General features: G+C 43.1%; 1 protein-coding gene across 5 annotated transcripts; it reads left to right on the top strand.

Annotated features, from left to right (window-relative positions):
- The first annotated feature begins 10,294 nt into the window (after positions 1–10,294).
- On the top strand, positions 10,295–50,047 carry RCAN3 (RCAN family member 3). Of its 5 annotated transcripts, XM_053898800.1 has the most exons (6): positions 10,461–10,575; positions 17,640–17,891; positions 41,177–41,356; positions 42,605–42,770; positions 44,644–44,796; positions 47,987–50,047. In XM_053898800.1, exons 2-6 carry the CDS (start codon positions 17,697–17,699, stop codon positions 48,010–48,012), a joined length of 720 nt encoding a protein of 239 aa, XP_053754775.1. In that variant the 5' UTR covers positions 10,461–10,575; positions 17,640–17,696; the 3' UTR covers positions 48,013–50,047. The 5 variants fall into 5 exon arrangements, with proteins under 5 accessions (XP_053754777.1, XP_053754775.1, XP_053754776.1 ...); XM_053898801.1 differs by having other exon boundaries at positions 17,640–17,876; positions 44,644–50,047; XM_053898799.1 differs by having other exon boundaries at positions 44,644–50,047.
- Positions 50,048–63,570: the final 13,523 nt, after the last annotated feature.

Here is a 63,570-nt window from a genome sequence, read left to right as displayed (position 1 = left end):
AACCTCATGTCAGTAACAATTCTTTCCGTTAAACTCTTTCGGCTCAAATCACTGTTGTGATTTCTGTTCCCCGATCAAACCCTGACTGATACTCAAGAAAAATTAAAGTAATTTGAATCCCTGGTCCATGCAGGCAGCTGTCTGTTTTCCATGTTCCATTTTTCTCTTTATGTGCGTGCACCCCACCCATACTTCCTTCCCTAATTATGGCCATCTAGCTCGTATCCTCCTCAACCCATCTGCAGCTCCAGTGAATCAGGAAATAATGTCTCCACCTAACAAAGTCAAGGATCAAAACGCTTAAAGAGCCGCTCCTTCCTGTGTGGAGTGACATCTCGGCTCTTGAAGGCTCTTGAACCGATTTGCAGTTAATTCAGGAGCCTCTGGGTCTGCAGGCAAATGGAACTGATTCTTTGCAATTCAAAGCAACACAGCAAGATGGAACCTTGTGAGGCATCCAGACTTCAGAGCGCACTGAGAGACGAATTTCCATACCCAAACCTCAAAACCATCCACGTGTTCTTTTGTTTGTTTATTTTAAGTAGTCTCCCCACGGAGCACGGTGCTTGAACTCACCACCCTGCTGAGATCAAGAGTCCCGGATGCAGCCAGGCACCCCTCACGTTTGTTTGTTTGTTTGTTTGTTTGTTTGTTTGTTTAAGACATGTTTCTCGGGGCGCCTGGGTGGCTCGGTCGGTTAAGCGTCCGACTTCAGCTCAGGTCATGATCTCACGGTCCGGGAGTTCGAGCCCCGCGTCAGGCTCTGTGCTGACAGCTCAGAACCTGGAGCCTGTTTCCGATTCTGTGTCTCCCTCCCTCTCTGCCCCTCCCCTGTTCATGCTCTGTCTCTCTCTGTCTCAAAAATAAATAAATGTTAAAAAAAAATTAAAAAAAAAAAGACATGTTTCTCTTTACAAAAATGTATTCATTATCAATTGCCTCCATTTCTGTTAGGATTTTATAGTTCCCCAGCTTTCAATAAACCGTTTTGAACTCAAAACCATCTTAGGAGGGAGGTACCACTGTAATTTTCATTTAGCTGAAGAGGAACCAGGCTTAAAGCATGTGAGATGTTCTCAAGGTTCAACAACTGGTCAGTAGCACAACCAGGATGGGAGCCTACAGTTTTCTGAAGACTTTTTTTTTTAAGTTTATTTGTTTATTTTTGAGAGAGAAAGAGTGAGCAGGAGAGAGGCAGAGAGAGAGAGAGAGGGAGAGAGAGAATCCCAAGCAGGCTCCACACTGTCAGTGCAGAGCCTGACGTGGGGCTCGATCTCACGAGCCAAGAGATCATGACCTGAGCCGAAATCAAGAGTCGGAGGCTTAACCGACAGAGCCACCCAGGTGCCCTGTTTTTTGGAAGACTTTTAAGTAAAGTGCCTATAGCCCTGAGAATGTCTCTCTCATACACTGCTGAAGTTTGAGGGTAGGAAGGGGGAGACGGAAGGGAGGTAGTATAAATTAATAAAACTTTTCTGGAAAATATTTGAAAATATGTGTACCCTGACTTTGCCTTCCAGATAATAAAACTACAATGATCAAAATGGTTTCTATTAACAGCTAGATCAATAAAACAGAAGAAATAACCAGAAATATATATCTACTGTGTTTTTATATATGCCAAATTGTATGTATACAAAGCAGTGGGTTAAATGGATTCTTTAATAATTAACATTAGAACCACTGAAAAAAGAATTTAAGGGGTGCCGGGCTGGTTCATTAGGTACAGCATGTGACTCTTGATCTTGGGGGTATGAGTTCAAGCCCCACATTGGGTATAGAGATTACTTAAATTAAAAAAAAAAAAAATCAAGGTGCCTGGGTGGCTTAGTAAGTTGAGTAGCTGACTCTTGATTTTGGCTTAGGTTATGATCTCATGGTTTGTGAGATCGAGCCCCGAGCTGAGCTCTGCACTGGCAGCACAGAGCGTGCTTGGAATTCTCTCTCCCTCTCTCTCTGCTCCTCCCTTGCTTGCAGGCACACATATTCTCTCTCTCAAAATAAATGAACATGAAAAAAAAAGGAAAAAAAAATTAAAATCTATCTAAAAAAAGAATTTAAGTTAGAGTCTTACCTATATTTTTATACTAAAATAAATTTCCCTCGAACTAAAGTGATAAATATAAAAAATACAAAATCCAAAAAAAAAATGAGGGTCACTATTAACCAGGGGAAGGCAAACGAAGAAATTATGAAGCAAACTATAGATACATTTACCTTAAAATTTTTTTTAATGTTTTATTTATTTTTGACAGAGCACAAGCTGGGAGAGGGGCAGAGAGAGAGGGACAGGGGATCTGAAACAAGCTCTGTGCCGACAGCAGCAGGCCTGACATGGGGTTCATACTCACAAACCATGAGATCATGACCTGAGCCCAAGTCAGATGCTCAACTGACTGAGCCATCCAGGTGCCTCTACCTTTAAACAAAAATTTTAGGGGTGCCTGGGGGCTCAGTCAGTTGAGAATCCGACTCTTGGTTTCGGCTCAGGTCGTGATCTCACGGTTTGTGGGTTCAAGCCCCACGTCGAACTTGGGATTCTCTCTCTCCCTCTCCTTCTATCCCCTCCCCTCGTGCTCTCTCTCTCAAAAGAAATAAATTAATTTAAAAAAATTTTAAACATCTATTAAAAAAAGAAAAAATTCAAAAGGGAAAGCAAACTAAGGAAATTTTCAAAAAGTATAGTAATCACACGGTTACTATCCACAGTATATAATGTGTTCTTGCAATCAGTCAGGCAATGTTGATAGCTCATAAATACACGTGAAAAAATGTTCATCCTCTCTAGTAATCGAGATGTCATGGGGTTGTTTCTGCCTACGAAACAGGAAAGGCTTTTATTTTTTTTATTTTTTATTTTTTTTTAATTTTTTTTTCAACATTTATTTATTTTTGAGACAGAGAGAGACAGAGCATGAATGGGGGAGGGGCAGAGAGAGGGACACACAGAATCTGAAACAGGCTCCAGGCTCTGAGCTGTCAGCATAGAGCCCGACGTGGGGCTCAAACTCATGGACTGCAAGATCACGACCTGAGCCGAAGTCGGCCGCTTAACCGACTGAGCCACCCAGGCGCCCCAGGAAAGGCTTTTAAAATAAATACAATACCCAATATTATTAAGGATGTGGTAAGGTGTACATTGAGGATGTGGGATTGTATGATGTGTACAACTGTTCTGAAATTCATTTTGTCAACTTCCAAGAAGAGTTTTAAAAACGTGTAAAGGTACCTGTTGTTTAGTTAATTATAGAAGACAAAATTCTAAAGAAACCCTGATTCTAACAATGAATGATTAAATGAATAACAGAATACAAACAATGCAATATTATGTAGCCATCAAAAAATATATTTTGATAAATAGTATTTTAAAACACAAAGAGTGGGGCGCCGGGGTGGCTCAGTAGGTTCAGTGTCTGAATCTTGATTTTGGCTCAGGTCATAATCCCAGGGTCATGGGATCGGGCCCCAAGTTGGGCTCCCCACTGAGCATGGAGCCTGCTTAAGATTCTCTCTCTCTCTCTCTCTCTCTCTCTCTCTCTCTCTCTCTCCCTCTGCACCTCTCCCCTGCTCGCATGCTCTCTCTCTCTCTCTAAAATAAAAATAATAATAATAATAATAATAATAATTTAACAACACAAGGAAACACTTGCAATATAACGTGAAGCTAAATAAATGGGAGATCTGAATTGAATGAGTCCAGTAATATACTTAATCTTCCCAAAAAGCCTGGAAAGAAATATACCAAATAGACCAATTCAAATATTGAATTGTGGCTATCTCTAGACCATGAGGTTGTAAATGATTTGAATCTTCTTATTTATCCTTTGTTTTCAAATGATCTGTACAGGGAAAGACTAATTTTTATAATGAGAACTTGAAAAACATCAACAATGCACATCACTACATCTCCCAGCCAATGCTGAATGTGATGCCAGTAAGAAGCTTCACTCCTCCAACGAGCTATTGGATCACGTTGCAGCTCTCCTGTTGGGGGAATGACTGATGTTCCAGGAGTAGGAGACAAATGAGGATGTCACCAGGGAGGCAGGTTAAATTAAAGGCTCTTCAGTCAAAGGCACCTGCGAGACAAATCCCACGGGAGATCTGGAGTGTGCAGCAGATTAGGAATTTAAATATCTAGTAAACCCAAATGCACATTAATAAGCCTGAGGGGTAGGAGGGAAGGGGGGGGTGGAGAGAGATTGAGGGAGAGGGAGAGAGGGACCAACTGAATTGGCAGTCAGGCTTCTATCTTCGGCCTTCTTCCTTTGGCATTACATGCTCTCCCGTGAGGTGACCTCTCTCACAATCAGAAACAGCTCTGTTTCCTCCCTCCCTTTCTCTTTGCCACATGTATTGAGCACTGTGTATCAGAACCAGATATCGTTATAGGAGCTGAGGATTCATCGGTGAACAGTCTAGACTGTGGGAGGATTTACTAGGCATATCAGTGGGGATTAGGTTTGGCTGCAACAGACACCTAACAATGTAAAATAATAATATTTGTCTCTCAAGTAAAGGCAGGCTAGATACAGGCAACCCAGGGCGGGCAGCTCCAGTCTCACAAGGGGTTCAGGCCCCTCATCCTTTTGAGCCATCATTCCAGCGTTCAATCTTCAGGGTTACCTCCTGGTCCATAATGGCTGCTGGAGCTCCAGCCATCACATTCACACCTCGGGCTAGAAGAAAGAGAAACTGTAGAAGGGCAAAAGGGTACTTCTCCCAGCTGAGGAAGCTTCTTTTTGCTCATATCTCATTGGGCAAAATTAAGTCATACGTGGCTGCAGGGGAGGCAAAATATTGCTGCCTTGAATAAAATTTACTTGTAAACCGGCTACTGTGTACTGAACATCTGTAACGTGTCTGGCACTTTATAAAACAACCCTACAAAGCGGGTGTCATTGATGCCATTTAACACATGAGAAAAGTAAGGTTCAGTAGGTTTAAAGAGTTTGCTCAACAGTCACACAATGGTGGCTAATGGTGGAGCTGACCTCCTAAATCCCATGCTCTTTCCACTGTGTTTTGTTGCCTTCCCATCAGCAAATAAAAAATAAACTGAGAAGAAAGTTCCTCAGTCTTGTCATTATCTGTATTTAAAGACAGGACACTGGGGCACCTGGATGGCTCCATCGGTTAAGCGTCCGACTTCGGCTCAGGTCATGATCTCGCGGTCTGTGAGTTCAAGTCCCATGTCAGGCTCTGTGCTGACAGCTCAGAGCCTGGAGCCTGTTTCAGATTCTGTGTCTCCCTCTCTCTCTGACCCTCCCCCGTTCATGCTCTGTCTCTCTCTGTCTCAAAAATAAATTAATGTTTAAAAAAAAAAAAAAAAAGGACAGGCCACTTTTTTTTTTTCTATTTAAAAGGCATTGGAGATGCCTTTGTGGCTCAGTCAGTTAAGCATCTGACTTCGGCTCAGGTCATGATCTCACAGCTCGTGGGTTCGAGCCCCATGTCAGGCTCCATGCTGACAGCTCAGAGCCTGGAGCTTGCTTTGGATTCTGTGTCTCCTTCTCTCTCTGCCCCTCCACCACTCATACTGTCTGTCTCTCTCTTAAAAATAAATAAACATTAAAAAGGTAAAAAATAATAATAATAAAATGCATTGATGCTATCTATGCAGCCAATGGAAAGAGCTGAAGTAGATCTGTATAAAAGCAGGGACTTGGTCTGTTTTGTTCACTGCTATTTTCCCAATATCTAGAACAGTGCTTGGCAAATAGCAGACATCCAAAAATATGTGTTGAACGTATAACGTGAAAAGGACATTCCCATGAACCCTGAATGTGCTCCTATGCCCCTTTCTACTCAATCCTACCCCTCGGAAGCAGTCACTATTCTGATGTGAATCACCGTAGATTAGTTTTGACTTCTCTTGGACTTCATATGAGTGGGATAACGTCTACAACTCTTCAGTGTCTGGTTTCTTTAACTCCTCATTTTTTTTTTGGAGATTTATTCTATTATGTGCATCATTAGTTCATTCCTTTTTCCGACTGTGCACTATTCCATTGACCGAATATGCCATAGTTTGTTTCTCCATTCTTCTGTTGACAGATATTTGGAATATTTCCGTTTTGAGGACATTATGGGTAAAGATACTAAGAGCAGCATGTATGTACACATTTGCTTACATTTCTCTTGAGTGTGTAACTAGGAGAGCAATTTCTGGGTCTTGGGTACGTATACACTTAGCTTGACTTAACTGGCCATGTCCAAAAAATGATTGCACCCTTTTTTCCGCCAGCAATGCATGAGTGTAAGAAAGAGATCTTTTACCACGTTTCACACTTCTGCAACGACTTTTTAAAGTATTGACTTTTCGACCCGATCAAATAAGAATAACAAAATCTGCAATGAAATCGCCTGTCTGGAAATTCTCCCGAAAGGCAGGCGATGAGCTGCTGAGGCTTTCTAGCATCATCTGACAGGTTCTACTGGAGTTTTCCCGGACAGCAAAATGCTTATCAGCCTTGGCACAGCTTTCAGTGGATTGAGCCACAAGAGATCAATTTCTCTTTCCCTTGTTTTTCTCTGCCTGTAACTCAAACCTTGGGAGGAGGGAGTGTTAGAAACGTGAAACCGTATAAAATTCATTCATAAGAAGCGCTTATTATCCGTGTGTGCCCAACACGTTGCTGGGCACGACGGTAAAGAAGAAAGATGGGGCAGATTGCCCTCTTGTTCTCGAGCTGCTCGCAACCTAGCCTGATGGACACAAGATGGCCACCCTTCCCCTGCCCACCATGTAAAGACTGACGTTGTTCTGGATTCTGTCCCCTACTTTTCGTGCTCTATTTCACCTGCTCTCCCTGGGTCATCTCATCCGCACCCATGATTTCAACTACCCATCACACCTGCCTCCCAAATCACCACACCAGAGCTATTTCTTCCAACTGCTTTCCTCTCTAATGTTCATGCTTCCATGTAATTCATCAGCAAATTTGGTTAGCTTTGCCTCTCGAATACAGGCAGGATCGTACCGTTTTTCACCACATCCTTCCCTGCGACCCTTGTTGAAGGCACTATCGTCCCTGGTCTGCATTACCGCAACAGGCCCAGCAAACCGGCCTCACTATCTTATTACCTTTGCCTGCTCCGTATTCATTTCCCTTTCTTTTGGTAATAGAAACTTGAGTTACCTTCGGTGAACGTGACCATCAGGGTTCCAGGAAAATGTTCATCTGAGATGCATTTGGCAACGGTTAAGCACAAAGGTACGGGCAGGGTTGAGGGAATCAAGAAGGAATGGAGGTATGGTACCCCGAGGAGAGCCATTACCACCCCGAGGCCAAGAGAAGAAAGATTTCAACATAACTAGAGCAGAGATCTGTATGACACTGGACACAAGCCTCAGTAGATGTATATGCAGCCACGACGCAGCAACTTGGGAGGGAAGGGGCCTCTGGATTAATACCCTCGCTTCATCTTCTTCCAACCCCTCTGATCTCCTACTCATGTCTTCTACTGGAAAAATTCCCATGGAAGCCAGAGGATAAGGGACCCACTGAAGCACTCCATGCAGGTCGGCCTCCTGAGATCCAAATCAGGAAGCAAAGAGTCGAGACGTACATCATCCGAAGGCACCAACAGAAAATACCTCACACACGAAGCTACGTCTCCTCAATTCTCAGTCTGTGAGACTTGAGAGCTGCCCACCTCGCTGCAGCTCCAGAAGGGAGCATGTGACCCAGGCCTGTGACCCCAGGCCCCTTCTCAAGAGAGCGGTTTACTGAGTTGCCAACAACCCGAGTGGGAACAACAAGAGGCAGTCCCAGAACTTTCGTGGACAGCCGCGAGGAAAAGAGACTCGTTCCGTTGGTGAGGGTGCGATTTGAAGTTGTAAGCAGTCAGCCATTCTGCCATCTCATGGAGAAAGGCAGCCTGAGAATGAAAAGTCAACACAAAGGACAACAGTCAGGAAGTGGTGAATAAAAACTAAATCTGGGAGTGTCTGGCGGGCCCATTCAGTGGAACACGTGACTCTTGATCTTGGGGGTGTGAGTTTGAGCCTCCTGTTGGGTGTAGAGATTACCTAAAAAAAAAAAAAAAAAAAAGACTAAATCCTGATGTTATCATTTTAAGCCCCTGGATCCAGTCTGACTGGAGCCCATACTGTTTCTGTTACATGAAACAATGAATTTCATTTGTTGCTTAGTCCAGTTTGACAGACTGCATGCAAAAAAAAAAAAAAAAATTGAATACGGGGCACCTGCGTGGCTCAGTCAGTTAAGCTTCCGACTTCGGCTCAGGTCATGATCTCACGGTTTGTGAGTTCAAGCCCCGCGTCGGGCTCTGTGCTGACAGCTCAGAACCTGGAGCCTGCTTTGGATTCTGTGTCTCCTTCTCTCTCTGCCCCTCCCCCACTTGTGCTGTCTCTGTGTCTCAAAAATACATAAATGTAAAAAAATTTTTTTTAATTGAATAATATTTAATCCCAACCCCCAAAGACCAACACATACTCACATGTCTGTAAATATGCTGTTGTTACTACGAAATGCCCTTTCCCATATTCTCCACCTAGAAAACTATTCAAATACCGTCTTACCTGCGAATCTTTCCCTCCTTTTTCTCAGCAGAATTGCTCACTTCGGTCTGTTTTGTCAGCGCTTTGCAAATGCTCTATTAGCACATGTGTAAAATTGTATCACAATTAGTCCTTCGCTTATCTGTCTCCTCTGTGAGCTCCTAAAGGGGTAGATTTTGTGGAAGATATCCTTAACAGCCCCTTGCCTAGCCTGATACCTCACGGGGAACTCTGGGATAAACAAGGCTAAATGGGTCTTTTGACCTTCGGACCTCCCAGAAACATTTCTGTGTCAACACTCAGGTAGCTGTACAGAATGCCGTAGTTCCCGAGCCCATTTGACCTAAAAACTCAATTTTTGGCCAAGCTGCTGGGTTGGTGGCATCTAGAGAAGAAAAATTACTGCGGGCGGTTCTTAGGGTGACTTTCATGAAAGAAGTGGCTCTCCATAAAGATTTGTGAAATGAAGAAAAGGGAAAAACTTGGTTAGGTCAAGGCAGGGAGCAGGGGCAGCAGGGTTGTAAGCAGGAGAAACAACAGACGCAGTGAACAGGAAGCAAGAGAGGTGATCTCTCTGACAATGCAGGGTCAACCGTTGGGGTGATTGGATCATAATCCAACCCCATTTCCTTAGCGTAAAAATAACAGCCATTAGATGTACCCCAGGCACGGTAATCCTTTTTCTTCCCCCCATGCCCAGGGGGCTGAGTGTCTACAACACTGCCTGCAGGATTTTGACCTTCAGTTTGCTTTACCTTGCCTCTGAGGCAAAGGGGTGGGTGATCAGAACTGAGTTTCTTCCAATGGCACACCGTTAAGACAAATTCCTTTCCTGTTCTATGGCTGTTTCCCTCTCCAGGGAGTAAGGGAATAGACGCAAGCTCACTTCCAAGCTTGGCTCAGATGACTTATAAAAAAAATAAAATAAAATAAAATAAATAATAATAATATCTGCCAAAGAAAGCCCCAGGCCTGCCGTTATAACCGTGGACAACTCATTGAGCAGCTTAGGTATTTGCTCTATTTGTAAACTAAGCGTAATTATGTCCCACTGTCTCCCTGGGCTTCTGAGTGCATCGAGCAAGACCGTGCGTGAGAAAAGTATTCTGTAAACGGAAAGTAAAGCACTAAAAATGTAAATGTTATTAACATTGTACATAAGGGAGGGAGGGGGAGGAGGCGGGAGGCGGGAGGCGGCAGGTGGCAGCGGAAGCCCGCCGCGGTTATAGCCCAGGATACGGAGGAGCCGCACACCCGGGGCTACCTAGAGTTCGGCTACCTACTAGCCGCCTCTCCTCGGGCAATTAAGCACGTGGAAGCCCTCTTCGTCTATAAGAGCTAATAATATCCGGTTCGTGAGGTTAAACGAGGTAAAGCTGGCCAAGCACGGGGCGCAGTGTACATAGTAACTGGCGCTCAGTAAACGTCCCTAATACTCCCACTGACTCCTCTTGTGACTGACACGTGCAGCTAGCGGGAGAGAAACTATTCCTGGCCACCGTGGGAGACGAGAAGGGCGCCAAAGGTCCTGCCATCGGGGTACCTAAAGCCCGCGGCCCCAGCGCAGCGGCCCCAGCGCTCCCGCGGCCTCCCCAGCCTGGGAACGAGCAAACACCGCGAAGCCAGACCCCCGCCCCGCCCCCACGGCCGCGCGCGAGGGGCGGGGCCGTTTCCGGCGAGCTTCCGGACCCGGCGCGCCCCAGCCGGCCGCCGCCTTCGGGCGCCTGCGCCGCGCGCGCTCCGCCGTGGGAGGGGGCGGGGCGGGGCGGGGACGCGCGGGCCCAGCGCGCGCGCGCGCGACGCCGGCAGCCCGCCTGGGCCCTGACGCCGCTCGCGCCCCCGCCGAGGCCGCGGTTCCCGCGAGCATCAAGGGCGTGGCGGCGAGGCTGCGGGCGGCCCGAGCCGCGCCGACCGTGTCCCGGCTGCCGACCGCGGCGTCTCCCCAGGCCCGGCTCCTCGCGGCGGCCCGGCTCCCGCGTGGCCCGTCGGGCCGCTCCGGCCTCGCGCCTGCCCGCCTGCCTTCCTCCCTGCAGTGGCCAAGCGCGCAGGTGAGTCCCCCTCGCCGGGTGGGGCCGGCACCCGGCCTCTCCCAGCAGGTTGCAACCAGTCCCGGGGAGGATGGAGGGCGCGGGGTGCGGAAAGTTAAAGAAAGAAAGAAAGAGTCCGCAGATACCCGATACAGGTGGCCGTTCCAGTGCCCGAGACCCCAGAGATGCCGCGCGTCCTGGGTCCAGCCCCTCGCGCGCCGAGCGTCTTCTCTGGCAGCTCCGGGCTGGTGTCTTGGAAAACAAAACCAAAAAAAAAAAAAAAAAAATTCTTTTGTTTTTTTGTTCTCTCCTGTCCACCAGGAATTTTTTCCCAGCACTTTGACTTTTTGAATAGCTGACAGGCCCATCCTGCTCCTGAAGGCCGGAAAGGTGCACTCGGGCACACAGGGACGGCGAGGAGTTCAAAGCCCCTCGCCTCCACCCCCCCTTGATGCACGAATAGCCGTCGCTTTACTTACTCGCTAACTTCTGGAAACTTGACGGTCTGCCTCCATCTGCTGTCTGGAGCGGTAGAGGGACAGTGGTCTGTTTCCAGGTTGCTTCCAGATTCTGTGCAAAATCCGATCCTCTCTTTCAGGGATTAGGAGTCCAGTGTAGGGAGCCGTTTTCAGATCCGTGTTTCAGTTACAAGCTACGATTCTTTTAAAGTGATGTTTTCGTGTGGCGCCCAAAGCCGGAAATATTCTCTCCCCTGTGTTGAAAGTTCCCTAGCACACCACGTTTATCTGAACTTTGCGGAGAATTCTCTGCATTTTATGGAAGTCTCTGATGTACTATTTGGTAAGGGAAGCAACGGGTTTATTTGTAGCTGATATTGCATATGATTTACAATAATTCAAGACTATTTCATTAGCTCTTTCAATTTATTAAATTATAAAAACACAACATTGAGATTCAGGGTATAGATTTTTGCACATCACACAAATTTGTGCTTTGGGGCAGGGACTTGATGTTGGTATGGAAGACTTGTGATGGAGGAAGACAGTGAAAGGCTTGAAGACGACGCCCCTTCTTTAGCCATGCCATCAGCTTTCCATTTCACTGCTGTGACAAACCTTTTCCTTCCTAGCTTGGGAGGAGATTTCAGTACTTTTAGGGAAACCAAGATTTTTCCCATTATTGAATTGTACGTTTGTAAAGCTTTTAAACATGTGGATGTCAAGGGTTACAAATGAGAACACATTTTGTATGGTGCCCGGGGGATTTGTTGGTTGAAAGAGTTAAGCAGAACATCATGGAAAAAAAAAAAAAAAATACTGTGCTTTGGAAATCCATTAGGCTGAAGCCTGTGAAATAATGGAAGCTCTAAAGTTGAATGCCATTTATTGTTTAGACCCCCCAAAACCCACAGAATGTGCAGGGCAGACAGTGGATCTATCTAGAATGTAGAGGTTATATAGTGAGGGAAAATGCATTATATTCAGCAAAACAAATAGCATCCGTCTTTTATATTCCTACTTCAATAAGTCTTTAAAACTGATTATTTTCATATGTTCTGACTGTTGATATTTGTTGTTTATTTCTCTTCTCTCTCTCACACTAAGAAATCCCTCTATGCCTGGTGGAGCACTGAACCTCAATAATTGTAATACGACTAATTCTAAATCTGTGAAGAGAGGGTATATAGGTCTTTGAAACATAAAAAAATACAAAAATCTAATTTTCACCTACTTAATTTACTTCTGCACCAATTTTTTTTCTTCTGCCACAACTATTAAAGAGCAGTAAAAGTCTGCCTCTAAGTGGTAAATGAGCAGGAAATAGACGTTGGAGGCTTACATGATAGTTATTCAGAACCCCCATTTCGACAATTCTGAGGGTTTGTTTTTTTTTTTAAGAATCTAGTCTGAATTCTAATTTCGAAGTTTTTAAAAGGAATTTAGTAGTTCAGCAACATCTGTGAGTATTTTCCTTATTTTATATATGAGACAACAAATAAAAACCCAAGTGACTTCCTCCAAGGTTATTGAGCAGGGCATATGTAAAGCCGGAGAGGGAATAACTTGTTTGCTTCTGTTTGGTAGCATTTTGAGTACATCAAAAAAATAATAAAAGCGAACCTAGCTAAGCTATTTTAAAGGTTCAACAAGTCGAGAAGCATACTATTTTGAAAAATTGTTTTTTCAAAAAATCCTGGAAGAGGCTGAATTTGCCTTTTCCCGATCAAAACTTAAAATGCCAAGTCAAATGCACATGCCTGCCGTTTTGCCGTGATGGATTACTTTTGTCACAAGGCTGGTAGGAGAACAGATGGTCATGCTACTTGGAGTTTTCCACTCATTTGATGTTTCCATGAAGAAACAATTCGCCAGAAGCCAGCCACAGCTCCGGTGGCGCTGAGATGATGCTAAACCCTGATTAGCGCAGACCTTTGCTTACAGAAGCGGGAGGATATTGGTTCAGCCCTGTTAAACCAGTCAGTGTTTCCCTGGTTTAGTAAATTTAGGGACAGCTTCATCTTGTGATAGTTGGAGTGGGCCAGAGTTAGCAACTACTCCAGTAATAACGGCATAGAAACAATGTACTTTTGTAATTATTTTCTTTGCCTTAATGAAATCAAACTGCTTGTTAAGCCGAGTTACCTTACAAGATGATTTTACAGATGTGCGAAGATTGTCATTTCCACTATTTGATTTTGATCATCTCTTTCTGATCAAATCTAACGGCATTTTATGATGTCAGAAAATTATGAAATGGTCGATGATGTTGACTTAAGCTATATCCGAAAAAAGCTCGTGGCTTGCCTTCAGCAAGAGAGGCATCATCTGAAAGATAGTATCTCTAATACCGTGTGCATTGAATTACAACATAAAATTCCATGAAGCTCTTAAAAAAAGCACGATGGCCTTTTTTCAGCCAACTGTTTTTAAATCTTTAATGGTTTTCTTCCTGGAGCCATAGTACTCCTTCCAGTGGTTGCTCTGAGCTGGTTTCACTGCTAGATCAGCCACTGAACAGTTTTCTTGAAATGCTACAAAGTGTTTATTTTCTTTTTGTAGCCTTTTTATTGCTTGGAATTAGATTATTTGGACATGTATTTTTCTCATTTTATTGCTTGAATATCTGTTCCATTGATGGTTCTGACATTATTGGCATCTCTCAATCCAGCAATTAATTGATGTGGATTGTGCCTCTGTAGAAATCATTGAGCACTAGCTATATGCAAAGCATTGTTCTGAGCACTTAGCATTTAATCCTTCTGACATCCTTTTGGGTAAGGGTTATTATTTTATAATTCTATTTTACAGTTGAGGAAATGGAAAGGGAGGCAAAGTAATTTGCCTAATATAGAGTACTGGGGAGCCAGAGTTTAAATCTAGAAAATTGATTATGGAGACTGAATCTTCTTGGGATATACTTAAAGACATGTTCAAGCTTGTCTGCAGTACTGTGATATTTCATCAGTCCATCCTTTTAAAGTGTATCAAACACCCAGTAATGTATAAGTGAAGAAAATGTAGCAGCACTATAAAGACTATTGAGATATCTTGGGACAAAAGGCAAATTATTTAACAATAACCTAAAACATTTGAAGAGAAAATAATCATAAGGACATTACTAGGAATACTGACAGAATTTGAAGATAGACACTGATTTAGATAACAGTATTATGTCAATGTTAAATGTCCTGGTTTTGATCACTGTACTGTGGCTAATGTAGGAAACTGATCTTGTTCTTACACACTGAAGTATTTGGGAGTAAAGACAGCACACTTGTCTTACTCTCAGTGGTTCAGGGGGAAAAGTATATATATATATATATATATATATATATATATAGAAACAATGATTTTAAAAATGGGCAAAAATGTAATTAATTGGTAACTCTGGGTAAAAAGTATTTAGGACTTCCTTCTACTAGTCTTACTTTTCTGTTTGAAATTATGGCACAAGAAAAAGTTACCCTAAAGTGAAGGAAGAAAACAGGAAACGAAGGTATAACCTTCTAAGAATTTTTTTTTAAGTCAAGTGAGGGATTGTTCCTGTGCTCTGATTTTTCTTTCTCCCTCCCCCTCCCCTTTCCTTTCCTTTTTAAGGGTTGGAGGAAGGAACTTGAAACAAAAAATCTTGTCAAAAATGGCTCGATTTTTCTAAATCAAGCTTGATTTCAAAATCTGGTCATTCAGAGCTCCCCAACCTTCCATTCTCTAAAAAACCACGCACAGTATTTTCCTCACCTCTTTGTAATGGGTTGGGAGTCGGGTGAGATTAAAAACATTAGCTCCTCTAAGAGATAAGATATAAAGACAATCTACTTTTAGTGATATTGAAAGTTAAATTGGGTTAATATATCATTTCCCTGCCTAAAAACCTTCAGTGGCATGCTGATATTGACTCTGTTTTGTATCAGGATGCTGTAACCCTACTTTTAAGGCAGCTTGGAGACCCATGCCTGCCTTTCTAACTTTGTCTCCTGTCACCCCACCAAATACAGTACGTTCTGGCCACATCAGATCTTTGTTCACAATGATCTGTCCTCCCTTTGTCCTTGAACTGTTCAGGCTTTGCCTGGAACGCACCCCATCGTTTTTCTGCTGAAATTGTTTATCTTTAAGTCTCTCCATAACATCCTTGGGGAAGCTGTCTCTAATCTCACATAGAATTAAATTTTCCTCTGTCTGTGCTGCCGTATTAGTGGGGTAAACACAGTGCTATCTGCTTTCATTCAGCAATCCTTATTAAGCCTATACTGTCAGCCAGAAACTGTGCCAGGGACAAGGGGTTCAAAGGCACTCACGGTCTGGTAACAGGGAGTGATTTGTGAACAAATAGTCATCAGGTAAGTATGTAACAGAGAAATAAACAAAGTGTTGTGAGAATTATGAACTCTGACAGCTTAGTCTTAAAGAAAAGGATTACAAAGAAAGCCTTAGTGAGATACCATTCCCCCGCCCCGCCCCCCCCCCCCCAACCTGGCCCCTTTCCAGATTGGAGACTTACAGCACAATAATCTAATTAAATCTATGAAGTTTAAAATAATTGTAGTACCTGTGGGCCACACAGGTAGATATGTGTAATAGGAAGGTAAAAATACAAGTCTGGAGCTCAGGACAGAGGTTGAGTCTGGATGCATGAATTATACAGATTAGTGATTTTCAGGGTGTATAGGCAGGAAAGACCTAGAGACAGATTAGAACCTCTTGGGATCATGTGCTTTTTCCACCCAACCTCCCCCCGCCCCCCCCCCCCCCCCCCCCCTTGCCCAAGATTCTGCTCTTACTCCGGTGACATCCTTCCCAGCTTACAATTCGTTGCGGAAAATGAGAGGCAGTATTGATAGCCCCATGTTGTGTGTGTGAGCCACAGGGCGAGCAGGAAACAGAGCTGAGAAGCACTGGCAGTTAAGTGGTTAAAGGCTTGATGGATGAAACCACTCAAGAAGAAGAGGAGGAGGAGGAGGAGGAGGGAAACCTCAAAGAGATGAACTTGAAGAGGGTGAGTGACGACAGAGGAGCCAGTGACAGACAGTTGCTTTAGGAAGGAGAGCCAGGAAGGACCGAGACCCTACCTGGAAGGCAGAGGCACACTGAGTGCCGAGTGACGGGTGGGCGGCAGTGTCTGGTGCTGCAGAGACAGGCACGTGAGGACGGTTTCAGCCGAAGGTAGTGGCAGAAGGCCAGTGGCACCGAATTCTCGAGCACGTGCTGTTGGGGAACAGAACACAGCAGGACAGCTTACTTTTTGCAGGGAATTGGTAGGAGAAGCAGCGGAGAGGTAGCTGGAGGGGAAGACAGAACTCCAAAGGAAGATTTCTTCTTCTAAGATTGGGTGGGTGGGGGTGGGGAATCCCGAGTAGGTGTGTTTGCTGAAGAAAAGGGACCGATGGAGAAGCAGAAATTGAAAGCATAGGAACTCTTAGAACAAGATCCTTTAGGATTGGTTAGCATTGTTGAGAAGAAATTCTTGCTGTGGCGGGAGCTCCTTGAGGACAGGAACTATTTCTTACCCGTCTAATATGCCTAATAATACCTGGCATGTGATGGGCATTCAGAAGATGTTTATAAAAATGAGTAAGGACTTTACTTTTGGGAATTAGTCTTTCCTGATTGGTGTAGTAGAATAATGGGGGAAAAAAAACCCTGTACTGTTTTTAGCCTGTAATTGACATCTGTCATGTACTCTGTATAAGCAATATATTTGCAGCACTGTGTTCTTTGAAATAAAATGTAAAATCACAAATGAAGTCATAGTAAGCTAGTAACAGTCGTGATCGCATGATTTTTCTGTGCCTGATTGGTATTTTTAAAATTCCATTGTAGCATCTTGAAATTTGTTAGGGTCCAGGCAGTGTGCTCGGAGGGTGTGGCTACAGCTCATCAGAGGAGACCGACATGCAGAAAGTCCGTAGAAGACAGACGCTCTTCTGTTATTTAACAGAGGGCCGCTGTCGGCTCCAGGCCTTCAGGATTAAAATTATTAATTTATAAGTGTTCAGAAAAAAGGTCATCTCTTCAGTCGTCGTCTGTGTCAGATTTTGCCTTTCATCCGTATCTCTGGTGTTAACAATGACCTGCTTCATAGAGAACTTGCGGTTCTGTGCATCTGGACTCTTTGAGAGTATTTGCAAAAAGAACAAATTGGTTAAGACAGGTGAAGTCATCTCGCTGCAGACCATGTTTCACGGTGCAGATGGTGAATGAATCCGTGTGGGTTGTGTTCAGCTGCTTCAGTTTCACTGTTGTAGACCTAAAACCCAAAACAAATATGTGAAGGCAGTTCTGGTTCACATTTTCCTTCCTACTGCTTGTAAACTAGCATACATATTGATACTGTCTCATTTCGTACGGCCCATTTTTCCCCCCAACGTCACTAGAAAACTTTTTTCCCTTTGTTTTGTAATATGTCATTGCCAGTGAAATGTATTACATTAACTATGCTAAGCAAACCAAATTAGAATATATAGAACTTACTTATGAGGACTGTAATGAATTGATTTAGACTCTGATTTATCTTCCCTGAATAAAATTGCTTCCATTGATAAATTGCTGTCTTGAGAATTGACGGGAACGGTGTTTGGCCTTCAAAGTCTTATCTTTATGCTCTTTTCTCTTTTTTAACACCAGATGCCTGGTAGACACCTTAGAATTTTAAAAACGGAAAAGACCTGCTTTTAGGGGATAATGCTGAGGGACACTATGAAATCTTGGAATGACAGCCAGTCAGATCTCTGTAGCAGTGACCAAGAAGAGGAAGAAGAGATGGTTTTTGGTGAAAATGAAGATGATTTGGAAGAGATGATGGATTTCAGTGACCTGCCTACCTCCCTCTTTGCTTGCAGTGTCCATGAAGCAGTGTTTGAGGTGCGAGAGCAGAAGGTAGGCACGTATCCTACCTTCCCCTGCATTTGGTAGTGGGTTCAGTGGATGTGGATGTCGAGAAGCAGCAGATGCTGCCTGTTTGCACAGTCTGTTACTGGCCTGTGACGAGTACAAGAAGCACGCCTCAACCTTTAGACATTGCTGCAGCATTTAATTGTATTGTATGACAGTAACTAACAGTCCACAACACGTAAGAAGTATTTCCAAACCAGTTCTTTCCCACAAATATTTTGTGAAGCAATGGTTTATAGCGCATTCTCAATCAGGTCTTATTAAGTCCTGATTCATTCATTCATTCATTCATTCATTCATTCATTCATTCATTCTTGGAGCCTGTGATTAAGGAAGAGCTAGTGATTTTCACCCTGGCTTCCTATTACTTGAGAGTAAATTCACACAGGTCAGAAGTATTTGAAGCTTTTTTTTTCTGAGGCTGATTACATTTATGATTCCGTTGTAACAGACTTGTCAACATTTCTTGTATTACTTTCTACAGCTTGGGGAAAAATGATTGAGTTTATTTTTTAAAGGCTACTCTCCTTTAGTTCATATATTATTTACCTGGAAAGAGAGGTTTTATGTGTGGCTTTTTCCTCCCGTCATGACGTCACAAAAGCCTGTAGGTTTTAGTCACACGAAAGTAAAATATTTCTGCTGTTGGTATAAATTTTGCATGTTCTGAGACTTTCTCAACACATTACTATCACCCACCCCTTAGTTTTCCATCTGTGTGCTCAAAGTATTTTCCCTCCAGTGACTTTCTTGGAGAGAACTTGATAGAGTTTGACTCCCTACATACTTGAGTGCCTCCAGCGTGTAAGGCATAGTGCTGCTTGCTTCAGGGGATAGAGTAGGAATTTAAACAGCTTCTGCCTCAGACAGTTGATAGTCCCGCAGTGGAGATGGTAAGTGATTTGGCGTAAGACGGAATACTAGTTCCTTTAGAGGCACTTGAAAGTACATGGAGGGGTCAGAGGACAGAGGATGACAGCCAGGTCCAGTAAAAGATCTTACGGGGAGATGGCATTGGAGGAGGGCAGCGTGAGCTGGGTAGGAGGTTCGCAGGGAAGGGAAAGGGAATTCTGGCCAGAGGAAACAGAGCGAGCCAACGAGCTGACTCAGGATGAGCGTGGACACTTCAGGAAGCAGTTGTGTGGCTGGTGCATAGGTGAGGTGCGGCCACAGGGAAGAAGAGTCAAGCTGGAAAGGGCAGCGTGGGGCATCCTGCAGAGTTCAAGGGGGTTGCCTCTCTCTGGCCAATAGTCTTCTGAGCAAAGGGGTGACCATCAGAATTACATACTAGGAAGGTCAGTGGACAACACCACTAGGAGTGGTGGAAGCAGAGCCAGAAGCAAGGGGCCAGTTAGGACGCTCCTGCAGCAAACCTGCCTGGAGATGCTGAAACCCCCGAGGGAGCAAAAGGGAGAGGGACCACAGCCGCCAGTTGTGTATCTTTCGGGTTGGTTTTCATTCACAAGTGTTGTCTTCTTTCTCAAGTTCAGCCATGACATAGACATTTTGAAATCATTCTTCCTAGGTTTCTCAACTTTTTAAGAGCTCTGCGTTTTCAGGTAACAATTACATTAACTCTGTTGTTTATTTGTGATACACGAAAATCACATGTATTCCTAGTTTATCTTAAAATTCATAAGGATTGTTTCAAGAAACCTCACAGTCTCTCTTCCAACTTTTTTTTTTTTTTTAAGTGTAGCCTAGGAAGTTTTTTTTAACTTGCCAAAGTGGTGAGTTCTTGTTGGTTTTCATTTTAAAAAACCATCCCGGGGGGCGCCTGGGTGGCTCCATCGGTTAAGTGTGTGACTCTTGATTTCGGCTCAGGTCGTGATCTCACGGTCGTGACATTGAGCCCCGCATCGGGCTCTGCGTGGACAGCCGGAACCCGCTCGGAATTCTCTCTTGCATATGCACACTGTCTCTCTCAAAATACATACATACATGCCATTTGGGATTATATCCAACCTAAATTAAATTGGGAATCTTATCAGCAGAAATTCTAGTAGTTCAGTAGACCTTGTGTTATGTTCAATTCTTAGTCACGGTAAACTTTACATAAAAGCCTTAATGGTAATATCTGAGGCTGCAAAATACTTATTTTATATTGGAAGTTTGTACCTTTTGGCCACATTCTCCCATTTTTGTCACCCCATTCCCCCTGCCTCTGGCAACCACCAATCTGTTCTCTGTGAGTTCATTTTGTTTGTTTTGTTTTTAAAATTCCCCATATGAGAGAGATTATATGGTAATTGCCTTTTTCCGACTGACTTACTGCACTTAACATAATGCCCTCAAGGTCCATCTGTGTTGTCCTAAATGGCAAGATTTCATTTTTTTTTAATGGCTGAATAACGTTCCATTGTGTATATATGTGTATATGTACATATGTATGTAAATGCACATACGACATACCCCACAATGTCTTTATCCATTCATCCATTGATAGACCCTCTGTTTCCATATCTTTCATATTGTAAATAATGCTGCAATAAACATGGGATGCAGATATCTTTTCAAGTTAGTGTTTTTGTTTTCTTGGGATAAATACCCAGAAGGGGTATTGTTGGATCATATGGTTCTTCTGTTTTTAACTTTTTTTCCTTTTTTTTAATATTTCAAGTTTTTATTTAAATTCTAATTAGTTAACATATATAGTGTAATATCAGTTTCAGGAGTAGAGCTTAGTGATTCATCACCTACATATAACACCCAGTGCTCATCACAAGTGCCCTCCTTAGTGCCCATCACCCATCTGGTCCATCCCCCACTCTCCTCCCCTCCATCAACCCTCTGTGTGTTCTCTATAGTTAAGAGTCTCTTAATGGTTTGCCCCCTTCTGTTTTTTTTCTTTCTGGTTTTAATTTTTTGAGGACGCTCCACACTGTTTTCCATAGTGACTACACCAGTTACATTCCCACCAACAATGCACAAATGTTCCTTTTCTCCCTACCTCACCAATACTGGTCTCTTCTCTTTCTGACAATAGCCATTCTAACAGGTCTGAGGGTGATAGCTTATTGTGGTTTCATCTGCATTTCCATGATGATTAACAGTGTTGAACATCTTGTTGTGTACCTGTTGGCCATTTGTATGTCTTCTTTGGAGAAATGTCTGTTCAGATCTTACGCCCATTTTTAAAATCAGATTGTGTGGGTTTTTTCTGTTGGGTTTATGAGTTCTTTATATATTTTGGATATTAGCTCCTTACCAGATAAATGATTTGTAACTATTTTCTCCTGTTCAGTAGGTTGCCTCCCCCTGGCGCCCCCCCCCCCCCCACCGACTTTGTTGATGGTTTCCTCTGCTGTGCAAAACTTTTTAGTTTGATGTAGTCACACTGCTTTTTGCATTTCTTCCTTTTGGTTTTGGTGTCAGGTTCAAAAAATCATTGCCAAGGGGTGCCTGGGTGGCACAGTAGGTTAAGCGTCTGACTTTGACTCAGGTCATGATCTCATGGTTTGTGATTTAGACCCCACATCGGGCTCTGTGCCAATGGCTCAGAGCCTAGAGCCTGCTTAGGATTCTGTGTCTCCCTCTCTCTCTGCCCCACCCCCACTTGTACTCTGTCTCTCAAAAATGACTATAAACATTAAAAAAATTTTTTTAATAAAAAAAATTCATTGCCAAGACCTATGCCAAAGGGCTTATCACCAATTTTTTTCTTCTAGGATTTTTTTATGGTTTCAAGTCTTACATTCAAGTCTTTAATCTGTTTTGAATTAATTTTTGTGTATGGTGTAAGGTAATGATTGAGTTTCATTCTTTATTTGTAGCTGTCCAGCACCATTTATTGAAGAGACTGTCCTTTTCCCATTGTATATTCTTGGCTCCTTTATCGGAAATTGACCATATATGTGTGGGTTTACCTCCCAGCTCTCTATTCTGTTTTCATTGATCTGTGCATCTGGTCTTATGCCAGTACCATAGTATTTTAATTACTGTGGCTTTGTGGGTTTTTGTTTTTTGTTTTTTAATGTTTATATTGTTGGGAGAGAGAAAGAGGGAGGGAATGAGCGGGGGAGGGCGGGGGGGGGGCAGAGGGTCTGAAGTGGGCTCTGTGCTGACAGCAGGGAGCCCGATGAGGGGCTCAAACTCACAAACTGTGAAATTGTGACCTGAGCCAAAGTTGGACGCTTAACGGACTTAGCCACCCAGTCACCCCTAAATACTATAGCTTTTGTAATATGGTTTGGAATCAGGGAGCATGCTCCTCCAGCTTTGTTCTTTCTCAAGATTGCTTTGGCTATTCAGGGATTTTTGTAGCTCTGTACAAGTTTTAGAATTCTTTGTTCTATTTCTTTGAAGTATGCCATTGGAATTCTAATGCAGATTGCATTGAATTTATAGATTGTTTTAGGTAGGATGGACATTTTAACAACAATGATTTTTCCAGTCCATGAGCTTGAAATATCTTTCCATTTATTTACTAATTCTTTATTTCTTTCATTAATGTCTTGTAATTTTTAGTATACAGGTCTTTTACTTGTTTGGTTAAATTTATTCCTAGGTATTTTATGCTTTTGATGCAATAGAGATGGGATTGCTTTTCTTTCTTTCTTTCTTTCTTTCTTTCTTTCTTTCTCTTTCTTTCTTTCTTTCTTTTTTGATGGGATTGTTTTCTTAATTTCTTTTTCTGATAGTTATAAATGTAAGAGATGCAACATATTTTTGTGTATCAATTTTATATCCTACAACTGAATTTGTTTACTTATTTGTTTACTGAATTTGTTTATTAGTTTTAACAGGGTTTTTTTGTTGTTTTTTGGAGTCTTTAAGTTTTCTGTGTATATCATGTCATGTGCAAATAGTGACAGTTTTACCTCTTTTCTAGTTTGGATGCCTTTCATTTATTTTTCTTGCCTAATTGCTCTGGCCAGGACTTCCAATACTTTGTTGAATAAAAGTAGTAAGAGTGGGCATTTTTGTCTTGTTTTTGATATTAGAAGAAAGGCTTTCAGCTTCTCATCATGGAGTATATAGGACAAGCTGTGGGCTTGTCATATATGGCCTTTATTATGTTAAGATATGTTGCCTTGGGGCACCTGGGTGGCTCAGTCAGTTTAGTGTCGAACTTTGGCTCAGGTCATGATCTCACGACTCATGAGTTTGAGCCCCGCGTCGGGTTCTGTGCTGACAGTTCAGAGCCTGGAACCTGCTTCAGATTCTGTGTCTCTCTCTCTCTGCCCCTCCCCTGCTTGTGCCCTGTCTCTCTTTCTCTCAAAAAAAAAAAAAATAAATAAATAACCATTAAGAAAAAAAAAAGATACGTTCCCTTAATACAGAGCTACAGTAATCAAAATAGTGTGGTACTTACATGTCAACTATATCTCAATACAAATTTTTTAAAAGCCAGTGTGGTTCTGGCATACAGACAGACATTGACCAACATTAATGGAATAGAGAGTCCAGAAATGAACCCTTATATGTATGGTCGAATGATTTTCAACAAGGGTGCCAAGACCATTCAATGGGGAAAGGACAGTCTTTTCATCAAATGGTGCTGGGAAAAGGGATATTCACAAGTAGAAGAATGAAGTTGGACCCTTATCATATACCTTATACAAAAATTAATTCAAAATGGATCAATGACCTAAATGTCAGAATTAAAACTATAAAACTCTTAGAAGAAAATAGAGGGAAATCTTCTTGACATTGGATTTGGCAATAATTTCTTGGATATAACACCAAAAGCACAGGTAACAATAGAAAAAATATATAAGTTGGATTTTATCAAAATGTAAAATGTGTACATCAAGAAACACCCATCAATGGGGGCGCCTGGGTGGCTCAGTCGGTTAAGCGTCTGACTTCAGCTCAGGTCACGATCTCGCGGTCTGCGGGTTCGAGCCCCACGTCCAGCTCTGGGCTGATGGCTCAGAGCCTGGAGCCTGCTTCCGATTCTGTGTCTCCCTCTCTCTCTCTGCCCCTCCCCCGTTCATGCTGTGTCTCTCTCTGTCTCAAAAATAAATAAACGTTAAAAAAAAAAAAAAATTAAAAAAAAAAAAAAGAAACACCCATCAATGAAAAGGCAACCTACAAAATGGCAGGAAATATTTTCAAATCATATTATCTGATAAACGATTAATATCTAGAATATGTAAAGAAATCCTGAAACCCAACCATAAAACTCAAAACCAAGCAACCCATTTGAAAAGTAAGCAAAGGACTTGAATAGACGTCTCTCCAAGGAAGATGTATAAACGGCCAACAAGCACATGAAAAGATGCTCAGCATCATTAATATTAGGGAAATACAAATAACAATCACAATGAGCTAGGACTTCACCCCCATTAGGATGGCTCCCGTCCTAAAAACAGAGACCAAGTGACAAGGATGTGGAGAACTTGGCACCTTTGTGCACTGCTGGTGGGAGTGTGAAATGGTGCCACTGCTGTGGAAAACTGTGTGGTAGCTCCTCAAAAACTTACGCACAGAATTACCATATGATCCAGCAATTCTGCTTCTGGATAGATACACAAAGAATTGAAAGCAGGGACTCGAACAGGTATTTGTACACCAGTGTTAATAGTGGCATTATGCACAATAGTCAAAAGGTAGAAACAACCCAAGTGTCCATCTACGGATAAATGAATAAATAAAATGCAGTATAGGGGCACCTGGATGCCTCAGTCGGTTGAGCGTCTGACTCTTGGTTTCAGCTCAGGTCATGATTTCACTTGTGAGTTGGAGCCCCACTTTGGGCTCCATGCTGACAATGCAGAGCCTGCTTGGGATTCTCTCTCTCTCCCTCTCTCTCTGACCCTTCCCCTGCTCATGCTCTTTCTCTCTCTCAAATAAACTAAAAAAAAATGCAGCGGAGGGGCGCCTGGGTGGCTCAGTTAAGCATCCGACTTCAGCTCAGGTCATGATCTGACAGTTCGTGGGTTTGAGCCCCGTGTCAGGCTCTGTGCTGACGGGATCCCGCTTCTGTTATCTCCCTGTCTCTCTGCCCCTTCCCTGTTCATGCCCTGTCTCTCTCTGTCTCTCAAGAATAAATAAATGTTAATTTTTTTTTTAATGCAGTATATACTGACAATAGAATATTCTACAGCCTTAAAAGTAAATGAAATTCTGATACTTGGTATAACTTGCACGACCCTTGAAAGACATACTGAGATAAGAGGCACAAGAGGACACATACCGTATAACTTCCTTACGTGAGCTAGCGAGTGTGGTCTGGCTCCCAGAGAGAGTAGAATAGCAGTTGCCAGGGCTGGAGGGATGGCGGTTGGGAGTTCTAGTTTAATGCATATATGTAGTTTTAATTTGAGCTCGTGGGGGAGTTCTGGAGATGGAGAATGGTGTTTCCCAACAGTATAAATATACTTAATGCCACTGAATTGTACACGTTTTAAAAAATGGTTAAAATGGTAAATTCTGTGTTTTGTATATTTTACCACAATAAAAATGCGTTAAAAAAAGTTAAAAAAATAACCCATTGTTCTTGAGTTTAACATTCTTTGTAATATGCTTTTGTGTGTGTGTGTATATATGTATACATACACACACACACACACACACACACACATATACACACACGCACAGGCATGTATATGTATCTACACACATAGATACATGTGTGTAATATGTATGCATATATGTACGGGACACCTCTTTTGTCCTACTTCACATCGTCTTGGCCCCCCGCTTTTCACTCCAGCTCTTGCTAGAGCCCCTAGCTGTGCACAGGTGTAACCTCACTATTACACCGTAGGTACCTTGCATTCCGTCGCAGTGTTTCTCTGCTGCCTGTGTGAAGTTGCTCAGCAGTACCGATGCCTGGGCAGAAATGGAAGCGTGAGGGAGTTAACATCCCACAGGGCAGCCCTTGACCAGGGGGAGACTAAAGCCAGTGAATAAGTCCCCCTTCCTCTGACACTGAGAGGGTCTTCTCACTGCCCTCCCAGAGGGCTCCTGGCCACATCATACCCTGCTTGGCCACAGAGGTGACCGGCTTGACGACACAGCCTGGACAGAAGGGGGACTGGCTTTCCGTGCTTCCCTGTTTCACTGTTCCCCCTCTGTCCTGTGCAGTCACTTCCCAAAACAGACTCTCTGTGTGCCCTTACCTTGGCCTCTGCTCTCCCGAGGAGTCCAGGTAAGATACAGGTGAATAACTTTCAGGTTTGGTTATTTATCTTGTGTGAAGGCACTAGCTCAGGCTCTTAAACAATGGGTGATTTTTAGGCTTTACAAAGAGGATAAAGACTAACAGAAAGAAAACCCATGTGCCCACCCAATTTAGCTAATAAAATTTGATTAATATAATTGAACCCCTCGTGTCTCCTCCCACAGATAACCATTATCCTAAACTCAGTGTTTATGATTTCCCATGTAATTTCAACTGTTTATTAAGCCTAACCATATGAAATCGCTGTATTTGTAGGTCACGTGATCAAATATTGCTATCTCCTGTGGTTCAAAATACTGTGTATGTATGTATACTATGATTTACCCTTAAACGATGCTAGAGTTAAGAGCCCTGATCTTCCATGGAGTTAAAAATCATGTATAACTTCGGACTCCCCCAGAATTTAACTATAAGCCTTGCCAATAACAGAGCCAATTAACACATACATTGTATGTTATGTATTATATACTATATTATAATAATGCAAGCTAGAAAAAAGAAATATGAAAATCATAAGAGAGAATACATATACTCTGTTATACTATATCAACAAAAATCTATATATAAGTGGATCTATACATTCAAACCTGGGTTCTGTATTTTTAAATTGTACTGTTTGCAATTGACATGATTGTCCATTTAGAAAGGAATCACCTAGAAACCATTAGAACTAATAAGTGAGTTTAGGAAGATTGGAGGACACAGGGTCAATATATAAAATCAACTGTACGTCTATATGCTAGCCATAAACATTTGGAAACTGAAATTTAAAAAACATTACCATTAAAAAAATAAAAAAATAAAATAAAAAACATTACCATTTACAGTAGTACCATGAAATATTGAAGTATAAATCTAAGGAAGTACGTGCAGGATCTGTGTGCTAAAAAACTGTAAAACACTGGTGAAATACATAGTATTTTACATTATTTTTAATTTTATATAAATGGCATATTGTAAAAGTCCTTTTTTCCCCCTCAACATTATATCTGGAGGATTAATCCAGATGAAATATGTATTGTTTCACTTGCTGTATAGTGTCCCGTTTTAGAAAATTACCACAACTTTTTTACCCCTTCTTATGTTGGACCTTTCAGTTATTTTTGATAGGTTGCCGTTGCAACAGCGATGCTGAATGTTCTGTGCATGTGGGGGTGCAGCGTGGGTTCCCCAGGGTGTGTAGCTGGGACTGATGTTGCTGGCTTGTAGGGTCGCGTTTCTTCAATCCTAGCAGATCCTGTCACATGGTCTCCAAAGTGCAGTACCTGTTTTCGTTCCTGCCAGCCACGTAAAAGAGTTCCCGTGGCACCATAGCATTACCAATGCATTCTGTTTTCAGAATTTAACATTTTTGCCAGGCTGGTCATTAACATTTTTGTTACTTTTTAACGAATTTCTGGATAAGCTATAAATGAACGCTTCTCAAATTGATTGCTTAGTGGAGGACCAGGCTTTTCCTCCAAACTATCACAGACTGATGTTTTGGTAAAATGCAGTAAGAAGGTCACAGCAATGTAAACTTGCTGAAGTGTTTCTAGACACTCCCTGGACTGGTGGCAAACTTCGTGGACTCACACTGGGTCCTCGGACCACACACCACAGTACGTGATAACATTTCGGGATTTTCAAATGTCGTAGGAGCTTTTGAGATGAAAGAGCTGTCTCCAGTTACCTTTAAGTATATTTGTAGTTTCTACTGTGAATACATTGTCTCAAAACCAAGAGTTAAAAAGGATTTTGAGTCCTTTCATTAGGTCATTAGGTATCCTAATTATCGGCAATATTAAGATACCAGCGAGTAATGAGGTGGTTCTCATGAGGCTGTCATGTTCTTAGAGATCATTGGTTTACAGGTTCCACGTTCTCTGTTGCTTCACGTGTGCAGTAAGCATTGAGCATTGTGCCAGCCACAGTTACAGGGTCTAGGGAAACCACAGTGAACACGATGACGTGCCAGCCTTTGGGGAGCATAGGGAGAGAAAGATACTAACACGCAAACAAGTGAATAAGAAATTCGGGTAATAACAAGTACTATGAACAAAATAAAAAGTAGATAGGGAGTTGTCGGTGGTCATTTTTAACTAGAGTGGTCAGGGAAGACCTATCTGAAGAAATGACATTTGAGCTGAGACCTGAATAATGAGGAAGAACAGTGTGATAATGAGTCCGCCTTGGCTTCCTATAATTGAGTTGAAATCTCTCCTAACAATTTAACTAACTTCTCTCTAATGTGTACGTATAGACAGAGTGCCATATAGTTTACCTTTATCAAAAAAAAATTTTTTTTAACGTTTGTTTATTTTTGAGACAGAGACAGAGCATGAACGAGGGAGGGTCAGAGAGAGGGAGACACAGAATCTGAAACAGGCTCCAGCCTCTGAGCTGTCAGCACAGAGCCCGACGCGGGGCTCGAACCCACGGACCATGAGATCATGACCTGAGCCGAAGTCGGACGCTTAACTGACTGAGCCACCCAGGTGCCCCAGTTTACCTTTATCAAAATACACTGGCACCTATCCTGCATCAGAGGTTCCCCCCCCCAGTAATCTCATTTCAGTTGGGAAAGATCTGCCATTCCCTAAATCAAGGCAGGACTCAAGGCTCTTACGTCCGAAGAAACAGCTGGATTACCCATGTGAGTGTGTTCCCGATCTGTCCGAAGCAGGGCTCCCAGGGGTCGGGATGACTCAGGAATGAGCCTTGGGGAGGGTCACACGTGTCATCTCCACACTGCCTGGCACGGAGCCCAGCTTTCGAGCCTTGCTGTCCATCAAATATGAGCTGAGTGAGACTGGGAGGGTCACCTACAGGGTCAGGATACCGACACTCGCCAACATTTATGTCGAAGCCTCATAAATTAATTTTAGTCACCATGTCCTTTCTGTTTCTTTTATTTCCTCCTCTGATTTACATTCCATTTTTACAAATTTTGTAGGTGATATAAGGGCAGCAGGACATGCTCGTAACATGTGTGTGTGTGTGTGCGTATAAATAAGCGGGTAAACAAGTTCGGTGTGTTTGAAGTGCGTAGCAAAGTATTTTTACTGGTTTGGGAGTACAAAGAACTCCTTTCTTCCTGAACTGTTTTGAGAGTAAGTTGCCAACAGTGATGCCCATCACCCCAGGACTAAGATATGTGCTTCCTGCAAGCAAGGGCCTTCTCCTAGGAGAAAATACAAATTCAGGAAATTAACGTTGGTTTATTATATCCTTCTCATCCTCAGACTCCATTCACAATTCTCTGGCTGTTCCAATAATGTCCTTTATATCAAACACTTCAGCTCCTTTTGTCGCATTGCACTTACCTGTCCGGCCCCTTTAGTCTCCTTGAGTCTGGAAGAATTTCCAGTCTCCTCTGGTCTTTGTTGGTGTTCGCGCTCAAAGATTCCAGGCTGGTTATTTTGTTGCATGTCTCGTTTCGGTTCCTGAGATGTGTCTTTGGGATTAGATCCAGGCTGTGCATCTTCGGCCAGAATACCATGGAAGTGATGCTCTGTTCTCCCTGCGTCCTGTCCGGGGGAGAGATTTCCATTTGTCCCATTACCGACAAAATTCACTTTGAGCCCTTGATTAAGGTCATCTCCCAGGTGTGTCCACTGTCAAGTAATTCTCTTTCTCCTTATAATTATTTCGTGGGAGGTATTTGTAAGTGTTCTGTTTCCCTATCAGTGTTTTAAGATATTCATTTGTTCATATCAGTACAATTCATAGTTTCCTATCTTTTTGTTGTTGTTGTTACATTTTTATTTATTTTTGAGAGGCAGAGAGAGACAGAGCGTGAGCGTTGGGGGTACAGAGAGAGACACACACACAATCCGAAGCAGGCTCCAGGCTCTGAGCTGTCAGCACAGAGCCCGACGCGGGGCTTGAACTCACAAACTGAGATCATGACCTGAGCCGAAGTCGGACGCTTAGCCGACCGAGTCACCCTGGCACCCTATGCTTTCCTATCTTCTTCCTTGGTCTGATCTGTCAACTGCCATTACTTTGACTTGTCCCAGGTTTGGGCAGTGGTTGCCCCTTACAAGATGGCCTCTGTGTCTTTTTGACATGTGCCCACCATTCTTTGAGTATGTCCTTAAATTCTCTAGCACAAGATATTCCAGAATTATCTCATTGTACTTTGCCTGCCCCAGCCCTAGAATCCGCCATTTCTCCAAGGAGCCCTGACTCCTTCCAGTGGAGAACAGTGTTTAGAAACCAGGATATGTGAGTAGTTAGCTGTCACTGTTCCTGGGCTGCTTGCTGGACAGAGCTAGGAAATCCCTAGATGCATGCACATGTGTGTTTACAGTTCTACTTCCAACCCCAGTCCAGCACCAAAGAATTTGTTTCTAGTTTTCTCCCATTCCAAGTTTGTAACTCTTCTTTGACGGAGAGAAAATTAGCTTCCGTTATCTTATTATTTTTACCTACTGAGTCACTCCCTCTGTACTTAACTGCCAGCGTCCACCCTCTTCCCCATGTGGACGCCCTCCTTACCCCCACCGTCCTCCAACACCTTGCACCCAGACCCACCATGTGAAAGTGCTCTTCACCCCATCCAGGTTCTGATGGTCCCACCACTCAGGATCCAGTATGCTGTGCTGGGCCACCTTCCCGCACAGACACATCCTCACCGCACTTGGGCTCCGTGACCTTGCGCTGGAATACCTCCCCGCACAGACCTCCCTCCACCCTTCTCTCCCCGTTCTCCCCCCACTTGGGCTTCGACACCCTGTCAGTCTGCCCCTGTGCTGAGATAACTTTCTTCCTCCCCTGCTCTGGGCAGTCTTCCTGCGTGGGTACCCTCCTCAGCCCCCTGAGCTTCCACACCCTGTGCTGGGCTGCCCCTCATGGGCATTCTTTCCGAACCCTGTTGGGTTCTGGCCCCCCATGCCAGGCTTGCCTCCCGGGTGACCACCTTCCTCATCCCACTGGAACTCTGACACCCTGCTCAGGGCTACTGTGGCTGTCCCATCAGCATGGACACACCAACTATACTTGGCTTTGCCTAAAAGCTTCTTGTCTAAATGTTCAGGAAGAAAGCTACATTTCTCTTTTTAAAGGACAAATAATACATGTTTCTTCCCACTGTTGTTTGTGACATTCTTTCAAGCTCACATGTCTTTGGAAAGATGGGTCTCTAGCCTTAAAAATTACCTTCACCCTCTAATGTCCTTGAAGAAAACACCACGAGAAAACAAGCTTGTATCCTGGAATAAATCACACAATCAGTATGTGGTCCTTGTAGCCTCAGCACCTAGGGTAGGACTGGCCTTACTGAATGAGTGAGTGTGGATGAACAGTGAGGAAGATTTCAACAGACAGACACACACACACACACACACACACACACACACACACACACACACACACACCCCTAGATGGAGTCCACAGAAATAGATCCCGAAGTCACTGCCAACCACCGGGCACATGGGCAAGCTTGAGGATAGAACATTCTTGATCTTTGTGCATAACTGACCTTGATTAAAAAGAATCATGTCTTTCTGCTTCACATTTTCCTTTTATACTTTAATAACATCATATCCATTTCTGTTTGTTTGAAGTGGTTTTTCATTCCCCTGGTCTAGCCAGGCACCATGAATACATAGCAAAGCATTTTCTTTTTTCTTTTAAAATTTTTTTAACATTTATTCATTTTTGGGAGACAGAGCATGAGCAGGGGAGGGGCAGAGAGAGAGAGAGAGGGAGACACAGAATCTGAAGCAGGCTCCAGGCTCTAAGCTGTCAGCACAGAGCCCATCTCAGGGCTCGAAATTGTGAACCACAAGATCACGAACTGGGCCAAAGTTGGACACTTAACTGACTGAACCACCCAGCTACCCTGCAAAGCATTTTCAAGGCCATCACCAAAGAGTTAATTTTTTTTAAGTTTATTTATTTTTGAGAGAGAGAGAGAGCATGAGCAGGGGAGGGGCAGAGAGAGAGAGCGGGAGACAGAATCCCAAGCAGGCTCCGCACCATCAGCTCAGAGCCCCACGCAGGGCTCGATCTCATGAACCGAGAGATCATGACCTGACTCAAGATCAAGAGTCAGACACTTAACTGACTGAGCCACCTGGGCGCCCCACCAAACACTTAAATTATAAGAAATAGCAAACAAAACAAAAAATAAGATTAAAAGCCACTGAAGTGAAAACAATGTATTTTCTCAACGTGGAGAATTCTGCTATAACTACAAAAAAAAAAAAAAAAAAAAAAAATCCCTGCTATCTTCTCCCTCAATTCAAGTCCCAGGTTCATAGCAGAGTAATACAAGTTCCTCAGTGTCCTAACAGAGAAGCACTTTCTCTGCTTCGAAGGGTCAGGGGGCATAGGTCAAGTTCTGAAGATCCTGAGAAGACAGGGCACTGATGTCATCAATGAGTGGTACACTGTTGCCCAGAACACCCAGGTCTCTGGGGAGGGCATGTCTCCAGGTGGCTGCTCCAGCAATGTGACGCATCTGAACGGTTCCTAACGGACTGTTAGGAAGGGCAGATTCTAATTTTCCATTGGCAGCCTCCACGGTACCTGCCATCGAGTTCATACTGTGTCACTGCTTGTGCGTTCACCTCCTTCTTGGGGAATCCGCCTCGTACAGAAGAGCAGCTGTTTTTTTGCGACCACAGAATAGCAAGTGGAATATTGTCAAAAAGCCCTACCCTATTTGTGTTAATAACAGTAACAGTACTCTATTCTTGTTAGAGTACTTGTTAGAGAACTATTCCTGTTCTAAGAGCTTTAAGTATTCACTCTGTCCTCCATAATACCCCAATGAAGTGAGTACTTTTATTATCCTCAATTAACAGGTAAGGAAAGTAGGCACAGCAAAGGTAAGCAAACTGCCTGTCAAATCCGGACAGTCTAGCTCTAGAGCTCTGTTACTTGAGGAGATAAATGCCTGGTAGAAGCCATCACACCTTCCTGAAGTTGTCCCTCCAGGTTAGGGATTCCTCCTGAGGTCTTCCTTTTGTGGTCTCGTGTTTGGAGAAGTGACCAGTCTCTGTTAACTGGATGAAGAAGGAATATTTTATCCATGATAAAGGCCAGTGAGCAGAGAGCTTCTGTTCCTCAGGAATGGATATAGAGGAGGGTTTGGTATGTTCATCAGAGCTAGTGCTCCATCACCAAAGTCATAGGAAAGAGACCACAGCGTTGACTTCGATAGAAGCCTGAGACGAGATATGAAGTTCAGGCTGAACCTGGGCTTCCCTCATCTTTCCTACTTCATCAATGGGGAGAAGAGAAAAGAGGAAGTAGAGATTCAGCTGGACACCCCGGAGGGCAGAATCATGGATTTCCTTGTGCGTGAATATACGATACTGACCTTGCCAGCTGAAGCCTTGGAACGGCAGTCTGGGTGACTGACGCTGTTTCCCTTGTGCCTGAGGAAGTTCACACTGTTTTCAGGGAAAGAACTCACTTTTGTGGTCTTTCTCACCTCTAGTGTCGGATCAAAAACTGTGTTTGAGCCCAAGGGCCTGGATGAGCTTACAAACCACGGGCCACCTTGAGTCCTCACGTTGGGTAATGCCCACCTGTAACCTGACTGCCTCTTCAAGATGCCCACCAGCAGCACAGTAATGGTCAGGGTAGGAGAAGACAGGCTGAGCAAGACAGCATTCTCTGCTTTTCTCCTTGTGTCTGCTCGCTCCCCAAGTTGGTTGCATCTGCCCTTTTCCTCCGGGAGGCCTCACAGTCTGCTCCTCTGTCTCCTCTGCTCTTTTCAGTAAACAACCAGGCTTCAGGCTGAAAAGAAAAGGCCCTTGCTGCTGCCCAGGGACTGTCAGGAGCTGGGATCTCGCTGGAAGTTCTCACAGTGAGGGCTTCAAAGATTGCGCCTTTCCGATAAACATTCCCCAGAAAAGCCAAATAAAAAGTGCTTTTGTTTCCTGATGGGCTACAGGTACCATGTGAGTAGCACTGATTGAGTGCAGCACTTCTGGAACTCCAAAACTGAGTGAACGAGAGCGTGGCTGGGTCACACCTCCTGGTAGAGGCCCTGACTGCCACTCATCAGTTTAACTGTTCGTGTTCCAGTTGGCTGTGGTGGTGTGGTTGTGGATCTCATTCCCCTCCTTCACTGGCGAACCGTTTTCTAGGTGTTTTCAGGGTGGTGATTGGCCACCAAACTGCTGAAAAATGGCCTCTGCATTGGGCACACATCTTCTGTAAAGGCACAGTCACACATCTTTTTCAACGAGCCGGGGAAGACAAAAGGAGAAGCTTTTATAACCGCACTTACTAGTGACGACTCAGGGTGTGTTGTCCCCACGTGAAATAGTAGCCTTGCTGTGCTCCCGGCTGGGCAGAAGGCCGCCACCCATGTGCGAGGCTCTGGGCCCGACAGGCTGTGCTCAGCAGTGGTGAGGGCTCAGGTCCACCTCCACAGCTGGCCACAGTCACCACCTCATCCCATCCCTCCTCTTGTTTTCCCTCTTCCTTTTTTCTCTTTTTTGTTGATTTGGCAAGACTTGCCTACAGTAAAACGTAGAGGTCTTAAGTGTGCGATTTGGTGAGTTTTGGCAGTATTTACCCATGTGATGGACACTCTCATCAAGGATATTTCCATCCCGACCCTATTACCAGTTTGCAGTTTGTTACCATCAAAAATGATTTATCATTGGTCTGACTACTTTTCGTGTACATGGTATAGGAGATATTATGGATTTGGGCGGGAATCATAGCCGCCTAAGAACTTACGTTCCAATAAAGGCAGCGGATGTATTTGTAAACTTAGTATGAACCATTGAAACCTAAAAACCAATACTGAACAGATAGTATCCCGTATCTTCTTGAATTTTAATTCAGTTTCATGCCTCTTTCTGAGCTGGAAAGGTGTTGAAGGCAACATGCATGCCATAGGCCAAAAGTTACAGAAGGTTTTTAAGTTTTCTGTGTGTTCTGCTCCCCTCTAGCACTTCTGAATTTAGGGCCCAGAAGGATTACAAGTGCTCAGATTATCAAAGTTTTAAATTCACCATACCCAGGAGCATGCATGCTGGTTTTTTCCTGGTCCGTGAATTCCATCCCTCTGCCTGTTTGAGTCAGCAGTGATACTGACGAGCACCAAAGGCACTTGCCTTTCCCTGGGTGGACACAGAGGCCTTACCTCTGACATCCATGAACCTGCTGGAGAGACAGGATTTGCTATCTCGGATTTACAGACAGACATAGAACATGAGAAATTTCCGGCCGTAGGACTCCAAAGATAATTCCACAGCTGGATGGATTGAGCATCGCTTCTGCTCAACAGTGAAATTGTTCCTTCTCCTTCGTACAGAAGTGGTGGGGTCCTCGGGTTCTTTTAGTCCAAGGCAAAGGGGTCCGGCAAAATCATTTTCACAATGTATTTCTCAGTGAAATTGATGAACCCCACATTCTCTGCTTTGGGATGGGGAACAGGGGACGGGGCAGTGGTATTTCCGGTAAAAGGTCAAGAAATACACGCTTAGCTGCCACCCTCATCTGTCACTCCCTGAAACCTAGCTTCGCACAAGACCTTTTCTGCTCTTCTCTCTTAATGGGTTTTGTGTGGCTCCTGCCCAGCTGCAAAGTACTCTTCTTGAGTTCCCAAGAAAGCTGTCGGTTACATGTTGTCCTCACATATTTTAGGTGCAAAGTATTTGTAGCCATTAAAAGAATTTTTTTTAATGTTTTGTTTATTTTTGAGACAGCATGAGCAGGGGAGAGAGGTAGACACAGAATCCGAAGCAGGCTCCAGGCTTTGAGCTGTCAGCACAGAGCCCAACACGGGGCTCGAACTCATCAACTGTGAGATCATGACCTGAGCGAGGTCAGACGCTTCACCGACTGAGCCACCCACGCGCCCCTGTTTGTGGCCATTTTTACTGCTGACTCATTGCGCCAGTGATTTCAGTGTATGAAGGCAGCGTCTGTATTTTGTGGAAAACTGTTATAGCAGGAAAAGCCTCGGGGATCGATTTTTAGGCACAATTATTTGTGTTACTCCTACAGATGTGGTACTGCCCGAGGGGACACGAAGAGACCACTGGAAAAATAGAATGGTCAATGGCGATTTGGGTTTTATGGGATCTTCATTTGCTTATCAGAAGTAAATGTGCAAGACCACCCTTTAACAGGATGGTGTTAATTTTATTTGAGAATTCAGAAGTGAATTCAAAAGTGAATTATTTCTAAAACAATTCTAAGGAGAAAAGTAATAATTTTGTTTCTGAATAAATTCTACTTGTCACAAGTTATTTTTAGGCCGTGCTAATTCCGACCTCCTGTCTGCAGTCTTCGAAACCCCTTTTGTGCTAATGCTAGGTTGTCAGGAATCTGCCTATTGGTACCTGTGGATTCACACAAGGGCGGAGCTACCAGCCAAGGGCGGAGCTACCAGCCAAGGGCGGAGCTACCAGCCAAGGGCGGAGCTACCAGCCAAGGGCTCTCACGTTGTTCCTCAAAAGGAAACAGTAATAGTTTTGCCTCCTTTTTTGTGTTCCCTACCGCACCTCATAGCTGGAGATCACACGTTTTTTGTTTGTTTTTTTTTTAATTTTTTAGATGTTTATTTTTGAGAGAGAGAGGACAAGTGGGAGAAGGGCACAGAGAGAGAGAGAGAGAGAGAGAGAGAGAGAGAGAGAGAGAGAAACAGAATCTGAAGTAGGCTCCAGGCTCTGAGCTGTCAGCGCAGAGGTGGGACTCAAACCCGTAAACCGCAAGATCGTGACCTGAACCTAAGTCAGACGCCCAACTGGCTGAGCCACCCAGGTGCCCGGAAATCACACATTTCTCAAACTGTATTCTTCATGAAAATGAGAGGGAAAGAGAAAGAACTAACAAAACTTAGAAAAAGCATACTGATCAGCTCTTGCTTGGCTTTGTTTTTGTATAATTCTGAATCCATTCGCAGATCTTTGAAAATAGGAGAGATCCATAGAACCCACTGCTACCTTCCTGTTATATTAGTTACAGTATGTTTCTGGAGTGAAAAAATGTTTTGAAAGGAAACAGGAGGATGTGATCAGGGAGTAGCTGTTTTGTTTGCAAGATAGTGTTACTATAACTACAAAAAATTCATTGTTGTGGGAATTAGGAATAAATATATGGTCCTCTTACCCTTGGCAAGGGAAACTGTTCAATGTATAGAATTACAAAATACTAATATTTTATAAATCATGCTTAATTCTTCCTTGCTTTTCATTTCCACTGCCTTCAGTGTTGATATTTCTTAACTGTCTCACGTGGGAATTTTAATACTTGCTTAGAATTCAAAATGTGAGCATCTGCCAAGAATTAAATAGAATGTAATTTCACAAAATCTCAATTCTAATTTTTTAAAAAAGTGACAAAGCCAACCATCTTTAAAATGGATGCTGAGGGGGGCGCTCAGTCAGTTGGGCATCCGACTTCAGCTCAGGTCATGACCTCACAGTGTGTGAGTTCGAGCCCCGCGTCGGGCTCTGTGCTGACAGCTCAGAGCCTGGAGCCTGCTTCAGATTCTGTGTCTCCCTCTCTCTCTGCCCCTCCCCTGTTCGTGCTCTGTCTCTCTGTCTCAAAAATAAATAAAAACATTAAAAATAAATAAATAAAATGGATACTGAGGAAACTATCAAACATGCCTGGAAGTGTTTATAATTATTAGTATTTCATATACTTGCATGTTCATATTTATTTTTAAGACCGATGTGCTGTTTAAAAATCCTAACTATATCTCTAATAATTTAGTTGCCCATATTACTTTAATATGTAGGAATAATATAGTAAATAAGAATAGAGTCAGTCTTAAAGTTCACCTCCCTTTGGAGCAGCCTGTGGTACATTGGAAATCTAGCACTCAGTGTAAGGTCTGACATACAATTGGTTGCTTAATATATGTAGGTTTTTAAAGTTTATTTATTTTGAAAGAGAGACATTGCAAGTGGGGAAGGGATAGAGGGGGGGAACAGAGAATCCCAAGCAGGCTCTGCACTGCCAGCGCAGAGCCCGATGTAGGGCTTGAACCCATGAAACCGCGAGATCATGACCTGAGCCAAAACCCAGAGTGGGTCACTTAACCAATTGAGCCACCCAGGCACCCCTTTAATTTTTTTTAAGTTTATTTATTTTTGAGAGAGAGAAAGAGGTGCAGAGAGAGACACACACACACACACACACACACACACACACACACACACACACAGAATCCGGAGCAGGCTCCAGGCTCTGAGCTGTCAGCACAGAGCCTGACTGGGGGCTCAAGCTCACAAACTGTGAGATCATGACCTGAGCCGAAGTCAGATGCTCAACCAACTGAGCCACCCAGGTGCCCCTTAATATCTGTATTTTTTAGATGAATGAGCAAAAATAATGTAATTTTTAAGTAAATTATGTTTTCTAAATCACAAGGGATATTTGAACATTAGAAGAATAAATATTTGATCACAAATCATTTCACATTTTCACATTGGGAAAATATTGCAAAGTGGTAGGAAAATATTCAAACTGAGAGAAGTTAACAAATGATTTTTAATTCAGTATCAACAACTAATTGAAGGTTCTGCACATAAACCAAAAACAAAGGTATTTTTCAGGTTCCTTTATTATGTTATCTTTGGCAAGCCTAAGGAATATTTCTTAAAGTATTGAGAATTTTCTTAGGTCTGTTTTGTTACATTTCACTTATTAAATTGCATAAAAGTAAAGTTAATGTTGCTGTCCCAGTAATTGAAGTTGGGTTTTTTTCATTATTGCCATTTATTAACAAATGGGAGTAGAACCATTTTTTTTTTCTCAGCCTTATAGAATAACTCGCTCTTTATTGCTCTATTTCGTCTCAGATGTTTAGGATAGATATATATATATATAGTTATTTTTTTTACCAAACAATGCTAATTTTGTAGAATTACATATTCCCAAATGAACCTTGAGAACAAGATTTTGTTGTTTTGCTTTTGTAAAAGAGGGACTATGGCTGTAGGATATTATGTGTCTTTAAAGAAGATGCTAAATGCACATTACTAGCATCATTCATAGAAATTCTATCCAGGGGGGTAAATAGAAAATGAAAAAAAAAATTGAAAAGAAAGCCAAAGAGGAGAGAATATGAACATAGAAAATCTGAGGAAAGTAGATAAAATAAGATGGAGGACATCCAAAAATAACAGTAATCACAACAGTGGACTAATTCGTCCAATTAAAAGCTAATGACATCAAAAAGGTACATTCACAGGGGCGCCTGGGTGGCTCAGTCGATTGAGCTTCCGACTTTGCCTCAGGTTGTGATCTCATAGTTCATGAGTTCAAGCCCCAGGTTGGGCTCTCTGCTGTCAGCAGAGCCTGCTTGGGATCTTCTGTCCTCCTCGCTCTCTGCCCTTCCCCCACTGCCTGCCCCCCCCCCCCAATAAACTTAAAAGGTACATTTATATAAAATGTTCCCCTGACGCTAGATCTCAGGGAACTCTGCCATTCCAGGTACAACTGGGAAGTACCCTTCCCCTAAAAAAGTACATTTATATAAAACTCTAGAAAATACAATCTAATCTAGAGTGATAGAAAAATGATAGTCATTGCTGGTGGGGTGGGGCACCTCATACATAAAAGTCATTTGTGCTGAGAAAAGACTTAAATTTCAAAGGTAAAACCATAATACTTTGAGAAATGATCTAGGAGAACATCAATCTGAATATAGAAGGATTTCTCTTTCTTTCTTTCTTTCTTTCTTTCTTTCTTTCTTTCTTTCTTTCTTTCTTTCTTTCTTTCTTTCTTTCTTTTGAGAGAGAGGGAGAGCATAAGCAGGGGAGGGGCAAAGAGAGAGAGGGAGAGAGAATTCCAAGCAGGTTCTGTGCTTGTAGCACAGAGCCTGATGTAGGGCTCAAACCCACGAACTGAGATCATGACCTGAGCTGAAGTCAAAAGCTGGACACTCAACTGACTGAGCCACCTAGGCGCCCCTAGAAGGATTTCTTAAGACACAGAAAGCACAGAAGGAAGAAACTGATAAATTCAGTAATGTGCAGATCTAAAACTTCTGTTTCTCACACACACACACACACACACACACACACACACACACACTAAAAAGAGCTGGGAAAAACATTTATGGCCCATTTAATTGACAAAGAATTAGTATTTCTGTGGAATTTCCATGACTCAATAAAAAAAGACAACCCAGGAGAAAAATGGGCAAAAGATATAAACAGGCATGCGACATTAACAGGAGTCCCAAATAACCAATAAACAGGAAAAGAGGCTCAACCACAATCTTCAGAGAAATGTGAATGATAGCCAACATCAGAGCCCATTTGCAAGCCCCCACCTCCCATTAATAAAAAGCCCGTATTAAGCAAAGATGCCTGCAAAGATGTGTTGACAAAGACATAACCATAGCACATGTCTGCTCTTAGTAAACTGGTACAAACACTTTGGGAAACTATTTGGCGGTATCTGCTGAAGTTAAAGATGGGCCAAGTGTAAGGCCCACGAATTCCACTTATAGGTGGGTCCGCCAGGGAAACTCCTGCATTTAGGTACCAAGAGATGTGTGCAAGAATGTTCATGGCACCACTGTAGCAGACAATATGGGGCAGTCCAGATTCCATCAGCATTGGATAAATCACCGTGTGGCTCTTGGGTGGAATACTCCGTAGCAGCAGGAAAAAAAAAACGACTTAAAGCTACAAGGAAGACTCTTAGGAGCAGAATGTAAGGGAAAAAGCTCACAAAAAGTCACAGAAGCGTACATGCAATGTGGTTATGTCTTTCAGGACATAAATAAATGTAAAACTATCAAGAAAAGCAGGGAATAATAAGCACAAAACCCAGAAATGGTTACTTTGAAGGAGGAAACAGATGAGCTGGAAAAAGCCAGTCTGGCTCAGTGGGGACTTCAAACCAGTACAGTGTTCTTGTTCTGTGATTGCGTGTATTTAGATCTTTGTTTATACTTGACATTTGTTTATTTTATAATTCGAACCTATACAATATTTCATAAAGTTAATTACTTTTAAAATAGGTGCAAATTACCGAATTTAGCCCATGACAATGGGATACCTATGTACACCTGCAATAAAAGTACACGTTTTTGGAAAAACGGTAAATCATGAGTTCCATCCCATTACTTACGTTTAATTAAATTTCCTTTTGCTAAAGGTTTTCCTTCTTCTCCCCCCTCCCCATTTCCCCTGCCCTGCTGCTCCCCGATTTTTAGGAGAGATTTGAAGCACTTTTCACTGTCTACGATGACCAAGTGACATTTCAGTTGTTCAAAAGCTTTAGAAGAGTCAGAATAAATTTCAGCAAACCAGAAGCAGCAGCAAGAGCGCGAATAGAACTCAACGAAACAGACTTCAACGGGAAGAAGCTGAAGCTGTATTTTGCACAGGTACAGGTGGACAGGGAGGGCACTGTTCTCTCAACCTCCTTTCCTCCCAAAGTACCGTCAGTTCTCCATTTTCTTGCTTATTGCATCAGAGGTCTTTGAATCCCAAGCAGCAAGTAATGTAAAAGTATTTTTCCTTTATTTTACAGATATAAAAATATTTATTAAGCATATTTTCCCTCCTAACTCTGTTTTGCTTATACTGATAGTCAAAGGAATTCATTTTTCTGGGCACCATTTCTCAACTGGTGAAGCCCTGACACCTTAAGATCAGTGAATTAACTTTTCTCCCGTGCACTTGTGATGTGACATCCTTGGGAGAATTGAGAAAATCGTCTCTGAAACCGTTTCTATGTTGTGTGATTCATACGAGACCCCCTCACTGAAAATGGCTGCCAGCCTAGGGATAACCAGGGGGGTAGCGAGGACCGTGCAAAAAAGGCTGTTTCTGGGAGCCTGTGGGTTACCAAGAACCGGAAGTGCTTACTGTTCTAATCCCTATTGGTGGAATTCTCTGAAACTAATTTCTCCTCAGAAGAATTGATGACATAAAGGCTTTTGACCTCTATTCATGTATTAAGTGGGCTGTTTTACTTTCAACTGATGCTTTTCCCCCTTGGTCTTAACTTTCAAATTAAAAAAAAAAGGGGAGGGGGAAGTACCTGAGTGGCTCAGTCGGTTAAGCGTCCGAGTCTTGATTTCAGTCCAGGTCATTATCTCTGGGTTCATGAGTTTGAGTCCCGCTTCAGGTGCCACGCTGACAATGTAGAGCCTGCTTGGGATTCTCTCTCTCTTCCTCTCTACCCCCCTCCTGCTCTCTCTCTCTCTCTCTCTCAAAAATAATAAATAAACTTTAAAAAAAAAAATAATAATAATAAATAAACTTTAAAAAAGCAGAAAACCTAGATGACAGTTGTCAGGATATTTCAGTGGAGCTGCTTGAGACGCAGCCGATGTGACCTAATCTCTTCTACAATCGGCATGTAGGTCTCCTACCATTCATTGTTCCTTCATCTGTTTGTCAGTTGCTTCTTCCAGGCAGCTGTCGAACACCCGGTGTGCGTGGGCTCTGTGCTGTGCACCGTGTGTGCCCCGGGGTAAACTAAACGGACCGGCCGCCTCTGGGGGGTGCGGGCTGTGGAGGGGGGCTTGGCTTTCGTGGTCTGCGAAGAGGTGTCACAGCCTGAAGAGGAAAAGGAAGAAACAGCCCCATGGCAACCTGGTCTTGAGAACCTCCGTCCTTCCCCACAGGTACAGATGTCCAGTGAAACACGGGACAAGTCGTATTTACTGCCACCCCAGCCAGTCAAACAGTTCCTCATCTCCCCTCCCGCGTCGCCTCCGGTGGGGTGGAAGCAGGGGGAAGACGCGACACCTGTTATAAATTATGACTTACTCTGTGCAGTTTCCAAACTGGGACCAGGTAACAAACTTTCATCTTTCCTTTTTTTTTTTCCCCCCCCAAGAAACTTTTTTGTTTTTGAGAGAGAGCAGAGGGGGAGGAGCAGAGGGGTGGGAAGGGAGAGAGAGAGGGAATATCTCAGGCAGGTTCCACACTCAGCCCAGAGCCCGATGTGGGTCTGGATCCCATGACCCTGGGATCATGACCTGAGCCAAAATCAAGAGTCTGATGCTCAACTAACTGAGCCCCGCAGGCATGAAAAACCTGAGAAACTTTTGTGTTAAAGGCCATATTCAGCGATTTGTGTTCTAGCCAACTGGTAGCAACACGATCAGAGTGGAGGATAAAGTCAAATAAACCCGGGTTCAAACTCTAGTGTTTGCTAACTTTGTGATTTTTTTTTTAAGATTTTAAAAAAATGTTTGTTGATTTTTGAGAGGGAGAGAGGGGGACAGAAGATCTGAAGTGGGCTCTGTGCTGACAGCAGAGAGCCAGATATGGAGCTTGAACTCAGGAACTGTGAGATCATGACCTGAGCCAAAGGCAGACGCTTAACCGACTGAGCCACCCAGCTGCCCCTTTAAGATTTTATTTTTTAAATAATCTCTACACCCAATGTGAAGCTTGAACTCACAACCCCGAGACCAAAAGTCACATGCCGGTTGCCCTGCGAACTGTGATCTTCAGCAAGTTACTTAGCTCCAATTTCTGAACCTGTTTTCTCATCTAAAGTAGTGGTCGTAATAGCTCCCATTCAGTGTGGACTCAGTATAAGGATTAAATGTTATATACATAATACTCAATAAATGTAACCACAGTTTTAACTGCTGCAGATTCTACTAGTAATAACAGGCCGTTAGTGAATGTTGGTTACCTTGTCTACACTGAAGACTTACTTCAAGGAATTGGTGGCAATACCAAACCATTCCTTCTAAATTCTTCTACTTATTTTCATTTCTTTTTCTTTGATTTCTCTCATCTCTTTAAAATAATATAAGAAATCAATGCCATTGCTGGTTGTCCACCTACAATAATATTATGCCTCTTATAGAGGGAAACAGGCTTTTTAGGGAGGTGGCTTACTGTTGTTTTTAGACATTATAGGCTATATCTTAGATGTATGAGGTCCTATAATAAAGGGCTTGCTTGGGGCATCTGGGTGGCTCGGTGGGTTAAGTGTCCGACTTCAACTCAGGTCATGATCTCACAGCTTAGGAGTTTGAGCCCCACGTCAGGCTCCGTGCTGACAGCTCAGAGCCTGGAGCTTGCTTCGGATTCTGTCTCTCCCTCTCTCTGCCCCTCCCCTGCTCATGCTCGCTCGCTCGCTCTCTCTCTCTCTCAAAAAACATAAATAAACATTTAAAAATTAAAAAAAATAATAAAGGGCTTGCTGATGCTGCCTGGCACCTTACAAGTCTCTCCTGCAAGAAAACCAAAATCATCCTAAAGTTAAGCAGTTCACTCATACTGTTCATACAACAGTAATTAGCATTTCCATTTTAACTACCAAGACCTCAGTACCCCTCACCAGCTAATTTCTTAAAAGGGCAAAACTGGGGGTGCCTGGGTGGCTCAGTCGGTTAAGCGTCCGACTTCAGCTCAGGGTCACGATCTCACGGTCCGTGAGTTCGAGCCCCGCGTCGGGCTCTGGGCTGATGGCTCAGAGCCTGGAGCCTGCTTCCAGTTCTGTGTCTCCCTCTCTCTCTGCCCCTCCCCCGTTCATGCTCTGTCTCTCTCTGTCCCAAAAATAAATAAACGTTAAAAAAAAAATTAAAAAAAAAAAAAAGGGCAAAACTGTCTAAGAACCTTCAAGTATCCTATCTCTCGTGCCAAAACTGAGTGGAACAAGAAGTTTTAAGACACAGACACCTGTTCTTGCCGTTTACCTCCACAGGAGAGAAATACGAGCTCCATGCAGGAACTGAGTCGACACCCAGCGTGGTGGTTCATGTCTGTGACAGTGAAACTGAAGAGGCAGAAGAAACAAAAAACCCCAAACAGAAAATTACCCAGACGAGGCGCCCCGAACCTCCAGCCGCAGCACTGGGTGAGCCCCAGACCTTCGATGGGGCGCTGTGAGGCCGCTGGTTGTGGTGCCAGGCAGGTGCCCTTGTGGGCTCAGCACCGGAGCCCCGTGCCCCTCTGCAGCGTTGCCGGTCATTGGCGCTGATCCTGTGTGTGGGGGAGGCTGGGAGTGAATGGGGCGCGGTGTGTTTTGCCACCACGCCTGTGCTGCAGACATAGCCCTATCAAGTCGTGGCGGATTTTACCTGGTCGCAATTTTAACAGATCTTCCGAACAGCACACGAAATGAAAGGATTGGCCCCCAACGCGTCACAACTCTTGACCATTTTTTAAGCGGTAGCAAATTAGGAAATTTGGCTGATTTCTGGCTCCCTCCAGCAATGGTAACTTCCCTGATTCCATTTCGCATGGGGTACCAAAAAACTAAAGCGGTAGTCACCGAGCTCAGTACCATTTTTATGAATTTAAAAATAGTCTTACAATTTCAATAATCTGCTGTGGGTACTTTTGTAATGGTATAATAGCTTCCAGCTACTCTGTTGATCAAAGGTCAATTGTTCCTCCATATACGTGAAATTTTTTGCACGGAAAGAAATCTGAAATGTAAAGTAATTGATAGAGAATCATTTTTCTCAAGTAGTTTTTTCTTTAGCTTTGGGGAGGAAATGCCAAATTCACTTTGACTATGGGGATCACATAGTACAAATCCGTGTGGGTGTTAGTCTCTTCCCTGTTACTGTTAAACTTCAAGAGGACGGTGACGCACAGACCACTGTTCCCAATGCACCGTCCCTCCCAGAGAAAGAACTGCTACTTTGGAAGTAGGACATACCACCAGAGAGTTTGACTGACGAGGACCTCAGGTGGCTCATGCGATCTGCCATGTGGGACCATGTGCTAGCCTGTAGCATACCCAACTGTCTTTAGCCACCTGTTGAGTTTTTCAATGGTAAACATTGTGTGTGTCATTCATTGACTTTAAAGTTTTTTTCTTAATGTTTATTTTTGACAGAGAGACAGAGCATGAGTGGGGAGGGGCAGAGAGAGAGGGAGACACAGAATCCGAAGCAGGCTCCAGGCTCTGAGCTGTCAGCGCAGAGCCCGACGCGGGGCTCGAATTCACGGACCGTGAGATCATGACCTGAGCCAAAGTCGGACGCTCAACCGACTGAGCCACCCAGGTGCCCCTTCATTGACTTTAAATTAGAAAAGGTACCGATAAGGTTTTCCAAAGACCAATGTTTAATGGCCTATTTAAACATTTTCCAGTTTCCTTTGGAAGAAAAGACACACGTATTCTTTTCCGCTGAGTTAGGGAAAGATGGGGGAAATTGAGATCATTCAGATAGTCAGACTTCTGTTCCTGGTGCGGTCTTTTATACTCTGGCTTACACTTGGCATTTTTCCCTAAAACAGAATCGTTTCTTACTTGTGTTTCAGGAGTGGATAGTGGAAGCCCCTAAAGCAGAAGCAAGCATCTTTTTAACTTTCTGTGGTCTGTTCAGACTTTGTAATCCTTTTATAGAAAAGTCTCATAACTAAGAAAACCTGGCTTTGGTCAGGTGGCTCTGCTGAGCTCTGTTCACTGTGCTGTTTCCTCCATGTGTCAGATGTCTGGAGCCCCCTGGCATGTGTGTGAGGGGCCGCACATGGGAGTTTGGACCAATAAACCAAGGAGGCTGTGCCCACATGGAGAGAAGAACACAAATTCATGCCAGGATGTCCGTACATTTTTGGTAGCATGTTTTTGTGGGTTAGAGGTTCTTATTATGGAGAGATTTATCTCTGAGGACTTAAACTGTATTGCCAAAAAAAAAAAGTTTTCTATATTTTACTTGCCCTCAAATTCTCTAAGATGATACACTCTCCTCTTTATAGATGTTCGCTGCTACTAAGCTTCAGTATAAATTCAGTTGAAATTTGAGATCTCATAAGCAGTTTATTAAATTCAGATAATTGTTTGGCAGTTTAACTGACAGTCCCTTGATACATTTGCTTTGCATTCTAAATTTCCCATTTTGCCAGTTTTCAATCTTACCTGGCTACACTAATCATTGCAGATTGGACCCCGTCAGGAAATGTGTGTATTTTCAACAGGTGGGAATTAAAATTTTTCCTTTTAGGTAATGTTTATTAGCTATAATTTTCTAAGTAATCAGAATCCATGATGTTTTATTATTTGGCGTGGCTTTCATGGTCTTCCTTCCAATTAAAGAATAGTCTATCCCTAACTTACATAACCTGGTTTTAAAGTCAGGCAGTGCAAATTACCTGAATATTTTCTTTTTCTCTGTTCTTATTTTTTTGAGAGTATTGAATACATTGAAAAACTTAAATCAAAATAAATATATATTAAATATAAAATACGTCATATATATTAAACTTTTCTGAATGGAAAACATTAATATTTTCATTGCCTCTAATGTAGTTCCATAAGGTGAATGCTAAAAGAAAAACTCCTAAATGCCCATAAACTTTTAACTATTGTGAAATTAACCAGTTTCTCAACAAGTATGATGGGCTCTGTCCTTTTTTTGGCCATTTTTATATCCAGCTCATGTAACCACCTTATAAGAGATGAGGCTCGTGTTCTTTTTTTAAGTTCCTTTTAATACGTTTAGCTACATTTTTCTTCTCTGAAGTTGAGTTACTACTTAGATTGAACTGATAGTAGAGTAGCTATGTGCCCTTTGGAAATCATAACTTCTTCTCGGGAATCAAATTACTTAGAGCATTGTGAGGAAAGAAAATGATGCTTTGTGTTAGGAAAAAAACAGTCTGTGAGGGATAAGAAAATCATAGCACTTAATGAGAATAGTCAACAGAACCTGCAGTGCGATGGCTCTTCCGTTCTAGGTTCGTGCAGCATACCCACCTGATAAAACCAGAAATCAGCCCATTTAAGAAGTGTGCTGGTGTGAGGATCGACTAGTTGAAGGTTCTAAGAGGCAGAAAGGGTGTGAACAGTTCCCTTGCCCTCGGGAGCAGAGAGCAGGAGAGCAGACTGATCTTCTTACTGTCTGCGTCTTGAGACTTTATACACTAAACCTGTCCACATAACTGAGAGCCCAGTAAACGCTACCAGGAACTTTTAAGCTCAACAAAATGGTTCAGATAGAACATGGTGTGTTTGAATCAGAGCTGCCGGGAGATGGGACAGGAACAGCACTGTCGCTCTTTTAGAAAATGGTCATTTTGTTTCCCACTCCCAGCGATTTCGTCTCAAAAACTGTTGTGATCGAAAGTGAAGACTAGATTCTCTCAGAACCTGAGCCACTGTGCTGAAGGAGGCTTTGGAAAATGACGTACTCTACTCCTCCTGTGACACAGACGAGAAAACTGAGGTGATGCGACTTGTTTCAAAGCTCGCAGGGACTAGCTTGGATTCCCGGCTCCCGTGTTTGGGCCTTTTCTACTTTTTTCTTGCGGAGGCCTCTTTAGAGGCCCTCAGAAGCAGTGAATCTCTGTCATAAGAAAACAGACAGACAAAAAAAAGGGAAAAGAATTCTATCTCCCCCTGAAGGGATACAGTGAACAAGAAACATCAGATGAAGGTAGTGACTTAGTAATTTCATGAGTGAAGTTATGTTCCGTGTTTGTGTTTCTGTTGTCATCGTGCTGTTGGGATTGGAATCCCATTAAATAATGGCATTTTGGTAGCCAGCAATTATGGTGACATTTTGTGTGGGCTCTCCTAGATTTTAGTCGTAACGAGATTAAAATATAAACGGCCATACTTGAGATGTGACTCTCAGGAAGCAGCGTGACATCTCGTCAGATTTGGAAGCAGTTTGCAGTGGAATATGACACCATTACCCAGTGCTTGTAAAAGGTTGAAGACTGACCTGTGCTTCATGTTTCGAGATAGACTCTTTTACAGACCATAGCTTTCTTTTTAAAAGGGAAGATCTCAAACATAATTAAGCAGTGGAAAATGTATGATTTTCTTTGGTGCATCAGAGTCCCCTGTCTGCTGGTATCTGCCTTTTCTCTGAAGATGTGTACTTTTAATACCTGTCACCCAGGTGAACGTGGTCAACCTTCCTTCCCCCCCACCCCCCCCCCCCACTGTGCTCCTGTTTTCCACCTGCATCTGCATTGTCCTGTATGAAAGGAAACAAATTACTTTATCCGTGTGACAATATAAAGGAACAAAAGGTGAGGGGATGCATTCCTCCCAGCTGGAAGGTAAGTCCATTGTAATAGAAGCTCACTTTTTAACAAATTAAATACATTTGAAGAAAAAGGTTTATGAACCTTGTTCGACAATATGACAAGTACGCGTTTGCTTTATGAACTCCCCTTGGGGTCCGGGCCAGCCAGATCATTTTCATTGGAACGCCATCGTTGTGTTTAACCATGAATCGGGGAAATGCCAATACCTTGAAGAGTGTTGTTTTTATTACCAAATACACAAGCCACAAAGCAACAGGAAGTTGCCACAACTGCTAGGTTTTACCGACCAAAAAGATCATAAAAACGGTCACGTTCAAAATAGAAGTTTCCAGCCAAGCTTAAGAAAAACGAACATTGAGCTGAGTCCAAGTGTCTCCATCCATTTAAACAGAAGTGTAAAGACCTTTTACTACATTAGACACGTGGTCTCCCTCGTAAACTGTGTTTCCTTTTGAAGCAAAATCAATTATGGGCCGCAGACCCTTGGAGTTTCCTGCACCGCTTCGACTGAATGTTCATTCTGTCATAACGGAAGATCTCTATGCAGATAATACGCGCTTTCCTGTATTGCTTCCTATTTAGTGCCCAGGCTGCCTACCCCAGACTGGGGACTGCGGAGAGAGAAAGGTGGCTACTCCTGTGGCTGCGCTTTCCTCTTCCCACGGCTTGTCACCCCGAGGTGGGGGCCCCAGACAGGAGGGATCCACGTTTCTGCTGCCAGCGCACATGTCCTCCAACTGTATCTTCATCGAACCCAGGAGTTGGATTGCCATTTTATCTGAACATGTTTGTGATCTTGTGTTATCTTCATGGGCACGTTACTTTTCTGGTACTATAAATTATAGTGAATATTCATTGTACTTCCGAAAACTGGTCAGTAATTTATATACATGTATTCCGTATTTTAGTGTGCTTGAAGTGACAGTCCGTAATTCGTAGTAGTTCGTTACTTGTCAACTTTGGCTATCCTGTATTTTTAGGACATGTAAACGTTCCTTGTCCTATCAAAGTGACAAAAGCAGAATGTAATTTTTTTGGAATCCTTGTGATTACTTGTAACAAGTTTTGTTTTTAAAGCTAATAAAAATAAAATGAGGTTTTTTTTTTTTTTAATCCATCCGTTGGATTGAGTTCTTGTACTATTGTTAATAACTGTCATTTACACTGGGACACCTGGCTGGCTCAGTTGGTAGAGCAGGCAACTCTCGATCTCTCGGGGTTGTTAAGTTTGAGCCCCATGTCGGGTGTGGAACCTACTTTAACTAGTAGATTCCAGTTGAACGTTAGTACTGTGCCGTGCCAGAGTTAAAGGTGTTAACTCACTGCAGACTCTGGAAATAACCACGATGGTTTGAGTTCTTTACCAAGAAAAGTTTTCTTACCTGGGTTTATCCTCAGTTAAAAATGATTCATTCCAGGTAAAGGCTTATTTTCTGTCTTGGTTTAAAAACCAAAAACCCTCCAAATCCAAATGCTGAAGCTAAAAATGACTGTAAAGCTTATCTAGTGCAGTGATTGTTTCACTATATACTTCATTCTTCAGCCATAGAGCTCTATTCTTTGTTCCAATGAAATCGTACATAAAGTGTAATGTAAAACTGATTACCAAACAAAGGTGAACAGCTGCTCCCTTTGAAGGGACTGAGGGAGAAGTGAGGACCAGAAGGGTATCTAGCCCCTGGGAGAGCTCAGCAGAACAGTCCCAAACACCAGTCTGTCCAGCGGCTGCCACATCCCCACGCATGCGTCTTTATGAGTAAATGCCCAAGAAGAATTGCCAAATTCATACATCTGGATGGTAGCCAACCTGGGACTAGAACCATAGTTTCCTGCCTCCGTTCCAGGTGGACCATGCTCCACTACTCTGTTAAACTGAAATCTTTTGGTTTTTTTTGGAAGAATTAGGATTCAAAGCCTCTTAAAATTGTTAAGTGTTTTGTTTCAGTAAAACTAAAAGCGGATTAGTCCCCAACGGTTCTCCTTTAAACAGATGTTTTTTCAAGCTGTGTTCCTCAGGGCTGCCTCCAGGGGGAGCCAAGCTCCCAAGTCAGTGGGACCTTGCACCCTGCTTCAGACCCACCTGCATTCCTTGTGCAGAATGGCGTTAGCATGAGATTGCACTTGAGCTAAGGATTCCTGGGCTGAAACAACAACTTGTAGAACCACTGCAGATAACCTGAGGATAAAATGATTATTTTAATGCAGAATAGAAAATAGAAGAATAAAGGTTTAAGTAATTTACCTCATGAAAATAGACTTGACTTGGGACACCTGGGTGGCTCAGTCCGGTGAGCATCCAACTTCAGCTCAGGTCATGATCTCATGGCTTGTGGGTTCAAGCTCCACATCAGGCTCTGTGCTGACAGCTCAGAGCCTGGAGCCTGCTTCGGATTCTGTGTCTCCCTTTCTCCCTGCCCCTCCCCTGCTCACGCTCTGTCTCTCTCTGTCTCTCAAAAATAAAACATTTAGAAAACAAAAATTTTTTTAAATTTTTTAATTTATTTTTGAGACAGAGCATGAGCAGGGGAAGGGCAGAGAGAAAGGGAGACACAGAATCCGAAGCAGGCACCAGGCTCTGAGCTGTCAGCACAGAGCCGACGCGGGGCTCAAACTCACGGACTGTGAGATCATGACCTGAGCCGAAGTCGGACGCTTAACCCACTGAGCCACCCAGGCACCCCTAGAAAAAAAAAATTTTATTTAAAAAAATACACTGACTTAAAAGTGAAATTCAACAGTGTATGTGTCAGAGTCCAATTATCACCAAGACACATGTTAAACTAGATAGCAGGAGTGGGCAGAAATTCCCGCTGCCTTTTCTGAACACATCACAATATGGTTCTAATTTAGAAGGAGAAAGGATTAAAATTCTTATACACATGAGCAACATCTCAAATCTTCCTAAACATCTCCCAGTCTTCTAAGACATAGAAGGTATAACTATAAGTTAGTTGTAGATTAAGTATTTAGATAGTTATGTTATTTGTGAAAAGCTTATGGTCAAAATGCCTGGGAAAGTTGACTAGTTTCTGTATTGCCATGCTTCTAGGAACTTTTTAATTTTAATTTAATTTGAGAGAGTGCAAATTAATTTGAACTAGGATATACCGTGTTTCTCAAATCTAATTAGCGACAGAGCCCTTTTGCCCAGAAGTGTTTCATTGCATTGCTGTCCGGGGAACATTTAGAGAAACATTCTACTAAAATCTTGACATGGAGTCTGATTAAAGGGTAGTTTTGTGAATTAAAATTTCTTTATTAATTTCTCTAAGGAGGACAGTTATGAGGTTGGGGTAGCAGAAGGGCCTTCCTGATTGAATAAATGGGAAAACCAAGTTGATAAAACTATTAGAATCTACAAAAGTTCAGCAGAGAATACAAGAATAACTTAGAAAAACCAGTAGCATTTCCTTACACCATCAATGACCAATATATAAGCAATAACACTCATAATTGCAACAAAACATCAGCATAAACAAACTTTCGAACTCTAATAAGGACATGATAATTTAAGTACCTGCTTTTAAGTGGGATAACTTCATATTTTAGGAATGTCAAATTTTTTCCAAATTATAAATGCAATGGAATCTTTGTCAAAATTCCAGCTATATATTTTTTTACACTACACTCATTAAACTTATTCTAAAAGAATAAAAAAAAAAAACAGTTACGACAACCTTAAAAAGAAAAAAGATGCATGAGTTGCCCTAACAATATTCAGACAACCTACAAAGTCACATGAGATTGATACAAGAAAAGTCAAATTTTTAAAAGAAGAATAGACACAGACCAGTGTCTACGTAAAATGTAAAAAAATTTTAAGTTTATTTATTTATATTGAGAGAGAGTGCAAGTGGTGGAGGGGCAGAGAGAGAGAGAGAGAAAATCCCAAGCAGGCTCCGCACCACCAGCACAGAGCCCAACGCGGGGCTCGAACCCACAAACCATAAGATCATGACCTGAGCCGAAGTCGGACACTTAACCGACTGAGCCACCCAGGCGCCCCTGCAGAAGATTTTAATATACCATAGAGAGGCATCATAAATAAACAGAGAAAGGCTACACTGCCTGGTCGATGGTGCTGGGGGAAAAGGTTTAGTATAGGTAGGTCAATAAAACTTGGTTCCCCGTCAAACACTACATACAGAGATGGACTCCAGATGGCTTAAAGACCAGAATATAGAATGTAAAACTATGGAGTTAATAGAATGGGTTGTAGGAGAATGCCACTGTGACCTAGAGGAAGGGAAAGACTTGATCAAACTTTAAAAGCATAAGCTATAAGGTTAAAATTATTTGATTACATCAGAACTAATGATTTAGTCTGTGAAGAATGCCATGGACAGTGTCGACAGATAATAGGGAGAAGATATTTGCAATCCAAATACGGGATAAATAAATATATGAGGTGCTTTGGCAAATCCAAAGGAAAAGCATCCCAGTAGGAAAATGGGGTAAAGGATATGAACAGCAATTGACAGAAAAGTAAAGGGGGCCTGCAAGAGACCCTCAAACCCAGTAATCAGATATGTGTAAAGTAAAGCGACAAGATGCCACTTTATACCTACTGGATTTTCAAAAATGTAGAAAGTAAATAATGCCAAGTCTAGCCAAAGGGTGCGGATACAGGAAACCCAATGTAACACAGGTGGGAGTGTTGACTGGTTTAGTTATTCTGAGGAACGATGTGGCAGGACTTAGTCATTTCAATAAGAACAAAATCTTTGACTCAGCAGCTCTGCTCCGGGAATATCCCAAAGGTATTATTCCCAAAGGTATTATTCTCAGATGGGTCCGGAAGGAGACACAATGAGAATGTTTATTGCACCATTATTTATGGAAGCAAGCTGCTGTCCCCTTCTGGGAAATCGACCCCACGGAGAAGCATACAACAGAGTAGCCATCTACCCAGCTACATGGATGCTAGACCGCGTGACGAAAGTCATCAGTGAGATGTGTGTGACACTTGAGTCACGTAAATTAAAATACGAAGATAGTACTGTGCTGTGCAAGAATATATACAAATAAAAAGATCTACGTTAACCACATACGTACATACTAATACATAAGAGGCATCTTATATGGATCAGTGATGATGATGTGCTGTGAACTAAGAAGTCTGATTTATTACTAGACTTTATATAACCTTTACATAGTCATTAAAAAACTATTAATACCTCTCTTTTTCCTCCTTTGATTCTACATCAGGGTTAGTTTAAATTTGTGTGCTATTTCTATTATTGCTCTAGAAGAAACTATTTTGCTGTGATTTGTTTAGGTAAAGTGCAGCTTTCATTGGAGATGTCTATGCCTTTTAGGATAAATATTTCAGAAAAATATCAGGTACCACCTATTCTGTTGCTAGATGTGTACATGTAAATGCTTACTCCAACTAAGTTACGTAGATTCCTTATTAGATTCTACTCCCATGTGGTGGGAAAAAATACACCTATCATTCACTGTTTTCTGAGTTCCAAATGAATAAGCGTTGCATGTGGTTTGACTCTAGAGTCACCATTTCCTTTTGCTTCAAAGAAGTAATCAAGATAATTCTTGGCCTGGTGCTATCCTCCTTCAATGTGTTTTGAATAATTGAGGTTTTTTTTTTTTTTTACTTTAAAAAAGTATTTACATGTTTTCTTTTTTTTCCACCTTTTTAAAATTTTCATTCATTCATTCATTCATTCATTCTCAAGTTAGTTAACATACAGTGTAGTCTTGGCTTCAGGAGTAGAACCCAGTGATTCATCTCTTACGTATGACACTCAGTTCTCCTCCAAAAAGTGCCCTCCTTAATGCTTGTCACCCATTTAACCCACCCCGACACCCCCCACCCCAATCAACCCTCAGTTCATTCTCTGTACTCAAGAGTCTCTTATGGTTTGCCTCCCTCTCTGCTTTTATCTTCTTTTTCCTTTTATCTTCTTTTTCCTTCCCCTATGTTCATCTGTTAAGGGTTTCAAATTCCACATATGAGTGAAATCATGTAATATCTGTCTTTCTCTGACTGACTTATTTCGCTTGAATAATTAAGATCTTTAATGGAAAATTTTGCAATCTTCTGTCCTAGGAGATTTTACGAAGCCTCTTGGCCCCAAAGGAAGTAATCAGACCAAAAATGATTTCTCGGAAGTTGCCTGAGTGAATCCTTTGAATGAAAGGTATTTTAGAGGCCAAATTTACTCGTCTTCTATTGCTCATTTCCTTGATAACTTTGGTCATTTTCCCAGATTATTCATTAGAAGTTTCTAGCAACTGTTGGAAAGTCTGGAACAGAGATTTGTTCTCCTTTGCAAATGAGAAGCAGCCCCTGGGCACTGATTTCCCAGTGCCACCTGTTCCCAGTGTCAAAGACTTGGCTGCTTCTTGTTCTGGGATTTACTTATCAGGCACCCAGAAGATTAGGTGGAAATGATCCGGTCATGTAGGGTGCTGAAGGTCACAGAATTGTGATTGGGGCTTGCTCCCAGAACTGGCACGTTAGAGGATTGTGTGGGTGAGCATCTTATCCCCTCTCTATCCCTCTCTACAAGGAGAACTGAATTAGTCACAGAGCAGAAGGAACCATGTCAGCCTGCATGGTTTTCTCTGCTTCTGTGGCATTTGTAGAGCCCACAGGGCTCATTCACTCCATTATGGTGAAAGGCCCGTGCTCAGGGGCTCAGGCCAAGCTTGGGCATCTTGACACTGACCAGTCATGCTTGCTAAATGTTTCCTCTCTTCTTGTGTCATTTTTTTTTTTAATGTTTTTTCCCTTGTTTTATTGAGAAATCATTGCATGTGTCATTTTTTCTTAATAGTTGACCTGTGAGGGAGGTCCAGTCCTAAACTGGTCACAGGAAAACCACATTTTTTTTTAATGTTTGTTTGTTTGTTTATGAATGACAGAGAGAGAGAGAGAGAGCGCGAGAGAGAGAGCACAAGTTGGGAGGGGCAGAGAGAGAGAGAGACAGAGAATCCCAAGCAGGCTCCATGCTGTCAGCACAGGGCCCAACGTGGGGCTCAAACTCACAAACCGTGAGATCATGACCTGAGCCGAAACCAAGAGTCAGACGCTTAACCGACTGAACCACCCAGGCGCCCCAGGAGAACCACAGCTTTAAAGAGTGAGCCTCCAGTGAAAATTCTTTCAGTTAGACTGGTTTGTATTTTTACTCCTTGACTACATTTTTTTATAGCCAAAATACAACCAGAAAATATGCAATGATTAAATATCTTTTTTTTTCAAGTTTATTTATTTTTGAGGCAGAGAGAGACAGAGCATGAACAGGGGAGGGTCAGAGAGAGGGAGACACAGAATCTGAAGCAGGCTCCAAGCTCTGAGCTGTCAGCACAGAGCCTGATGCGGGGCTCGAACTCACGGACTGTGAGATCATGACCTGAGCTGAAGTCGGATGCTTAACCGACTGCGCCCCCCAGGCACCCCGCAATGATTAAATATCTTGCTTTCCCTGGAGCAAGACTCAGATTGGTGAGATTGTCTTTCATCCTGTCCCGATTCCATAAATCCCTGTATTTTCCCTGGTCACTCCAGAGAGTCAGCCAGGTGGGAAATGCCCCCAGACAGAGTCAGGCTGACACTGAAGGTGAAAAGAATCAGTGGGGTGTCAATGTTTACAAGACATTCTTATCCAGGAAAAAAGACGTTTGTATTTTGGTCCTGGTTATGGGTAACTTAAGATAATCTTGTTTGCTTACAGCTCAGGCCCTTCTGCAGGATGGCAAACCTTTTAAAGAAAATTTTTAAAGAGATTAGGATTCCAATAATAAAAACATGAAAAGTGCAACGAAACTAGCTTTAAATTATAAAATGTGTAGGATAGGATTTCATTTTTATAAAATAGACAACCCATATTTGTACACAGAAAAGACTGGAAGGCTATACATTGAAATTTTTTAAAAATGTTTTTATTTATTTTTGAGAGAGGGACAGAGCATAAGCTGGGAGGGGCAGAGAGAGAGGGAGACACAGAATCCGAAGCAGGCTCCAGGCTCTGAGCTGTCGGCACAGAGCCTGATGCAGGGCTTGAACTCACAAACTATGAGATTGTGACCTGAGCCGAAGTTGGACACCTAACTGACTGAGCCACCCAGGCACCCCTTTTTAAAATTTTTTTAATCTTTATTTATTTGAGTGAGAGAGAGAGAGCGCGCGCGCGCAGTGCGCGCGCGCACACACACACACACACACACACACACACACACACACACACAAGCATGAGTGGGGGAGGGGCAGACAGAGAGGAGGAGACAGAATCCCAAGCAGGCCCCAGGCTCTGAGCTGTCAGCACAGAGCCTGATGTGGGGCTCGAACCCACAGACCGTGAGATCATGACCTGAGCTGAAGTCAAACGCTCAACTGACTGAGCCACCCAGTGCCCCTGTAATTACTCTTTAAATTCGCATAGCGCATTACTGTCCAATGAAGGAATTGTACTGACACGAACTCATTCAGTCCTCATCACAATCTGTGGGGGGGCAGTGGGCAGATAGCACTATTCCCTTCCCCCTTTATTTCTCCCCAGAGCACTCACCGCCCTCCAACATGCCTGGCATTGGCTTATTTTTGCTTTCCCCACATGAGAACATAACCTTCATCAGGGCAGGGATTACTGTCTCTTCTGTTCGCTGCTGGCATATAGCAGGCACTCGGTAAATATTGGTTGAATGAATTAATGAATCATAGAAGAGTAGTCAGAGAAAGACAAATATCATATGACTTCACTCATGTGGAATTGAAGAGACAGAAGAGATGAACGTAAGGGAAGGGAAGCAAAAATAATATAAAAACAGGGAGGGGGCAAAACATAAGAGACTCTTCAATATAGAGAACAAACAGGGTGGCTGGAGGGTTGTGGGTGGGGGGATGGGCTAAATGGTCAAGGGGCATTGAGGAAGACATTTGTGGGGAGGAGCACTGGGTGTTATCCGTAGGGGATGAATCACTGGATTCTACTCCTGAAATCATGATCGCACTATATGCTAACTTGGATGTAAATTTAAAAATAATAATAAATAATAAAAAAAAAAATTGAACTGAAAAAAAAAAAAAAATGAACCATGGAAGAATAAACTAAAGCCCAGAGAGGTTAGAAGACTGCCTGAGGTCGCACAGCAAGTACACGGAGTAGCTGTTGAACTGCATCTTGTCTCTGTGTGTTCTTATGGCTCTGTCTACACTTGTTCAGGTTTCCCAGGGTGACTGTGGTATTCGAGTGGACCCTGGAGGTACCAGGGGAGGGGGAATTCGGCAGTTGAGAAAGCTGAAGATGAGTTAACTGCCACCAGAAAGAGCTCCCAGAACCCTCAAGATAAAAGTGCAGGCTCTTTGCCAAGGGGAGGGAGAGCACCTTCTGCTGATGGCCAAAGGCTTAATTTCATTTACAGCCTCTCTTTTTCATCCTGGGAACAGTTTTCCCTTGTAATCACCTGCAAGCGATTTGTGCTAATGCACTGAGTCATGGGCTTCCTAAAAAACATAGCATCAAAATGAGGAAACTGCCTGGTGATTACCTGAGCCGGCTGTCTAAAAAGGCAGTCAAGACAGGGGCGCCTGGGTGGCTCAGTGGGTTAAGCATCCAACTTCGGCTCAGGTCATGATCTCTCGGCTCATGAGTTCGAGCCCCGCGTCAGGCTCTGTGCTGACAGCTCAGAGCCTGGAGCCTGCTTCCAATTCTGTGTCTCCCTCTCTCTCTGCCCCTCCCCTGCTCACACTCTGTCTCTCTCTTGCTCTCAAAAATACATAAACATTAAACAAAACAAAACGACTGTTAAGATAATCAAACTTACCATGGATCTGGAAGAGCCCTCAGAGACCAAACAGTCCAGCCTGCCATTTTACAGATGAAAAAGAGGCCCAGGGAGATCAGGTGGCTTGCTGGGGGTTACAGACGCCTGGCTTGGCCCCATAACTCTCTTCTTTCCTCACTGTCCATCACCCCGATGCTCCCAGAGGTAAAATGGGAATTAACCCAAATGCAGGACAACAGTTCATGGAAAGGGATGCCTACCTCCACTGGATCTTGTTAACCTTATAGATAAAACTGTCAGTTATTTTACCAGCAAAATAGGCTTATTCAGGAAGAGCAGAGGAATTGCAATTCAGGACATATAAACTATGGCAAAGTCATAGGCAAGTCGGGAGAACGGAGAAGAACCCTCATTTATAGAGGGTGTTAAGAGGGGCTGTTATAAACACAAAGCCCACTGGAGAAAACTGGGAGTTCAAAGTGTAGTGGCTTTTCATTGGCCAAGTTGGAACAGTCTCTCATTGGCTGGGCTGTTGCCAGGCAAGGAGAAAATCTTCCTCCTGCTGGGGTGGTAAAGTGCAGGCTTCTTCCTGTTGGGAATGCAAAGTAGGTCTCTTCCTGTTGGTTCTGCAACTGAGGCCTCTGGTAGGAGGTGAGAACTGTCCCTTCTGGCCTCCCGACTCCATTTCATTGGAAGTTCTCTTTATTCCGTTTCACAGTTGCATCCCTGGGTACTACACGGTCCACATTTATCTGGGGAAACAGTCACATGAAAATCATGCTATGCCCTGTAGGTAATTAATTAAGAACTACAACTTCTGAGTCTTTTGGACTTTGTTACTCTCTCCACCTCTTGATTGAGAGACAAGAAATTGATTTTTTTAAATGTTTGTTTATTTTTGAGAGAGAGAGAGAGAGTGTGTGTGTGTGTGTGTGTGTGTGTGTGTGTGTGTGTGAGCAGGGGAGGGGCAGAGAGAAAGGAGGGCAGAGGATCTGAAGCAGGCTCCACGCTGATATCAGAGAGCCCAGTGCAGGGCATGAACCCATGAATCGTGAGATCATGACCTGAGCTGAATTTGGACGCTCAGCTGAACCACACAGGCACTCCGAGACAAGGAATTGATTTCAAAACCAGTTGGTCTAGGTATGTTTGCTTCCTCTTTTTTTGTTTTTTTTTTTTTTGAACTGAACTAATTAGTGTGGATCTGGATTTGTCTGAATTCATGATTCTCTGCGCTTTGTCTTGCCCCTGAAATTGCATTCTAATCCTACATGACATTTGTCTGGTTTCCCCAGCAACCATCTCAAAAACCATAAACAGCAGATTAAGGCTTTGAAGGGAGAAGTGAGAGCTGCACAGTCTTGGCTGGGAGGTAAGATCTCAGGTGTTCAGGGGCAGCTGGGTGGCTCAGTCAGTTAAGCATCCCACTCTTGGTTTCAGCTCAGGTCACGATCTTACGGTTCATGGGATTGAGACCCAGTTTGGGTTCTGTGCTGACAGTGCAGAACCTGCTTGGGATTCTCTCTCTCTCTCTCTCTCTCTCTGCCCCTCCTCCACTCTCATACACTTGCATGCTCTCTCTCTCTCTCTCTCTCTCTCAAAATAAATAAATAAATTTTAGGGGCACCTGGGTGGCTCAGTCAGTTAAACATATGGCTTCAGTTCAGGTCATGATCTCCCGGTTTGTGAGTTCGAGCCCCACGTTGGGCTCTGTGCTGACAGCTCAGAGCCTGGAACCTGCTTCAGATTCTGTGTCTCCCTCTCTCTCTGCCCCTCCCTGGCTCGAGCTCTGTCCGTCTCTCTCTCTCTCAAAAGAAATAGATAGACCTTAAAAAAAAGGTTTTAAAAAGCCTATTTAAAAAATAAACTTTAAAAAAATACAAAAATAAAAAAAATCTCAGGTGCTCAGGAGGCTAGTTTGTGGCAAAATACCCTCTGCTGACAAAGAAAGGATGAGTTGGAGCATTTGAGTATTTTCCATGTGGAAAGAGCAGGGTTTTTTTGTTATTTTTAAATCTCCAAGCAGCTAAGAATCCATATGGTACATCTGAAACAGGGGTGGTTTGTTGGGTAATTTTGTAAGCAATTTTCATTGACTGATGAAACTGTTTTATATCAACATTATCATCTTTACAGGGAAAAGAACATGGAAGATGGCCACATTTATATCCCACCAAATTCCCTTTAAGTGTTTGTTTTTTTTTTAAGTAATCTCTACTCTGTACCCCATGTGGAGCTTGAACTCAGGACCCTAGGATCAAGAGTTGTATGCTCCACTGACTGAGCCAGCCAGATGCCCCTCCCTTCACATCTTAATCAGCATATGGACGTATATTTTATATCGTCAGAGTTTGTGTGTGCCATTTTCATTCTCTACCTCTATACTCTAATGGATAAACACACTCTTGTGTCTCCTCTACTCTCAAGAAATTGCTTTACTTCCGACACTTCCGACACCGTATGTGTGCTGGGGGGAGGTGGGGTCCCCACATCAAGCAATTCTGCCACACCCACTAGGTGTCCTCTAATGTAACTCGATTCTCACACTATCTACCAGGAGTTAGCATCAAATCCCCCAGGTTAAGGACCCAGTCCCCCAAAACTATTTCCTTCTCTCCACCTTCAGTTGTGAATCATAGGTCCAGATGGTTACCTCTGCTTCCAACTGGTATAAATCAGAGGTTCCCATGGTCCCCTCCTCGGGCTCAATTAATTTGCGAAAGCAGCACACAGAACTCGAGCAAACAGTTTACTTACTAGACTACCTGTTTATTACAAAGGATATTAAAGGATACAAATGAACAGCCAGGTGAAGAAATATATAGGGTGAGGTCTAGAAGGGTCCTGAGCACAGATGCTTCTGTCCCCATGGAGTGTGGGGTGTGACACTTCCTGGAACAGGGACACATTTGTGTTCACCAAATTGGAAGTTCTCCAAACTCTATCCTTTTGGATTATTACTTTTTTAATTTTTAGATGTTTGTTTATTTTTGAAAGAGAGAGAGCATGTGTGCGGGAGGGGCAGAGAAAGAGGGAGACAGAAGATCCCAAGCGGGCCCTGGACTAACAGCAGAGAGCCTGATGTGGGACTCGAACTCACGAACCATGAACCTTCATGACCTGAGCTGAAGTCAGAGGCCAACTGACTGAGCCACCCACGTGCCCCATATCCTTTTAGATGTTAATGGAGGCTTCATTACACAGGCCTGGTTGATTAAACCATTGGCCATTGGTGATTGATTCAACCTCCAGGCCTCTTCCCCCCTTGGATGGGGAAGGACAATAAAATGCCAACTCTGTAATCACTTGGCTGGTTCTGGCAACAAGTTTCCACCCTTGGGTGAACTAGAGACCTTCCAAAAATAATTTCATTAAAATAAACTCAGGTGTGGTTGGAAGGGGCTTGTTATGAATAACGGAAGATGCCCATTTCACCCCTATTATTCTGAAGCGATTTCAGGAATGAGGGCAAAAGCCAACCATTGTAACGAAAGATGTCACTATTGCTCTCATCGGGAAATTATAAGGGTCTGGGGAGCTGTGAGCCAGGAACCATGGACAAAAACCAAAATATATATTTATTATAGATCACAACATCACATCCACACATCTCCACAAATTGCAAATAGTATTTGTATGCCTGGTGCCTCTGTTATGAAGCACAATCGGCTTGGCCGTTCTCCATCACTTGGAATTGTAGTCATTTCTAGTTTTTACAACGTGTGGAATATCACTTGGTAATTTTGTTCCTGTTGCCTGATGTAGCACCTTAGATGCCCTGTTCCTGGTGTTAACCTTACACATAAAACTGCCAGTTATTTCACCAGCAAAATAGGCTTATTCAGGAATAGCAGAGAATTACAATTCAGGACATGCAAGTTACGGCAAAACCATAAGCAACTCCAGTGAACAAAGAAGAACTTCCTTTTATAGAGGGAAGGGGGTAGTTGGGAGGGGCTGTTATAGACAAAAATTTCATTGGAGGAAACTAGGAGTTCAAATGTAATGGCTTTTCATTGGCTGAGTTGTGCCAGTCTCTCATTGGCTGGGCTGTTGCCAGGCAAGGAGAATATCTTCCTTCCTAATGCTGGGGTACTAAAGTGCAGGCTTCTTTCTGTGGGGAACATAAGGTATTGCCTTTCTCTTGATTCTGCAGTCGATAAGGAGTGGTAGAGGGTAAGAGCTGCCCCTTCCGGCCTTCCGACTCCATTTTACATGAAGTTTCCTTTATTCCAGTTCACCACTGATTTGCCCAACAAGTAAATGAAAGCCCGTGGTCAGGCCAGCTCTGTACTGGGAGCCACCCAGGACAGGGGCATGTTTCCTTGCCCGCCCTGGGCTCAGGCTCTATGCGTGTAAAACCCCAGGGAGACTGGAAGGTGTCTGAGTTGTGTCCAGCTCAGTCAAAAGGAGGGTCAGTGATTCTGGTTGTGGAAGCCTCCACTGCTCAGGACATGAACGGACTCATCAGCAACCATCCGGTGGCCTTCTCTGCATCTTTCCTCCCCGTTAGCAATTCCAGTCTGCCCGTCTTCCAGAATATCTCCCAAATCTGACCACCTCACAAGATCTGATCTCTGCCTGCCTCTGACCTTATCCTTATCCTGTCTACTCTGCCTTCAACCCCTACCTGGGGGTCAACCACATTGGCCTTCTGGACTTTCCCTCCTTCCGGAATGCTCTCCTGCTCTAGTGTTCCTTGTACTTTCTTGCTTGTCCTAGTTAAAAAAAAAATCAACACAGTAAATTTGAAGATTTAATTGGCTTTCTTAAGGGATTCATGAGTCAGACAGCATCCCTCCTAGTAAGTAGAGGGGAGCTCTGAGAAGTCAAACAAAACAGAAGGTTTCTATAGGAAGGAGGGTGGGGA

This window comes from Panthera pardus, unplaced genomic scaffold, assembly GCF_024362965.1.
Source record: "Panthera pardus isolate Hobbes unplaced genomic scaffold, ASM2436296v1 HiC_scaffold_11, whole genome shotgun sequence".
Taxonomy (NCBI): Eukaryota; Metazoa; Chordata; class Mammalia; order Carnivora; family Felidae; genus Panthera; species Panthera pardus.
This window is presented reverse-complemented; position numbering and strand designations above follow the sequence as displayed.

What these genes read in the sequence shown, in the direction of transcription:
- RCAN3 (XM_053898799.1), top strand. Translation starts at nt 17,697, where the DNA reads ATGCTGAGGGACACTATGAAATCTTGGAATGACAGCCAGTCAGATCTC. An exon ending in TGTATTTTGCACAGGTACAG is followed by an intron (nt 41,357 to 42,604) that starts GTGGACAGGGAG and finishes CCACAGGTACAG; the next exon opens with ATGTCCAGTGAAACACGGGA. An exon ending in AGTTTCCAAACTGGGACCAG is followed by an intron (nt 42,771 to 44,643) that starts GTAACAAACTTT and finishes TTACCTCCACAG; the next exon opens with GAGAGAAATACGAGCTCCAT.